We start from the raw sequence: 70,412 nt of genomic DNA, 5'->3' as shown, positions 1-70,412 counted from the left end.
CATGATGGCACCACCACACTCCAGCCTGGGTGACAGAACGAGACTGTGTCTTTTTTTTTTTTTTTAAAAAGAAAGGGCCGGGAGTTGTGGCTCATGCCTGTAATCCCAGCACTTTGGGAGGCCAAGGCAGGTGGATCACTTGAGGTGAGAAGTTCAAGACCAGCCTGAGCAACATGGTGAAACCCCGTCTCTACTAACAATACAAAAATTAGCCGGGTATGGTGGCGGGTGACTGTAATCCCAGCTACTCAGGAGGCTGAGGCAAGAGAATTGCTTGAACCTAGGAGGTGGATGTTGCAGTAAGCCGAGATCATGCCATTGCACTCTAGCCTGTGTAACAAGAATGAAATTCCATCTTAAAACAAAATGAAATGAAAAGAAAAGAAAAATGTCCCTTGGGTCTAGTCCTAGTGCCGCCACACAGAGAGGCCACCTCTCTTTCTGCTCTCCCATCCTGCTTTGTCACAATTCTAACCCATTTAGAACCTAACCTAAGTCAAGGCCTGGACAGAGTTATTCTAAGGCAAAGTGTGTGTGCGTCTGTCTGTGTGTCTCCAAGTGTACGTATTTCCTTTTTACTTCTGAGATTGTACCTTCTGGGCCAGGTGGAAACTTTTCTTCTTTCAAGTCCTTCGTCTTCAGTGGCTACTTTCCATCCCCATAGCTGGAGTTTAAGAAAATCTATCCCTAAAGAAGGGGTCCAACCTCAGTCTTAATTCTTTTTTTTTTTTTTTTTTGAGATGGAGTTTCACTCTTGTTGGCCAGGAGGGAGTGCAATGGCATGATCTTGACTCACCACAACCTCTGTCTCCTGTGTTCAAGCAGTTCTCCTGCTTCAGTCCCCCAAGTAGCTGGGTTACAGGTATGTGCCACCATGCCTGGCTAATTTTGTATTTTCAGTAGAGATGGGGTTTATCCATGTTGGTCAGGTTGGTCACAAACTCCCAGCCTCAGGTGATCTGCCCGCCTCAGCCTCCCAAAGTGCTGAGATTACAGGTGTGAGCCACCACACCCAGCCAATTCTCTTTTTTTGAGATGGAGTCTCACTGTGTCTCCCAGGCTGGAGTGCAGTGGCACAATCTTGGCTCACTGCAACCTTTGCCTCCCGGGTTCAAGTGATTCTTATGCCTCAGTCCCCTGAGTAGCTGGGATTACAGGCATGCTCCACCACACTCAGCTCCTTTTTTTTTTTTTTGATACAGGGTCTCTGTTGCTCAGGCTGGAGGGCAGTGGGACGATATAGTTCACTGTAACCTTGAACTCCTGGGCGCAAGCGATCCTCCTGCCTTGGCCTCCCAAAGTGCTGGGATTACAGGCATGAGACAGCACACCTGGCTAATTTTTGTATTTTTAGTAGAGACGGCGTTTCCCCATGTTTGCCAGGCTGGTCTTGAACTCGTGATCTTAACTGATTTGCCCACCTCGGCCTCCCAACGTGTTGGGATTACAGGTGTGAGCCACTGCACCCGGTCTTATTAACTCTCTAGGAGCCATTAGCAGCCCCAATTTGCTTGCTGAACAGATCTTCCTTGCATGACTTGGAGAAAACTTCTTTCCAAAATTTCATGTATGGACTTTTTACCTGATCATCAGGTAAGCCTTACATTTTTATCACATGAGTGCCACCTTCCTATCTATCTCTGCTATTTTTCTCTCTTTATCTGCACTACCTGCTTCACATTTACTCCTTTCTGCATTTGGAAAATGAAGAGGGAAAATGCATTTTAAAAAAAGAGGCGAGAAATGGAAACTAGAGAGGCCTCCCACTGGCCTCCGCCATGGTGGTGTTCACTTGGCCACTTGGCTTCCCCTGTCCTGCTGCAGAAGAGTCAGTCTGTGTCTACGCTCATCCTGAAAACAGGCAGAGGTAGGAGCAGGGAGGCCTCCCACTGCCTTCTCTGGGGAGGGATCCTAAGTCGCGTGGAACATTTATAGAGTCCCTTCTCTCCAACAAGGCAAGAATCTTGTTGCAAAGGAGCACGAAGGTTCCCAGAGAAGCCTGTGCAGGAAAGATACAGTGGAAAAAACCCACAGTTTTCCTTTTTCAGGAAAGAAAAACAGGTGTGGCCTCCCGAAAAGACAAGCGTCCACTGTTCCCTCATGTGGCTGGTGTTTCCTAACTCTTCACAAATTCCGATTCCCTCTTCATTGGATGTCCCCAAGGCCAGAGCACAGTCTGATTTGTCCAGAGCCACTTTGTGAGAGGAAAAAAAAACCAACTGATTTTCCTCTGCTCTCACACTACACAATAAAGACAGAAGACTTCTGTGACCAAATGTGTGGTTTTCTTCCCCACATGCCAAGCAAACAATCAATTTTGCCATGAACACCAGCGGGGTATCCTCCAGTTCAATTCTGACACTACCTACCCCGAAATAGCATCAGATCTCCCAGGTTTAGGGCTCACTGCCTCAGGACTGCCCCCCTTGCTTTAGATGCCAGTTGCATCTCAAGACATGTGATGCAGTTAGGCACGTAGCCAGACATACGTTACCCCAGGCTGGGGCTCAGGGCCTGGGTTCTAGTCCCAGCAATGCCTCCAACAGGGTGTGAGAATGAGCTATTTCTTCCACTTCTGTATGTACAAATGAAATACACAAAAACACCACTAGCCCTGGGCCCAGGCTTTGACTGTCAAAGGGATTTGAAGAATTTTGTCATCATAATTGAACCTCAAAACAGTCCCAGAGGAAGCAGCGCATGTTTTAAGATGATGTCATCCAGTGCTTTCTTGGTACAAACTAAGCACCTTCCCCTCCCTCCCTCTTCCTAGAGGAAGGCTGAGACATGTCTGGCTCCAGTCAATTAACAACCTCATCTCCACTGACTTATTGAAAGAATGAAGTAGCTGGGATTACAGGCATGCACCACCATGCCCAGCTAATTTGGTATTTTTTAGAGGAGACTGGGTTTCACCATGTTAGTCACACTGGTCTTGAAATCCTGATCTCAGGTGATCCACCCGCTTGGCCTCCCAAAGTGCTGGGATTACAGGCGTGAATCACCACGCCCGGCAATTCTCAGACTTTCAAAGCCTCACAGGGCACGATGTTTGCAGGGGTCCTGTAATCATCTCTCAGTCCTTGCTAATCCATGTATAAGGTGCAGTTCCTCTGGTGTCAATGCCTAGCAAATGGACTTTGTATCTTAATATGAAGGAAAGGGAAGGTGCTATGGTCTAAATGTTTGTGTCTCCCCAGAATTTGTATGTTGAGACCTAATCCCAAGATGATGGTATTAGGAGGCAGGACCATTGGGAAGTGATTAAGTCATGACAGCAGAGCTCTCATGCATGGGCTGAGTGTCCTTCGAGGCCTTAAAGAGACCCCGCACTCTAGAAGACGCCATCTGTGAACCAGGAAGCAGGCCCTCCCCAGACACCAAATCTTGGACTTCCCAGCCTCCACAACTGTGAAAAAGAGAACTGTTGACTGACCAGCTTCAAGGGTTCCCATGGCCCCCTCTTTAGGCTCAGTTAATTTGCTAGAGCAGCTTACAGGATTCAGGGAAATACTGATGTTTACTAGTTTATTATAGAGGATATGACGAAGGACACAGATGAAGAGGTGGATAAAAAGAGGTATGGGGGGCCGAGGGTGGTGGCTCACACCTGTAATCCCAGCACCTTGGGAGGTGAAGGCGGGCAGAGCACGAGGTCAGGAGTTTGAGACCAGCCTGGCCAACATGGTAAAACCCCATTTCTACTAAAAAAAAAAGGAAAAAATTAGCTGGGCAAGGTAGCACACGCCTGTAGTCCCAGCTACTTGGGAGGCTGAGGCAGGAGAATCGCTTGAACCTGGGAGGCGGAGGTTGCAGTGAGCCGAGATGGTGCCACTGCACTTCAGCCTGGGCAACAAGGCAAGACTCCATCTCAAACAAACGAACAAATAAACAAACAAACGGTATGGGGGAGGAGAATGGAGCTTCCATGCCCTCCCCAGGCAAATCACGCTCCAAGAACCTTCCTGTGTTCAGCTGTCTGGAAGTTCTTCATACTCCATCCTCCTGGGCTGTTTTTTTCTTCTTTTGTTTTTGAGATGGAGTTTGTTTCTTGTTGCCCAGGCTGGAGTGCAATGGCCCAGTCTCAGCTCACTGCAACCTCCACCTCCTGGGTTCAAACTATTCACCTGCCTCAGCCTCCCAAGTAGCTGGGATTACAGGTGCCTCCCACCACGCCCAGCTAATTTTTGTATTTTTAGTAGAGATGGGATTTCACTATGTTGGTCAGGCTGGTCTTGAACTCCTGACCTCAGGCAATCTGCTCGCCTTGGCCTCCCAAAGTGTTGGAATTACAGGTGTGAGCCACCGTGCCTGGCCCCTCCTTGGCTTTTTATGGAGACTTCATTGGTTAGACATGATTGAAGCATGGAGAGCCATGCAGAAATGTGATTGAACCAAAAGGGAATGATCAAAGGCTCATGGACTGACTCAGGAATGCCAGCAAGGCCTGTCTGTCCAGATTCTTCTTGACCTCTCTGCGCAGCTGTCCTTCCTCCAGGGTATGGGGCAGGATCTTGTCTGGAACGGTTGTCTTGTAAACTACAATTAGGCGAGGTAGGTTGGGGAATTTCTTTATGGCTAGCTCCTAGACAAAAAGGCAGGAAAAGATTCCTGCCTTGGGGAGAAAAAGGAGCAGGTAAAAGGAGGGAACGGAAAGGTCAGGGAGTGAGATTCTGTTTTCTGAGACTGGGTCAGAGGCCTAAAACACCCTGATATGATCATAAAAGACTATGACAAGGGCTATGGGAGTTATGAGCCAGAAACTGTGGGTGAAAACCAATACATAAGTATCATAATGTCACGCCAACTAACCAGCTCTGACGTTTTCCCTTTTCCCTGGAACTTTATATTTCTTCTGCCTTTTTTTTTTTGAGACAGAGTTTCGCTCTTGTTGCCCAGGCTGGAGTGCAATGGCCTGGTCTCAGCTCACCACAAACTCCGCCTCCTGGGTTCAAGTGATTCTCCTGCCTCGGCCTCCCGAGTACCTGGGATTACAGGGACCTGCCACCACACCCAGCTAATTTTGTATTTTTAGTAGAGATGGGGTTTCTCCATGTTGGTCAAGCCGGTCTCGAACTCCCAGCCTCAGAAGATCTGCCCACCTTGGCCTCCTAAAGTGCTGGGATTATAGGCACGAGCCACCGCACCCGGCCTATTTCTTCTGCTTTCTTGTGAGCTATTTCTCCCCCTTGATGATCTCTTCCAAGTCTCTTCCTTCTTTGCCTGGGAAGGCCCGGATGCACACCACCAGACTTGGATACCCACCTACTGATGGAGCAAATGAAGAAAGGACCAAGGACAAAGCCCTTTAACCTCCCGTCATCTTGGTGCCTCCCTTGCCAGCACTCAGACCAGAAGTATCAGGCAGAGAAGAAGCCTTAACAACTCTTTCCACAGTTTCCAGCCTTGGAGGAATTGGGGAACAGCAGCTAGAGGCTGAATTTGAGGGATAAAGATGAAGTACGGAGAAGGCCGAAATTAAACCCAAATCTGTATCAACTCAGGGCTTTCACAGGCAGCAAAGGCCCCTAGATCTATCCTGACGTCTGAGTCATTGCCTTGTAGCCCCTATCTAGCAGCTGATCTGTTGATATTTCCACTCTTCATTCAATATCGACGTACAAGAGGCCTTCTCTCACACCAGCACTCCACAAACTTTGCGGGTGATGCAAAGACGCCAAACGACAACATCTAGCCTTTAGTGAACTGGTGATGGGAGTGTGAGAAGCACGTGGAAGATACATGCTGATCTCTATGGTTAGTTCAGCATCCAACTGCACACACAGTTGATGCATGCCCGGGGAGTTCGAAGGAAGGTACATTTAAGGACTGTATTAGTGTCTTTTGGGTGCCATCACAAAGTACCACAAGCTGGGTGGCTTAAAACAGCAGAGATTTAGGCCGGGCATGGTGGCTCACACCTGTAATCCCAGCACTTTGGGAGGCTAAGGTGGGTGGATCACCTGAGGTTGGGAGATTGAGACCAGCCTGACCAACATGGAGAAACCCTGTCTCTACTAAAAATACAAAAATTAGCTGGGCATGGTGGCGGGTGCCTGTAATCTGAACTACTCGGGAGGCTGAGGCAGGAGAATCGCTTGAACCTGGGAGGCAGAGGCTGTGGTGAGCCGAGATCATGCCGCTGCACTCCAGCCTGGGCAACAAGAGCAAAACTTCATCTCAAAAAACAAAAACAAAAACAAAACAGCAGAGATTTATTCTCTCATAGCTTTGAAGGCCAAAGTCCAAAATTTCTGGGCAAGACTCCTTCCTCAATTAGGAGTCTTCAGCTGTTGGTGGTTGCCAGCTATCCGTACCATTTCTTGGCTTTGTAACTGCGTCACCCTAATTCTGTCTTCATCTTACATGGTTGTGTTCCCTCTGTGTGTGTCTCTGCCTCTGTGACCAAATTTCTCTCTTCTTACAAAGAAGAGGTTATAGCCCACTTGAATCCAGTATTACCTCATTTTTACTCAGCTACATCTGTAAAGATCCTATTTCTTTTTTTATTTTGGTATTTGATAACTCAGCTATAAAAGATCACATTTCCAGGCTGGGTGTGGTGGCTCATGCCTGTAATCTCAACACTACGGGAAGCCGTAGCCAAGGTGGGAGGACTATTTGAGCCCAGGAGTTCGAGACCAGCCTGGGCAACATGGCGAAATCTGTCTCTAAAAAATAATACAAAAATTAGCCAGGCGTGCTGATGAGCGCCTACAGTCGCAGCTACTTGGGAGGCTGAGGCAGGAGGATCTCTTGAATCTGGGAGATGGAGAGTGCAGTGAGCCGAGATTTCGCCACTGCACTCCAGCCTGGGCGACAGAGTGTGAGCCTGTCTCAAAAAAACAAAAACAAAAAAGGAAAGAAAAGATCTTATTTTTAAATAAAATCATGTTCACAGGGACTAGGGGTTGGGACTTGAATATATCTTTTGAGGGGACACAATGCGACCTGTACCAGGGAGATAAAACAAAGGCTGGACAAAGTCATTGATTTTCCACTGTAGAGGTCAGATGACTGTACCCCGTGGAACAGAGAATCAGGGAAGAATATAATATAAGATCAAAGATGCTGGGAGCAAGATCTTGCGTCCTTGACACTTGAGTCGTGTGTTAGTTTCCTAGGGCTGGGGTAGTAAATTAACACAAAGGTGGTGGCTTAAAGCAATAGAGATTGTTGAAGCCCAAAACCTGAAATCAAGGTGTGGGGCAAGGCCATGCTCCTTCCTGCAGCTCCAGGGGAAGATCTCTCCTTGCCTTCTTAGATTCTGGTGGCCCCCGGCATTCCTTGGCTTGTGGGAGCATTGCTCCAATCACCACCCCTGTCTTTACCTTGGCCTTCTCCTTGGTGTTTCTGTGTCTTCTCCTCTTCAGGAGGGTCCTCCAGGGTAATCCAGGGCAACTTAATTGTTTCTGTAGAGACTGTTTTCCCAAATAAGGGCAGATTTACAGATTCCGGGGCATGGACATATCTTGCTGGGGACCACCATTCAACTTACTACATGTGATATTCCTGATGTTTAGGGAACATACTTTTTAAAATTTTTCTTTATATTTTTATTTTTTTTAGAGATGGGGTCTTACTCTATTGTCCAGGCTGGTCTCAAACTCCTGGGCTCAAGGGATTCTTCTACCTCAGCCTTCCAAAGGGCTGGGAGTTCACAGGCGTGAGCCACTGCGCCTGACCAGGAAATGTGCTTTGATTCGTCACCCATTCACTCAGTAATACTTGTTGTGTACCCGTTACGTGCCAGGGACTATTCTAGATGCTAGAGACACAGCAGTGCAGGTTCCTGCTCCTCATGCAATTTTTTTGTTTTATGTTTTTTTTGAGACAGAGTCTTGCTCCATCACTCAGGCTGAAGTGCAGTGGTGTGATCTCCGCCTCTTGGATTCAAGTGACTCTCCTTTCTCAGCCTCCCGAGTAACTGGAATTACAGGCACATGCCACCATGCTCAGCTAATTTTTTAATATTTTTAGTAGAGATGAGGTTTTACCATGTTGGCCAGGCTGGTCTCGAACTCCTGACCTCAGGTGATCCGGCTGCTTCAGCCTCCCAAAGTAGTGGGATTACAGGTGTGAGCCACTGTGCCTGGCTGTTTTATTTGTTTTGTTTTGTTTTTTTAAGCCGAAGCCTCACTGTATTGCCCAGGCTAGAGTGCAGTGGCGCAATCTTGGCTCATTGCAACCTCTGCCTCCCAGCTTCAAGTGATTCTCATGCTTCAGTCTCCCAAGCAGCTGGGATTGCAGGCGTCCGCTACCATGCCAAGCTAATCTTTTTTTTGTATTTTTAATAAAGATAAGGTTTCACCATGTTGGCCAGGCTGGTCTTGAACCTCTGACCTCAAGTGATCCTCCCGCGTTGGCCTCCCAAAGTGTTGGGATTACAGGCGTGAGCCATTGCGCCTGGCCTTTTGTGCAGTTTTTATTCTAGGGGGAGGAGATGAACCGTACATTATTAGACAAATAGACAAGGAAATGTTTAGGATAAGGGCTGCAAGGAAATGCAGCAGGGATGAGTGATAGTGTGACTGGGGCGGCCACTGTGACCTAGAGGGAAAGACCTCTGTGTAGAGGTGACTTTTTTTTTTTTTTTTTTGAGACGGAGTCTCGCTCTGTCGCCCAGGCTGGAGTGCCGTGGCCGGATCTCAGCTCACTGCAAGCTCCGCCTCCCGGGTTTACGCCATTCTCTCGCCTCAGCCTCCCGAGTAGCTGGGACTACAGGCGCCCGCCATCTCGCCCGGCTAATTTTTTGTATATTTTAGTAGAGACGGGGTTTCACCGTGTTAGCCAGGATGGTCTCGATCTCCTGACCTCGTGATCCGCCCGTCTCGGCCTCCCAAAGTGCTGGGATTACAGGCTTGAGCCACCGCGCCCGGCCAAGGTGACATTTAAGCTGAGGGCTAAGTGCCAAGAAGGAGAGAGCCATGCAGAGACCTGGGACAAGCATTTCTGGCAGAAGAAACAGTAGGAGCAAAGGCCCCGAGGTAGGAGTGAGCTGAGCACATTCAAAGAACAGAAAGATGGTGCGAGTGTCTAAAACATGGTGAGTCCGAAAGAGAGGGGCTGGATTTGGGGTTGAAGAGGCTGACAGAGCCAGATCACATGGGGCCTGGAGGCCAGCGAGGAAGCAGGGCTTTTATTCTAGGGGCCAGGGGAATCTGTTAGGTTTTTTTTTGTTGTTGTTGTTTTCTGAGATGGAGTCTCCCTCTGTTGCCCAGGCTGGAGTGCAGTGGCACAATCTTGGCTCACGGCAACCTCCGCCTCCTGGGTTCAAGCGATTCTCCTGCCTCAGCCTCCTGAGTAGGTGGGACTACAGGTACGCACCACCACGCCCAGCTAGTTTTTGTATTTTTAGTAAAGACAGGGTTTCACCATGTTGGTCGGGCTGGTCTCGAACTCCTGACTTTGTGATACGCCTACCTCGGCCTCTCCAAGTGCTGGGATTATAGGCATGAGCCACAGCCCCCAGCCGATCTATTAGGTTTTAAGCAGGGGAACACTATGATCTCAGTCATGTGCTTAAAAGCTCACTCTGGCTGCTGAGGGAAACATGGACTGCAGAGGGCCAGAGTCGAAGCAGGGAGTTGAGTTAGGAGGAGGTCACTGCTGCAGTACTCAGAAGTGGCGATGGCAGCTTGGACCAGGGCATGGCCGCAGAGGTGGAGGGATGGATTCCCAACAAGTTCTGGAGGCGCAGGTGACAAGAGGCCCTGACAAGACTGGTCATGTGGGGTGAGTAAAGAAGAGACTCCAGAACGAGTCTCAGGTTTCAGAAGCCAGCAAATAAATCTCTGTTGTCACTGTTTTAATTTTGGTAAAATACATGTCACACAAAATTTACCATTTTAACCATTTTAAAGTGTACCATTCCGTGGCATTAAGTGCATTCACAATGCTGTGTAACCATCACCATGATCTATGTCCAGAGATTTTCTGGGTTTATGCATGTGCATTGAACAATCTGAGTATTCGTCAGATTCTGTTGAGAGCAGAGTGTGCAAAGTTTCTTGGCAGCCAGTGTTGCTGACCATAAAAGACCACCTCTGATGGGGGCTGCAATGTCCTCCGATTGTTTCCAGTTGGCTTCTGGGGCTGGGGAACATGACATCCTATTTTATTTTCCCTTTGCTTCTGCCTCAACAGAACCTAGGAGAAATCCTGGCATGGTGCCAATGATCAATTTCTTCTTGACCTTAATGAGGACCGAGGACCTGACAGTCTATGCTTCCTGCCACCTCCATGCACATGCACAAGAGAGTTCTGAGTGGAGTAAGGGTTAAAAATCCTTTTGACATTAACCTAAAGTTTTGCTCCCTCTGGTCCACAGGGGGAAATCAGTTACCGAAAGGAAAGGTCGACTGAAGGATAGACAAAGAGTGCCTGATGTTTCCAGCTGAAATCCTAGGAGGCCTGACTGCAGAGCTCTGCAGAGAGGATGGGAGGAGTGCGGAGGGGGTGGGTGTGTGTGTGTGTGTGCGGGTGGCTATGGTGTGCGGAGACCTTGGCTTTTAGACAGCTGCCTTTAGAGAGGTCTGCAACGACTACATTAACCCTAGGGTTGCCTAGGGAGAACCCACAGCTTTGCAATACAGACTAAGAATGCTACTCCCTCCCTCTCCCACTGCCTATCCCCAAGATTGGGCTCCACTGAGTGATGTGCGTAGCTGCTAACAATTTCTTCTATAATTTAATTTAGGATTGAGGCCATGCAGGTGTCTATTTGGTATTAGGGTGGTGCAAAAGTTATTGCGGGTTTTGCCATTAAAAGTAATTTTGCCTGCTGGGCACGGTGGCTCACACCTGTAATTCCAGTACTTCGGGAGGCTGAGGTAGGTGGATCACCTGAGGTCAGGAGTTCAAGACCAGCCTGGTAAATGTGGTGAAACACGTCTCTACCAAAAAATACAAAAATTAGCCAGGCATGGTGGTGTGTGCCTGTAGTCCCAGCTACTCGGGAGGCTGAGACAGGAGAATCGCTTGAACCTAGGAGGAGGAGGTTGCAGTGAGCTGAGATCACACCACTATACTCCCGTCTGGGCGATAGAGCGAGATCTGTTTCAAAAAAAAAAAAAAAAAAGTAATTTGCCATTACTTTTAATGGCAAAAACCTCAATTACTTTTGCACTAATGTGATAAGCAGTTTCATTTCATAATCCTCTGGGACGAAGCTGGATGGGGCATCCTACAGGCAAGAGGAGGAATAATATTAGTAGTCCCCCAACTTATCAACAGTGGGTACGTTCCAAGACCCTCAGTGGATATGTGACATCGTGGATAGTCCTGAACCCCATATATGCTATACATACACACGAATAAAAAGTTTAATTTATACTCTAAGCATAGTAAGAGATTAACAACATTAATAATAAAATAGAACAACTGGGCTGGGCGTGGTGGCTCACACCTGTAATCCAAGCACTTTGGGAGGCTGAGGCGGGAGGATTTCTTGAACCCAGAAGTTCAAAACCAGCCTGGGCAATAAAGCGAGACAGCATCTCTAAAAAATAAAAATAAAGAACAATGATAACAGACTACAATAAACTACTGTAATAAAAGTGATGTGAATGTAGTCTCTCTCAAAATATCTGTACTATACTTACCCTCTGATGAGATGATGCAATGTGGTGAGCTGCATGAGGTGAGTGGCAGAGTATTGTGATGAGTATTGGGCTTCTCTTGAGCTTCTGACAAACATCAGGAGGATCATCTGCTTCAGGTGATCCTGGATCACTGGGCCATGATGTCAATGATTGGATGTCAGGAGCAGATGATATCAATGATATCAACTATCAATTGATAGTTGAAGGTTTTTTTTTTTTTTTTTTTACTGAAATCTTTGGGAAGAACATTCTAATCTGAAGATATTGTCTCTTTCTTTTTTTCTTTTTCTGTTTTTTTGAGATGGAGTTTCACTCTTGTTGCCCAGGCTGGAGTGCAATGGCGCAATCTTGGCTCACCACAACCTCCGCCTCCCAGGTTCAAGCCATTCTCCTGCCTCAGCCTCCTGAGTAGCTGGGATTGCAGGCATGCACCACCATGCCCGGCTAATGTTGTATTTTTGGTACAGACGGGGTTTCTCCATGTTGGTCAGGCTCGTCTCGAACCCCTGACGTCAGGTGATCTGCCTGCCTCGGCCTCCCAAAGTTCTAGGATTACCAGTGTGAGCCACCATGCCTGGCCGCCTTCTTCTTCTTTTTTTTCTTTTAGATGGAGTTTTGCTCCTGTTGCCCAGGCTGGAGTACAATGGCGTGATCTCAGCATACTGCAACCTTCGCCTCCCAGGTTCAAGCGATTCTCCTGCCTCAGCCTCCTAAGTAGCTGAGATTACAGGCACCTGCCACCACACCTGGCTAATTTTTGTATTTTTAATAGAGATGGGGGTTTCACCATGTTGGCCAGGCTGGTCCTGAACTCCTGACCTTGGGCGATCCGCCCACCTCGGCCTCCCAAAGTGTTGGGATTACAGGCATGAGCCACCGCGTCCAGCCCGTCTCTTTCTTTCAACTGGTCCAAGTGTTGCTGCAGACGTTGTAATCCTTCAGTGATCATTCGAGTGACCTTAATGCTGCCTCCATTTGAGGATTGCATTCCGTAATTTTGCCCTTTAATGTCTGTGCAATTTGAAACACTGGCAAATTTTTATTATCGATTCATTTATTTTTTGGAGGCACGGTCTCACTGTGTTGCCCAGGCTGGAGTGCAGTGGCGCAATCATGGCTCACTCCAGCCTCAGTGGCCTGGGCTCAAGCAATCCTCTGGCCTTGGCCCCCCTTTAGCTGAAACCGCAGGCACATACTAGCAGGTCCTGCTGATTTTTAAATTTTTGGTTGAAATGGAGTCTTACTTTGTTGCCCAAGCTGGTCTCAAACACTTGGGCTCAAGCAGTCCTCCTGCCTTGGCCTCCCAAAGTGCTGGGGTTACTCACGAGCCACTGTGCAGGCCTTGATCTGTCTTTTTTTATCCGTATTTTCTCAGTATGGCACTGTTTGTGGTAGAGTTTGGCTTTCTTTGAATGTTCATGAGCCTCCCAACTTTCCTTCTTTCTCTCTTTCTCATGGTAATCCAAACAATATCCATAGTGTTGACAGGGTAACTCAATACATTCATTTCGTGGCCTGGTGACAACCCCAGAGCCACCCGGTGCAGCCCCCAGGGCCTAGAGAAGCTATGAATTTTGGGGTCTCAAAGACCCACAAGCTGACTGTGTGCAGCTTTCTTTTTTTTTTTTTTTTTTGAGACGGAGTCTCGCTCCGTTGCCCAGGCTGGAGTGTAGTGGCTGGATCTCAGCTCACTGCAAGCTCCGCCTCCCGGGTTTATGCCATTCTCCTGCCTCAGCCTCCCGAGTAGCTGGGACTACAGGCGCCCGCCACCTCGCCCGGCTGATTTTTTTTATTTTTTAGTAGAGACGAGGTTTCACCATGTTAGCCAGGATGGTCTCGATCTCCTGACCTCGTGATCCGCCTGTCTCGGCCTCCCAAAGTGCTGGGATTACAGGCTTGAGCCACCGTGCCCGGCCCTGTGTGCAGCTTTCAACAGAAGACGGTCATCTTCTCAAGGAGAAAGCGTTTAATTGAACTAATCTGGGAACTTCTCAGGGTTTTAGCACAAACCTAGCCCTGAGCATGTCTACAAAATTACCGACATGAAGGCTTTGTTGAACTGCTCATCTCATAAGCAGAAGAAAAAAATAGTAAAAAGAACTCCTGCCATATATTATTCTGGAATAAACTGTCGGAAGTGCCACTCTAAAACATTTTCACGGTGAAGACTTTGCTGATATGTTTTCTGTTCTTCCTATCCCATTCATTGTTTCTGTGCCAAAATAGGGTAGGTCTTATCTCCAGTTTACAGTCAAAGAAACTCATTCAGCTCTAAAAGTAGAAGCAGAATTTATACCATGTTCACAATGGTCAATAATTACAGAAACAGATTTAGTCTGTTTCAAATCCCCTTTTAAAGTGAGTACTGGCCAGGCACCATGGCTCATGCCTGTAATCCCAGGATTTTGGGAGGCCAAGGTGGGAGGATTGCCTGAGGCCAGGACTTTGACATCAGTTTGGGCAACATAGTGAATCTCCATTGCTACTAAAAATACAAAATAAAACATCAAGTAGTCAAAAATGGTGGCACTCGCCTGTAGCCCTAACTACTTGGGGGGATGAGGGAGGAGACTCCCTTGAGTCTAGGATTTTGAGGTTGCAGTGAGCTCCGATTGTGCCACTGCATGCCAGAGTGACACTGTGTCTCTAAAATAATAATAAAAATGATGATAGTAAGATGAGTACTGCCAGGCCAAAGCTTCATAATTTCTCTCAGTGCACATGAGAAGAGATCTGAGATTCATCATTCACTGATTCAACAAGTATTTTTTTTTTTTTTTAAAAAGACAGGGTCTCACTATGCTGCCCAGGCTGGTCTCGAACTTCCAGGCTTAAGTGATCTTCCCACCTCAGCCTCCCAAAGTGCTGGGATTATAGGTGTATGCCACTGCGCCTGGCCCAATAAATATTTCTTTCTGTGTCTCTCTCTTTTTTAAAAAAATTTACCATGAAGTCTTTTATCCCTAACAAATATTTTTTGAACACCTTCCACACGCATGTTCCCAGGAAAGACTCACACAGTCCAGGTGTGGTGGCTCACACCTTGTACTCCCAGCACTGTAGGTGACCAAGGTGGGGACGCTGTTTGAGCCTGCAAGTTCAAGACCAACCTGGGCAACATAGTGAGACCTTGTCTTTATAAAAATAAAAATAGGGCCGGGCGCAGTGGCTCATGTCTGTAATCCCAACACTTTGGGAGGCCAGGGTGGGTGGATCACTTGAGGTCAGGAGTTTCAGACCAGCCTGGCCAACATGGTGAAACCCCGTCTCTACCAAAAATACAAAAATTAGCTGGGCTCAGTGGCATACGCCTGTAATCCCAGCTACTTGGGAGGCTGAGGCAGGAGAATCGCTCAAACCCGGGAGGCAGAGGTTGCAGTAAGCCGAGATCATGTCACTGCACTCCAGCCTGGGTGACAGAGCAAGACTCCGTCTCAAAATAAATAAATAAAAACAAAATACAAAAAAATAAAAATAGGCCAAGTGCGGTGGCTCACGCCTGTAATCCCAGCATTTTGGGAGGCCAAGGCAGGCGGATCACCTGAAGTTGGGAGTTAGAGACCAGCCTGACCAACATGGAGAAACCCCCATCTCTACTAAAAATACAAAATTAGCCGGGCGTGGTGGCGCATACCTGTAATCCCAGTTACTGGGAGGCTGAGGCAGGAGAATCACTTGAACTCAGAAGGCTGAGGTTGTGGTGAGCGGAAATAGCGCCACTGCACTCTAGCCTGGGCAGCAAGAGCGAAACTCTGTCTCAAAAAAAAAAAAAAGAGTGTATTTTATTGTGTGTAAATTGCACTTCAATAAAGTTAATATTTTTATTTTTATTTACTTTATTATTATTATTTTGTTTTCAGACCAAGTTTTGCTCTTGTTACTCGGGCTGGAGTGCAATGGTGCAGTCTTGGCTCACTGCAACCTTCGCCTCCTGGGTTCAAGTGATTCTTCTGCCTCAGCCTCCCAAGTAGCTGGGACTACAGGCGCCCGCCACCATGCCTGGCTAATTTTTGTATTTATAGTAGAGATGGGGTTTCACCATATTGGCCAGGCTGGTCTCAAACTCCTGACCTCAGGTGATCCGCTCTCCTTGGCCTCCCAAAGTGCTGGGATTACAGGCATGAGCCACCGCGTCCAACCAAGTTAATATTTTTTCAATGAAGCACTAGTATGAGGACTGAACTTCCACCCAAGGTCAGGGCTTGCTGCGGCAGACTTCGCTTTACAGAGACAGTGTGGGAAACCAGCAGTTTTGATCACCCCTTGTTAGGCCTTTCCATTTCCTTAAAGAAGAGGGCTCCACTTTTTGATGTGATGTGAAACAGGGAAAACCTGACTCTCTAGATTCCGGGCTTCAAGATAGGATAGAATGAGAGGAATCAGGAGTTACCATTCAGGCCTTTCATTAGTCCCTCTCTCTCTTCACTGCATGACTGAATCCTGCCCTTTGGCTTTCCTGAGCCCCAGGTCACTCCAGAATTGATTCTTAGGTTATGTGCATGTACATCTTTGATGAAAAAGAAAGCAAAAACAGACAGAATTATATGCATTGATTCAAGAAAGCAGTCACAATATAATGTTAAGTTAAATAACAGGATATAAAAGGTATATTCAGTATAGTCTCATTTTGTACATTAAATTGGAGAGCCGACAGAAAAAAAATTAGAAGAAAATATTTCTAAGTGAAAATATTAAGCACATATATGTATATATATAGAGAGAGAGACACAGAATCGTGCTGTTGTCCAGGTTGGAGTGCAGTGGCATAATCATAGCTTATTACAACCTCAAACTGCTGGACTCAAGCAATTCTCCTACCTCAGCCTCCCCAGTAGCTAGGACTATAGGCACACACCACCACACCTGGCTAATTTTTTATTGTTTTGTAGAGGAGGGAGTCTTACTATGTTGCCCAGGCTGGTCTTGAACTCCTGGCCTCAATTGGTCCTCCTGCTTTGGCCTCCCTAAGTGCTGGGATTGCAGGCGTGAGCCACTGTGCCTCTTCAGAACTAAGTGTAATTTAATTTTCTTCTTTATATTTTCTTAGAATTTCTAAATTTTATTTTAAAATTTACATTTATTAATTTGTAGCTAGAAAGGAAAACTTCTACAAAGATTGTAGAGACCAGGTTTCGCCACGTAGCCCAGGCTAGTCTTGAACTCCTGAGCTTAAGCCATCCGCTCACCTGTGCCCCTGGCTGCTAGCCCTGCAAAACCCTTCCTGATATCAAGAAGGGGAAGCAACTTACCCAGGTTCACTCAGGCAGGTTTTGTGAATCCAAAACCATTGCCCTTTTATAGTTTCCTGTTTCTCCACTTGGGATTTCTTCCAGCTGAAAGCTTAACCATTATATGAAGGCTCAGAGCTCCCAGGTCAATGTCATCTTCATGGAGCTGTGCCTGGAGATGACGCCCACTTTCTCTGCTCCATTAAACCCGGTGTCTCTCCTGCTGTGTGTGCCAGCGGCTGTGTTGTGGTTGTGGGCGTGCTTGCTCTCGAGTCTTCATGCTGCTGTAAGCCCCTTGGAGTAAGGACCACACCTTAGGTATTTCCGTCTCTCTTTATGTAGCATCCAGGTGCATCACTCACGTACAGGAGGGATTGGCTGAACACAGGCAGGTTAACTCAAGAATAAACTTTATTATTTGCTTTTAGGTGCTGCAGTGTGACGTGAAGTGGGTAGCTCATAATTGTGAAGATAGACTTGTGGAGTAGGTGGGTTTTGAGGTCCAATAGGAAGATAGGCCCCACACAATAGCAGTTTGATTATTAATCAGCGTGGAGCAGTTGAACCAGTTGTTGCATTCCCCGGGCGTGGGCTCGGCCAGTCTGTGCTGTACTCTGGCGCCCCCAAATGGTCACGTAGGGTTTATTACACATCGGAAGTAAACACAGCTTTTACTAATGAGGTAGTGACTGTCTTGGTAGCTCTCTAGAAGCTCATCCGCCTTCTCTTTAAAGTTACACTTCACAGAGGCAGGATAATCCTGTCAAGGAGAAAGGAAAATTGAATTAGGGCTTCCAATAAACCTGTAAGATTTTAGGTGTTCCACTAAGTCATAAATATCAGCTAAGTCTGTTGTATCATCATCTGTACTTTTTTTGTACATCTTAAAATACCATTTAAAATAATGAAAAAATCTAAAACTTAGCTCTAGAGGATCATGCCTCCAAAAGACATTGGAGTTTAATTTTTAGATATTTCCCCTTTTTCCTTGGAGGTAAAAATAAAATTCAGGATAATGTTTTTCAGACCTATGTGTTTTCATACTTGTAAAACCTACGTATGTATCCATAAACACATAGGGTATTGATTTGTGTTTCAATTTTAAAAAATTGTTGTCACATTTCATCATTCTGAATATCTTGCTTTTTTTTTTTGAGATGGAGTCTCGCTCTGTCACCTAGGCTGGAGTGCAGTGGCATGATCTCAGCTCACTGCAACCTCTGCCTCCCAGGTTCAAGCGATTCTCCTCCCTCAGCTTCCTGAGTAGCTGGGACTACAGGCGCGTGCCACCACCCGGCTAATTTTTGTATTTGTAGTAGAGACGGGGTTTCACTATGTTGGCCAGGCTAGTCTTGAACTCCGAACCTCAAGTAATCTGCCCATCTTGGCCTCCCAAAGTTCTGAGATTACAGGAGTGAGCCACCGCACCTCGTCATATCTTGCTTTTATTGATCAACATTGTGTTTAAGAATTATTCACATTGGTACACATATTTCTAGTTGATTCACCTTTACCACTGAAAAATTCCTTGTATAACTATGCATGTGTATGTGTATATATATGTGTGTGTATATATATGTGTTTATATATGCGTATATATGTATATATGTTTATATATGTGTGTGTATATATGTGTATATATATGTGTGTGTGTATATATAGTCTTGCACTGTTGCCCAGGCTGGAACGCAATGGCGCAATCTCCGCTCACTGCAACCTCCACCTCCCAGGTTCAAGCGATTCTCCTGCCTTAGCCTCCCAAGTAGCTGGGATTACAGGTGCCTGCCACCACTCCTGGCTAATCTTTTGTATTTTAAGTAGAGATGGGGTTTCACCATGTTTACCAGGCTGGTCTTGAACTTCTGCCAGTCAAAGTGCTGGGATTACAGGGGGTGAGCCACTGTGCCTGGCTTTTTTTTTTTTTTTAATTTATTAAAATAAAAAATAGAGACAGGGTCTTGCTATGTTGCCCAGGTTGGTCTCGAACACCTGGGCTCAAGCAATCCTCCAGCCTTGGCCTCCCAAAGTACTGGGATTACAGGTGTGAGCCACTGTGGGTCCTTATGATATCTTTTTGTATTCCAAGGTCATAAGATAGTCATTTAATTTTGAAAAGTATTTTAAAGATTTGCTTTTTACATTTAGATGCTTAAATCCCCTTGATTTTATTTATGTAGTTGGTGCAAGGTGAATGCCTCTTTATCTGTATGGGTGATTTTCTCTTGGGCAGGGTACACATTAGAACGGCCTAGGGAGCTTTTAAAAGACCATTTCTGGGCCTCATCTCAGAACAGATGAAATCAAAATTTGTGAGTGTGGACCTGAGACATCAGATTTAAAAAATAAAAACAAAACTCCCCCAGGTGTTTTTTAACATGGAGCCAAGGTTGAGAATCTTTGCTTTAAGGTCAGACCAAGAGTAGAGTCGCTGGGGTGTGTATTATTTGCATTGTCAGTTATACTGGATATTGCTGGCACTCTCTAAAGTGATTAAACTAGGCCGGGCGCAGTAGCTCACGCCTATAATGCCTGCACTTTGGGAGGCCAAGATGGGCAGATCACCTGGGGTCTGGAGTTTGAGACCAGTCTGGCCAACATGGTGAAACCCGGTCTCCACTAAAAATACAAAAATTAGCAGGGTGTGGTGGCGGGCGCCTGTAATCCCAGCTACCTGGGAGGCTAAGGCACAACAATTGCTTGAATTTGGGAGGCAGAGTTTGCAGTGAGTAGAGATTGCATCATTGCACTCCAGCCTGGGCAACAAAGCAAGACTGTCTAAAATAAATAAAATAAGTGATTAAACTATTTATGGTCCTCAAGTAGGAGAATTTCAGTTGCTTCTGAAAACCTTTGAAAACACATGTTGTGATATTTTATATAAAACTAAGAACCATGGATGAAAAAATATATATGTGTGTCTCATATATGTATGCATTTCATGTATATGTGTTATAAACATATGTATATGTCTTTCATATATATATATGTTTTCACCCATGATTCTTGGCTTATAACTCCAATGGCTCTTGTTATTACAGTTGTTTGTTATAACGTTAGGGTACTTTAGTTCTCACAAGCAGGCTTCAGGAAACAGAATCTCTCTGTCTCTGACCTTCTGCCCACCTTTTTACCTGCTCCTTTTCCTCGCCACCTTTTACCTGCTTCTTTTCCTACCTTTCTGTCTGGGAGCTGGCCATGAGGAAATCCCCTGACCTACTTTGTGTGACTGTAGGTCACAATACCCTCATTTCGGACAGGTCCTGCCCTGTTCCCTGGAGGAAGAAGGAAGGCCGCACAGAGAGACCAAGAAGAATCTGATCAGATGGGCCTTGTTGAGTTTCCCCATTCAGCCTGTTAGTGTTAGATCGTACCCAATCATATTTATTTTATTTATTTTTTTATTTTTTGAGATGGAGTCTCACTCTGTCACCTAGGCTGGAGTACAGTGACGCGATCTCGGCTCACTGCAACCTCCACCTCCTGGGTTCAAGCGATTCTCCTGCCTCAGCCTCCCAAGTAACTGGGATTACAGGCTCCCACTACCATGCCTGGCTAATTTTTGTATTTTTAGTAGAGATGGGGTTTCACCATATTGGCCAGGCTGGTCTCGAACTCCTGACCTCGTGATCCACCTGCCTCAGCCTCCCAAAGTGCTGAGATTACAGGCATGAGCCACCGCGCCTAGCCTGCCAACCATATTTCTAGAAGGTTGTCCATGCTACAACCACATCTATCCAATGAAGTCTCCATAAAAGGCCCAAGAGGACAGGAAGCTTCCAGATAGCTGAGCACATGGAGGTTCCTAGAGGATGGCGTGCCAAAAGAGTGCAGGGAAACTTGGAGCTCCTTCTCCCATACCTTGTCCTACACATCTCTTCATCTACGTTTTTTTTTTTTTTTCTGAGACAAAGACTCACTCTGTCGCCCAGGCTGGAGTGCAGTGGTGCTCACTGCCAGCTCCGTCTCCCAGGTTCACACTATTCTCCTGCCTCAGCCTCCCAAGTAGCTGGGACCACAGGCGCCCGCCACCATGCCAGGCTAATTTTTTGTATTTTTTTTTTTTAGTAGAGATGGGGTTTCACCATGTTGGCCAGGATGGTCTCGATCTCCTGACCTCGTGATCCGCCTGCCTTGGCCTCCCAAAGTACTGGGATTACAGGCGTGAGCCACTGCACCCGACCCATCTTTTTTTTTTTTTTTTTTAAAGAAGAAGTATTTTATTATTTTGTGGCAAAGCTGTTGCTTTCACAGTATAAAAATAGCACCAGCAAATGCAGCATATTGCAAAATTAAGATAGTGCTGTTCTTCATCTGACACTGTACAAGCAGAAAAAACCTCTTCACTCCGTTTTTTCCAATGGAAAGATCATTAAGTATTTCAACCCAAATCCAGGTATGGATATATGCAAGTTATAATATTATATAAGGCTTAAGAATAACGTTATCTTTGAATTATGTAATTTTTTTTTTTTTTTGAGACGGAGTCTCGCTCTGCCGCCCAGGCTGGAGTGCTGTGGCCGGATCTCAGCTCACTGCAAGCTCCGCCTCCCGGGTTTACGCCATTCTCTCCTGCCTCAGCCTCCCGAGTTGCTGGGACTACAGGCGCCCGCCACCTCGCCCACCTAGTTTTTTGTACTTTTTAGTAGAGACAGGGTTTCACCATGTTAGCCAGGATGGTCTCGATCTCCTGACCTTGTGATCCGCCCGTCTCGGCCTCCCAAAGTGCTGGGATTACAGGCTTGAGCCACCGCGCCCGGCCATTAAATAAAATACTTTATCAGAAAAAGGAAAAACTAGTCAAATTATTTTTCAAGTTTACATGACTTAAGTAAAATCTTTAATAAGTAAGCTAGCTTTAAAAGTATTGGTAAAGTATTAAGAACTTCCAGCATACATTTTATTTGTATTTATTAATCAAGCAATTTCATACCTATCCTTGCCAAATACTATAAGATGTCAAAATTTGGCACAGGGGTTATGAAACCACAAACCGAGCCCAAAACAGAATGATTCTTGCTAGTGTATCTTTAATAAATAAGACACTGATATTGTTTAACGAAAATAGCTACTTCTTGAATTACTTAGTAAAATTCCCATAACTTCTAATCTTGTGGCTTTAGGCAGTCTAGTCTATAGGCAGTAAGGAGGTTTGTTTTGGGAAAGGACTGCTATTGTCTTTGTTTTAATGCTAAATTATAAATTCAGTTCCTCCCAAAGTTCAGGAATGAACAAGGACAGCTTGGAGGTTAGAAGCAAGATGGAGTCAGTTAGGTCATATCATTTTCATTGTCTCAGAGTTTCATAGCTTTAAATGATGACTATCACAGTTTTCATAAATAATCTAGGTAAACAAAATAAAATAATCAGGTAAATGCAATGAGATAAATACTTGTAGACAAACTTGTCATAATTTAGAATCTAAAGTTAAATTAAATAATAGATATTTCATTATTTGAGTATTTTCAAATAAAAGTACATATTGTAGGAAAACATTCTTTCTTAAGTGTCCTTTTTAAAAAGGTGAACAAATTTTGTCAAATTCAAAGCTTATTTAAAGGTTGTATATAAAACAAGGTAAAAGGAACCAGGAAATAAGAGAGATATAAAGAAAGTTATAGAAATAAAGAGGCTTTTTGGGGTAAGAAAGCTTAAAGAGAAATAATTTTATATGAGAAAGAATCTTGTATAGTAAATTTAGACCTAGAATAAAATGACTAGTCGTTTAAGAAAGAGGAATGTTCAGGACAAACCAGAAAGTCCAAGCATGTCATGAATGATCTGTGTAACTCACAATAAAAGGATTTATTTTTTAAAAAACTTTTACATGATCAAGTTGTCTATAATTAAAGGGAAATTATAATGGTTTTTCTAGAGATTGGGTTTGATGTAAAAAAAACACATATACATTAAAGAATTTATTAGAACAATAAAATTTCCTTATGGGATTTATTTACTCTTAATAAATAATAAGATATTTTAATTTTTTAAACCCCAATTTCAACTTTTATTGCATCTCGTCATTTTCAGTTTTCTCTCCCCTTTTAAAAGGCATGAAATAATAATGTTCTCCTTCAACTCATTTTCAGCTCATCGAAGTTTTTTTCCCCCTCAAATTCTGTTTGTTGTGGCCTGATGCTAATAATATTTTCTTAAAGATTGAAAGGAAATGTTTTCTTCCAATATAATATTCTGTACACTGCAGAAGGTCTTTTCTTTTGTCTTTTGGTAACTGGTCTAACAGATTTTACATTTTATCAAAATAATTCCTCTGCCATTATTATTAAGTTTTGGCTCGCTTAGGAAAAAATTGTGATTAACATTTTTTAAAAATTAAGGTTCTTACATCTGTGTATCTTTCTGTATGTGCTTTTAACATACTTATGACATTGAGTTACAGGGCTTTGACTCCTGGGTCTAAAAAGGACACCAAATCCTGCTATATCTCAAAGACTGACAACAATTAAAGCCTTGTCTTCAGGCCCCATAGAAGATACCAGTCAAAATAAACTCCATTCCTGAGACACAGGGCCAGAAATTACAGCCATTTAGCTTCTCAAGGTCCAGAACTGTCATGGAAGAGGTGGGCACATGAGAGATTGTAATGGCCAAGTTTAAGAGATAAAATAAGTCCAGTTTCTCTATAAATTAACCATTAATGTCAAAGGTACACTGATGCAAGACCAGTATATGGGCCCCTGTGTCAGATTAACAAGGCTTTCTTGAAGCATTAACCAACTCCTTAATAAAGGTTATAAAAAACTTATGGAAGTTATATCTGATGATCAAGATTAAAATTTTATAGATTGTTTATGGAATTTTGAAAAACAAATTGGCTTCATGCTGTTTTTATTAGGGCTTATTGTTTGGAAAATTAAATCTTCTCTCTCAAAGAATGAAGGTTTTTACTTTTTTTTTTTTTTGGAATTCCTTGATTTAGTTAAATGAATGACTTATTTTACAATGACCTGTAATCTTTTTTTTTTTTTTGGAATTCCTTGATTTGGTTAAATGAATGACTTATTTTACAATGACCTGTAATCTTATTTTGTGATGTGTTTTAAACCTATGATATTTGACAAACTTTCCAAATCAAATTATAAATTATGTTTTTTCTGATCTAACTAATCCTTTAAGATACTATTAATAGTTTCCCTAAAGTCCAAAAATGACATATTTGGCTTATTTGGTATTAAAATTATGCAAGAAGCATTGTCAAATATGAAATGGGTTTTGGTTTTCTTTGGGCTATATTTGCATAAAATGTTGTTGGTATGTGTTCCAAAATTATGGGAGCCACCTATAATTCTGATATGACTTAGTGTATATTATCAGTAATAATTATAGTCCCTATTTTAAATTACTGTGTGCCACAGAGGTAACACATTCCCTTGTCAATTGTGTCTTTGACTATGGTTGCCCTAGAACTTTTTGTCATCCATGAACAATTGTCTTGTTTTGGTCCTCTTTAGAATGTGGTTTTATAATCAGCTATAAAACTCTAACACATCCTCTTGAATGCAGATTTCTGATAACTTTGGAGATTGTGATTGTGACATCAGAAAAGAGGAAAAACTTTCAGGACTCATGGACAGCTGAAATGTTCATGAATATCAAGCAGAATAGGAATTAACTGCATGGAATAAACTAATAGAAGTCTGAAGTGATCTTTTTAACTTTTTGCTTAAAACGTTGCTGATCCTTTGTTTTGTTTTTCAGAGTCAAGAAAACTTCTAAGCTATTTACAGATTTTAATGAGTAAAGTATATTCCTATGAACAAAATCTGGAGCATATTTGTTTCTATCTACCTGATTTTTCAATAATTTGGAAACTGTGAATATTCTTTTTTTTTTTTTTGAGTTGGAGTTTCACTCTTGTTGCCCAGGCTGGAGTGCAATGACACCATCTTGGCTCACTGCCACCTCCACCTCCTGGGTTCAAATGATTCTCCTGCTTCAGCCTCCTGAGTAGCTGGGATTATAGGCATGTGCCGCCATGCCCGGCTAATTTTTTTTGTATTTTTAGTAGAGACAGGTTTTCTCCATGTTGGCCAGGCTGGTCTTGCACTCCTGACCTCAGGTGATCCACTCGCCTTGGCCTCCCAAAGTGCTGGGATTATAGGTGTGAGACACTGCACCCGGCTGAGTATTCTTAACTTATGACAATAAAGTTATTTGCATAAGTGCAATAATAATCTGTTTTCATTTGTAACAGGACACAATTGGAGAAACTGGTTATTTTACCAAGGCTTTGACTGGAATGGTGTGCTTTCCTTTAAGGAATCAAACTTGACTTATGGAGCCAAATAAAGCCCCTTGGAAAAACTGGCCTCATACCCCTTGTCTACTTAGCTTCCGTACAGGGTTCCTGACCTTTGGTAGATAAAGAATGCCACTTTCTGACAGGCTTAGGAGCCCCAAGTTTATATTGGAACCCCAAGAGAGAGGAACACTCAACTCATAAGGTATTTGATGGCACAAATCCATAGCTGGGCTCAGCTTTAAAAAAAGTCTTATCTGAGATTCCTCCTATGGAACACAGTTCCATCAAAGCCAATTTAAAAGCCTATGTAAAAAATAATTATTCTTTTTTTTTTTTTTTTTTTTGAGTTGGAATCTCACTCTGTTGCCCATACTGGAGAGCAGTGGCACAATCTTGGCTCATTGCAACCTCCACCCCACAGGTTCAAGCTATTCTCCTGCCTCAGCCTCTCGAGTAGCTGTGATTATAGGTGCCCAGCATACCTGGCTAATTTTTTTATTTTTAGTAGAGATGGGCTTCATCATGTTGGCAAGGCTGGTCTTGAACTCATGACCTCAGGTGATCCACTCACCCTGGCCTCCCAAAGTGTGGGGATTACAGGCGTGAGCCACCACGCCAGGTCAAATTTCCAGTTTTAAGACCTGTACTTAGGGCTTATCGATAACACTTTCCAATCCACATATATTTTGGGTTAAGGTTTCTTTTATGATTTGAATATTTTCTTTGTATTTTTTTCTCCTGTCCCTCTTTCCCTCCCTCCTTCTCCTCCACCTCCTCCTCTTCTTTTAACATGTTGGAGCTACAGTGCAAACTAGAAAACATTTATTTATTTATGTCCTCAGCCCAATAGGGATCTCCAGCTGTATCTTTATTTCCCAAGGAAGAATCTCATGACCAAACCATTCACTGCGGCCATCTGAAGAATCTGTAAAATATAGCTAAGATGGTCAATGCTATAATGAAGAGATGGATTATTTATTATGCAAGGCCTCAATTCATCCTCAAACCAAAGTTATGAGCACAATAATACTGATATCCAACCAGGGCTATTTCTGGGCTTGTCATTTTTGATGAATAAGGAAGAAAGATCTGCTAGTATGATCAAATCCAAGCTTTTATTCAATCCATAAATATTTAATTTGACTAGCTCAATTTATGCATCCTTCTGACAGTACAATTAGGAATGTCTGAAAAATTCGTGTAAAAACCTACAATGGTGGCTAAGAAGCTGAGCTATGAAGGGTTTCACAGGCTTACTAGTGTGCTCCCTGGCAAAATGTAAAAGGGACCCTGTTTTATATTTAGTATCAAAACTTTACTAAATTATTTGAGCTTGGCAGTCCTCACATAGTGTTTCTTTCTTTTTTTTTTTTTTTGAGACGGAGTTTCGCTCTTGTTGCCCAGGCTGGAGTGCAATGGCGCAATCTCAGCTCACCGCAACCTCTGCCTCCCAGGTTCAGGCGATTCTCCTGCCTCAGCATCCTGAGTAGCTGGGATTGCAGGCATGCGCCACCATGCCCAGCTAATGTTGTATTTTTAGTAGAGACAGGATTTCTCCATTTTGAGGCCAGTCTCAAACTCCTGACCTCAGGTGATCCGCCCACCCCAGCCTCCCAAAGTGCGGGATTACAGGCGTGAGCCACCACACCTGGCCCAGCATTTTTAATACTAGTGGGATCTCTTCAAATTGGAATAATTACAAATTAGAAAACATCGCTCTGGTAGGAAATCCATATAAAGAAAAATACCTTCCTTCTACTCTTACAACACTTCTGACATCAACTGTATGAGTTTCCTATACCAAGTCATTCTCCAACTCTCTTGTAAACCAAAAATAAAATTCTAAGCCACCTATTCAACTGAATAGATCCCCTCTTGGCCAAGAGGACCCCAGAGAAACCTGAAAAATGGAATTCCCAGCCATGACAGGAAGGGAGGTCAGACACACTTCATGATACCTTCTCTCTTTTGGAGTTTAGGCCCAGCTGACCAGCACGAACATTAAAATAGAGATTATAAGACTGAGAAAACAACTATGGCAGTGAGATGCCGAATTCCAAGCTAACTGGCATAGCATGACATGACAGATGGCAAACCCTGAAGGAAATAAAAATATTTTACTCCAAAGTAGATGTATTTGAATATTCTGAAATGGCCCTAGGCAGGAGAATTGCTTGAACATGGGAGGCAGCGGTTGCAGTGAGCCGAGATCTTACCACTGCCCTCCAGCCTGGGTAAGAGACGGAGATTTCATCTCAAAAACAAACAAACAAAAACCACCACCACCACCAACAACAAAAAAACTCTTTCCTTTATATAAATTACCTAGTCTCAGGTATTTCTTCATAGCAGCATGGGAGTGGACCAATACAGGTGACTACTCACATGTGGCAAATGCAGACAAGGGCACTCTGTGCTATAGAGATGCTGAGGTGGGGGTGTGACAGGAGTTTGGCAGGACTTGTTTCCCAAGACATAGGTCACAAGGAACCCCCTGATAAAACAGGATGTGGTAAAGGAGCCAGCAAAAACCCACCAAAACCAAGATGGTGATGAAAGCAACCCCTGGTCCTCTCACTGCTCATTATACACGAATCCTAATCCACGATTTGTCCATGCTAAAGGAAACTCCCACCAGCACCATGACAGGTTACAAATGCCATGGCAACATCCGGAAGTTACCCTACATAAAAAGGGGAGGGACTCTCGTTTCTGGGAATTCCCTGACCTTTTCCTGGAAAATTCATGAATAAGCCACCCTTGTTCAGCATATGAGCAAGAAACAAACATAAAAATAGCAACCTGCAGCTCTCACGGCTGGTCTTCTGATGGCAATAGCCACTCTTAATCCTTTACTTTTAAAATAAACTTGTTTCACTTTACTCTGTTAACTTTTGAATCCTTCCTGTGCAAAGCCAAGAAATCACATGGCCTCCTGGGCTGAACTCCAATTTGGGGGTTCACCCTGTGATAGGAGGATGGGCTTGAGTCCAGGAGTTCAGGTCCAGCCTAAGCAACATAGTGAGACCCCCCATCTCTATTTTTTTCTCAGACAGTATAAGAGACAGATGAAGCAAAGTGCATAAATGGCTGTGAGGAGCATGTGGTTTGTCGAAGCTGGAACTTTATTTACAAACAAGTTCCAGCATTATCTGAGTGGGTGCTGCTAACAATCATAGTATGTTCTTTAAAACTGCAGACTGGGATTAGACGGTTTGCCAAGAAGTCGCTGAGTACATGAAAGCGAGAATTCTGATTTCTCAATTTATCTTCAGATTTATCACTCCCTCCCTCTGTGCCCTTCTCTGCATCTGCTGTATGTGAGTATGGAGAGTCCACACAACGTCGGTCCACACCAGTGGTCTAGGTTTTCAACTACATCTCACTGGTCAAGCATGTTTGCATTCACAGAAGGAACCCTCCCCCCATTTTTGTTTTCCTGTTTTACTTTTAGTACATTTTAGGCCTTAAGAATGTGGGTTTTTTTGTTTTTTTGTTCTTTGTTTTTTTTTTTCCTGCGAGACAGGAGTCTTGCTCCATCACCCAGCCTGGAGTGCAGTGGCATGATCTCGGTTCACTGCAACCTCCCCCTCCCGGGTTCAAGCGATTCTCCTGCCTCAGCCTCCCACATAGCTGGGAATACGGTCACGCACCACCACACCTGGCTAAATTTTTTTTTTTTTTTTTTTTGTATTTTTAGTAGAGATGGGGTTTCACCATGGTGGCCAGGCTGGTTTTGAACTCCTGACCTCAGGTGATCCGCCCACCTTGGCCTCTCAAAGTGCTGGGATTACAGGCATGAGCAACCATGCCTCGCCAAGAGTGTTTTATCCTACAGAAATAGAAGTTACAAATCTCTCAGAAAGTTCTTTGGAAGTGCAGCTTTAAAGACATACTTTTTTACCCCCACTGTTTTCTTTTGCCCAACTTGGATATGTGTTCTGCCTTCATCATCTCTTGAAGCAGGGCATTCACAGGCAGCAGGGTTCTTTCGTGGAGCAACGTTTATAACATTGTCAGTTGCTTTAAGCAAATGTTCTCAAGGCTGATCTGTAGGCTGGATCCAGTGGGTGACAAGGATTTTATTGATTTGTACAAAATGAGAAAATTAAGAACAATGCAATGAGTTTTTCATAAAGGAATTTTCTTTCTTTTTTTTTTTTCTTTTTTTGAGATGGAGTTTCACTCTTGTCGCCCAGGCTGGAGTATAGCGGCACAATCTCGGCTCACTGCAAACTCTACCTCCTGGGTTCAAGTGATTCTCCTGCCTCAGCCTCCCGAGTAGCTGGGATTATGGGTGCCCACCATCATGCCTAGCTAATTTTTGTATTTTTAGTAGAAATGGGGTTTCACCATGTTGGCCAGGCTGGTCTCAAATTTCTGACGTCAGGCGATCCACCCACCTCAGCCTCCCAAAGCGCTGGGAGTACAGATGTGACCCACTGTGCCTGGCCTCATAAAGGAATTTATTTGTGTCACTTTGATGTATTCCGAGATTGCATGCCCTCTTCTTTTTGAGTTTAAATGTTTTTTATAATAGTAGGATAATAAAGGATAGGTGTTAAAAAAAAATATTTACTTAATAAAATTAACTCGAAGTTAATGCCTAAACATATTTGCAAATTTTGCTACTTTGTGAAATCCAAAAGTCCAGAGAACTACTATTTTAATGAATGCAACTTGAGATTTAATGTGATATAATGGATTTAATAAGATTCCATTAAATTCCATTCTGATGAGAAAGGTTTTAGATAATCCAGCTCTCCATATTCAGAAAAGTCAACCTACCAGCCCAATTTAATGCTTAGATCCACCATGGGGAAGCAGAAATCAGTCTGGATAATGAAGACCAGAGAGCCAGACTCTTAGACCTAAAGGAACTTCAGAGATCACCTCTCATTGTACAGCTGAGAAAATAGACTTGATGGTTTGTATTCCTGGTCCTGCCATTTACTTGTCATTGCCTTGAGCTAGCTACTTACCACAATCGCAAAGGGTCCCTTCAGTTCTGAAATTCTGAAACTTAACAAGTAACATATTAAGAAAAAGAGATGAGGCCGGGCACAGTAGCTCACGCCTGTGATCCCAGCACTTTGGGAGGCTGAGGCAGGCGGATCGCTTGAGGTCAGGAGTTCCAGACCAGCCTGGCCAACATGGTGAAACCTCGTCTCTACTAAAAACACAACAAGTACTTGGGCTACTAAAAATACAAAAAGTAGTCAGGCGCGGTGGCGCTTGCCTGTAATTCCAGCTACTTGGGAGGCTGAGGCAGGAGAATCGCTTGAACCCCGGAGGCGACAGTTGCAGTGAGGTGAGATTGCACCACTGCACTCCAGCCTGGGCGACAGAGTGAAACTGTCTGAAGGAAAAAAGAAAAAGAGAAAGAGATCGTTCCTCATGGGTAAAGGGTAAAATCCAGAGAAATTCAAGCTGACGTAGAAAACAACAAAATACTCATTTTTCTCTTATTGCCCCAAATGGCCACGATTTATAAGGCTTTATTGTAGCTTGGTATTGAGGGGAAACCAGACAGAGTCCTTATCCCACCCACCTGCCTCTTATTTTCCTAATAAAGGTGTCATGGTGTTTCAAGGCCTGTGGGTCAGTGGATCCAAATGTGGACAGTTACTGCCCCCTAGTGGACTCACAGTATGGTGCTCATTTATAAATTGAGATTAAAGCTTGATTTCCCTGTTGCAGAAAGAATTCATCTTTGGCGGTGGAGGGACCTTAAGAAGCCACTTTAATTTTTATGTTTTAACGTGTTTTAACGCCCTCATTCTGCAGATGGGGACACTGGTCCTGTAAGTCACATAGGTGCCCCAGGGGTTTTTGTTCCAAGTCCGGGGCCCACGCCACTGCACCACAGTTTCATTAGGCTGCACGAGCTCCAACTATTTCTGGAGTAGTGGGGGAACTACCGTGACCTGTCCTTCTGTGGCAGGGAAAGCAAGATACCACCTCATGGTTGGTTTGCCTCCCACTGCGACTTTCGCTGTGGAGGACACCTCTGACACAGCTACATGACCTCGTAAGGCACACAGGGAGAGTGCTGTGTGATCATGAAGGCAGATTTTCAGCAAAACATCAGAGGCAGGCCGGTGTGGTGGCTCTCGTCTATAATCCCAGCACTTTGGGAGGTGGAGGCTGGTGGATCGCCTTAAGTCAGGAGTTCGAGACTAGCCTGACCAACATGGTGAAATCCCATGTATTAAAAATACAACCATTAGCTGGGTATGGTGGCGGCGCCTGTAATCCCAGCTACTTGGGAGGCTGAGGCAGGAGAATCATTTGAACCCAGGAGGTGGAGGTTGCAGTGAGCCAAAGATCGCGCCATTGCACTCTAGCTTGGGTGACAAGTGAAACTCCATCCCCCCCAAAAAAAACCACACACACACACAACAACAACAACAACAAAACATCGGCTGCACCGAACAGATTCTCCCTCATGCCTCTCAGAAGGGATTGACCTGACCAACACCCTGATCTCAGACTTCTGACCTCCACAATCGTGGAATTACACATTTCTGTGGTCTGAGCTGCTCTGTTTGTGACACTGTTACAGCAGCCCTAGCAAGTGAATACAGATTTTGCAGAGATTTATCCCTCAAACACCTTTCAGTGGTTACTTTGATTTTGCTGAACCAAATTAAGTTGACTTCCCCAAAGCAGCCAACGACTGGAAAACTTCAAATTGTAAGGATATGGGAACTTCGAATCTCCAGTCCAGTGACTCATCCTGAGCAGGAATTCCTGATACAATGTCTTTGTCGGCCAGGGTAGAAAAGGGTGCTATGCCCTTACAAAGAAAGTATGACAAAGAAACAGAGAAAGTTGGACCACCCACAGCCAGTCAAACTATTCAATAACAGAAGTTAGGCTTAGAATGCAACGAAGCATTAACGTGCTCGACTACCTTCAATACTTGGAGCTACAGAGAGGTGCTCCTGATGAAGCTGGAAATGAGGAAAACAGAAAATAAAATTGTCACCTTGGAGCTCAACTCTGAGATCACTCATAAGGGGTCAGAGCAGAGACACGCAAGGTCACCTGAGCAAAGCAAAAGGAAAGTCAGAGAGGCAAATGTTGGCATTTCCGCTCCAAGCACTGTATAAGGGAGAATGAGTTTCAGTCACCAAACCTGAAGTATCTCCTGTTCCTAAGGACAGGTTCTCCTTTTAGGTGGAGACAGATGCAGGGAGTTATGGCTGGAGGACTTCATGTATTTCTGATTCCATTGGCAAGACTCTCTCTGATATAAATGGAATGCACCAAGCTGTCAGAGTTTGATGCCGTTAACCATTCCTCGAATTGGCCTTCTTCCTTCATGATCACATGGTTTTCTCCCTGTGTGCCTTACTAGGTCCCTGGCTGTGTCTGAGGCGTCCTCCATAGTTTGATGCCATTAGTCATTCCTCTAATTGGTAAATATTCCTCTAAACTATTAGCAACCCCATGGTAACTCCGTGAGTACTGACAACCTTCAGATTATCCATGGCTTCCATTGTGCCTTAGAGACAGAACACACTGGATTGCCCCCAGGTTAACTGGCTACTCATGACAGTAATTCTTCATACTAAACCCTCAATAAAAGCCTCTGGCCAGGTGCAGCGGTTCATGCCTAAAATCCCAGCACTTTGGTAGGTCGAGGCAGGAGGATTACTTGAGGCCAGTAGTTTCAGACCAGCCTGGGCAACATAATGAGACCACATCTCTACAAAAAAGTAAAAAATTTCCTGGGTGTGATAGCACATGCCTGTAGTTCCAGCTACTTGGGAGGCTGAGGCAGAGGACTGCTTGAGCTCCAGGTTGAGGCTGCAGTGAGCTATGATGATGCCACTGCACTCCAGCCTGGGTGCCAGATTGAGTCCCTGTCTCTGGGAAAAAAAAAAAAAAAGGCTGGTTATGATTTCCCTCATGTGTTCTGCTTATGAAAGAGACTGAACAATAATATGCACACAAATATTCTAGTCTGATGAAATTTTATTCTTCACTGCCAGTTGATAAAAGGCACTCTTTTATTAACCTTCCATCTGCACATTTTTTGGTTAGCGTAAATAAGCCTCTCAGCCATCATCATCATCATAGGGCAACAAGTAACAAGAGGGAGACCTTGAAACTTCAACACACAGGCCCTCAAATAAAACACAGCACGGGTGACTTCTGCTATCATCTATGATGGAGGAACCAGTACAGAATCAGCCTTCCCACCACAAACAACAGAAAAGCTAGACCAAAATTATGAGGCAACTCTTCTAGGCACTGGACCACAGGAAGAGAAAGAGTGTAATTCTGGAAAGAAGGAAAACATCTGGGGTTTGAGACCAGCTTGGCCAACGTGGTGAAACCCTGCCTCTATCAAATATACAAAAATTAGTCCGGTGTGGTGGCGGGCGCTTGTAATCCCAACTGGGAGGCTGAGGCAGGAGAATCCCTTGAACCCGGGAGGCGGAGGTTGCAGTGAGCTGAGATTGTGCCACTGCACTCCAGCCTGGGTGACAGAGGGAGAGTCCTTCTCAAAAAAAAAAAAAAAAAAAAGTCCTGTGGAGCTGAGGAAGCAAAAGATGCCAGACCCAGAGCAGACCATAGGCTACATTATTATAAGTATTATTATTATTATTTTTGAGATGGAGTTTTGCTCTGTCGCCAAGGCTGGAGTGCAGTGGCGCGATCTCCACTCACTGCAACCTCTGCCTCCCAGGTTCAAGTGATTCTCCTGCCTCAGCCTCCTAAGTAGCAGGGATTACAAGCACCCGCCACCATGCCCAGCTAATCTTTGTATTTTTAGTAGAGACAGCGTTTCACTATGTTGGCCAAGCTGGTCTTGAACTCCTGACCTCAGGTGATCTGCCCGCCTCAGCCTCCCAAAGTGTTGGGATTACAGGCGTGAGCCGCTGCACCTGGCCTATTACTATTTTATTATTATTATTATTATTTTGAGGCGGAGTCTCACACTGTCGCCCAGGCTGGAGTGCAGTGGTGTGATCTCTGCTCACTGCAACCTCTGCCTCCCAGCTTCAAGTGATTCTCCTGCCTCAGCCTCCCAAGTAACTGGGACTACAGGTGCGCGACACCACGCCTGGCTAATTTTTGTATTTTTAGTAGAGACGGGTTTTCGCTAAGTAGGCCAGGCTGGTCTCGAGCTCCTGATCTGAGGTGATCCGCCCACCTAGGCCTGCCAAAGTGCTGGGATTACAGGCGTGAGCCACTGTGCCCGGTGATAAGTATTATTTTAAAAGCAAACTAAACTATAATGCTTAGGGATGCTGCTTGGATGGTAAAGCAATAATATGATCACCATATTTTTAATTTAAGGAGGGCGGGTACGGGGAGGGCTCAGGAGGCCTCTGGGAGGCTATGGAAGCTTTATTACTTGACCTGGGGAGGTGGTTTTTCAGGAATGTTTTTGATAAAGTAATAAGCTGCTTAACTGTTTTGTGCACTTTTTAAAAGATGTGTTCTATATTTCGCAATACAAATGGATTTTTTTTTTTTTTTTAATAAAAAGAAAACTTCATTCGGGACAAGCTGGGGATGTCCAAGAGAAGCCAGGACCCACCCCCAGGCACATCACCATCTGCATGCAGCCTGACCCCCTCCTCAGGCCGGGTGAGCGGCCTCGCGGGTCACCAGACTCCCAGAGCGACGGCTGCAGGCCCCAGGGTCCACGAGGGTGGGTACAAATCCCTTGAGCACAAAGAGCCCGGGAAGGACACCGCCCAGCTCAGCACCCGCTCTTCCCTCACTCCAGGGGCAAACTCAGTGGCTTTGGATCGTCTGCGCCTGAGCGGACGACTCGGCTGCGCATGCGCCCTCCGCCCCACAGGCGCTGTAACAGTAGGTGGAGTTTAAAGGGAAGCTGGCTCCGGGACTGGGACTGCAGTCATGTGTCGCTTGGACTGCGTTGCAGGTTCCTAAAGGGGCAACTATGTTCAGTTCTACAATTTTTTTTTTTTTTTTCTGAGACGGAGTCCTTGCTTTGTCGCCAGGCCGAAATGCAGTGGTACGATCTCAGCTCACTGCAATCTCCGCCTCCCGGGTTCAAGCGATTCTCCTGCCTCAGCCTCCCAAGTAGCTGGGATCACAGGCATGTGCCACCACGCCTGGCTAATTTTGTATTTTTAGTAGAGACGGGGTTTCTCCACGTTGGTCAGGCTGGTCTTGAACTCCTGACCTCAGGTGATCTGCCCACCTTGGCCTCCCAAAGTGCTGGGATTACATGCGAGAGCCACCACGCCCGGCCCCCTCAGCACCCCCCCTTTTTTTTTTTGAGACGGAGTCTCGCTCTGTCACCCAGGCTGGAGTACAGTGGTGCGATCTCGGCTCACTGCAAGCTCCGCTTCCCAGGTTCCCGCCAGTCTCCTGCCTCAGCTTCCTGAGTAGCTGGGACTACAGGCGCCCGCCACCACACCCGGCTGATTTTTTGTATTTTTAGTAGAGATGGGGTTTCACCGTGTTAGCCAGGATGGTCTCGATCTCCTGACCTCGTGATCCGCCTGCCTCGGCCTCTCAAAGTGCTGGGATTACAGGCGTGAGCCACCGCGCGTGGCCCCCTCAGCCCCTTTTATAGTTGCTCCTCCTCTTGAGAAAGACAGACCTTAATCCACTTGGAAACTTGCTTAAATGTATTGCACAGGGTAGAAAACTCTCTGAGGTGACAATCAAATAAACAATTTGAGATATTCATGTCAGAATTAATAAAGAGAATGATTAACGATTGGGTAACATCCTTTTATGATTTAGCTGATTTCCAATTATTTACATTCTTCAAAGAATAACTCAGAAATGTTTAGTGAATTTGCTCACAAATTATTTACTCACATATGATGGAATGAGTTGGTAAATTGAGTAAAATAACAAAGGCAAAAACAGAATTGATAAAGAGAGGGACAAAGGGTAGAGGAAAAATGCTGCAGACGACCTGGGAACGGGGTAAACTATCTGCTGGTAGCTGATTGTGGATGTACAAATCTCTTCAAGATTTAACTGCCTTATCTTACAGGTAACAGAAACCTTGATTTACACAGTACAGCGACTTTGTTTAAAGCAGTTTCTCAACAGCAGCAATTCTGGTATCTGGGGCCGGGTAACTCCTTGCTGTGGGGACTATCCTATGCACTAGATGGTGTTTAGCAGCATCCCTGGCCTTTACCCACTAAATACCACTAGCCCTTTCTCCCAAACCCAGATGAATTCACACACTGCCAAATGTGGGGGGCGGGGGTGGGGCAAAACCTCCTCTGGATGAGAACCACCGCTCTCAAGAAACGTCCAGTACCAGAGTAGGTGACCAAGGATTCTGTCGCCCAAGAGATGACAGAAGGTTCTAGATAAACGCGCACTCTGTTGCCATTCACAAGGCGTTTTGTTTTCACTTCTCAAAAGCGGCAGATATATATATATATAATATATATATATTTTTTTGAGACGGAGTTTTTTGCTCTTTGTGGCCCAGGCTGCAGTGCAATGGCGCGATCTCGGCTCGCTGCAACCTCGCCTCGGCCTCCCAGGTTCAAGCGATTCTCCTGTCTCAGCCTTCCGAGTAGCTGGGATTACAGGCGCAAGCCGCCATGCCTGGCTAATTTTTTTGGATTGTAGTAGAGACAGGGTTTCGCTGTGTTGCCCAGGCTGGTCTCGATCTCCTGAGCTCAGGCAATCCACCCGCCTCGGCCTCCCAAAGTGCTAGGATTACAGGCGGGTGAGCCACCGTGCCTGGTCAGAGATTCTTTACAGGACATATTAGTCCTTGTCTTTTGCCCCCCCGCCCCCCGATATTGGAAAGATGAACTAAGTGAAACATGCCTTAGTAAAAACATTGTGCCAACTTGTAACCTTGATTTAGTAAAAAATCTCAATGTTTAGATCCTTTGTCCAATGGTAGTATTTATAAGATGTATTCAGCTTGCTCAGAAAATCAAAAGGGCATTACAACCACAAAAGCAAAGAAAAATAAGAAAACTTCCCATGTTTGGATCTTGTTCTAGTTGTAAAGATTAAATTGAAATGATTAGGCTTTTCGATTCGTGAGCCAAATACCGTAACCCCCTGGCCTTTGATGGGTTTGGATTTTTAACATTACTCGTGGTATTTCAGGAAGTGAGGTTACAGTTACATTCCTTATAGCTGCTAAGTGTATTAAGTTGAATATAAGGATGCATAATATTGTTTGAATTGAGCCCCACTACCAATTCTTTAATAAATGGCATGAATTCTTACACGTAAATGATTTGGTGGAACTATTCTATCATAATTTCTAAATTGTTTCAGTACAATGAAATTCCCTCTGGCATGCTGTTTGGTTTGTATTTTGAGGAACGTTTTTCTCACCGGAAGAGGAACCTATGACTTCTGTACCTAGATAATTTGTTACATTAAAAAGATGCTCTTTCAGCAATGTAAGTATATACATACATGTTTTTATGAGAAAAAAAAAAGCAGCAGAGATCAGTAGCCTGCCACCGTGCTTGGAGAAGAAAGGAAGCCGCTCGTGGCCTTCGCAGTGCTTGCCGGGACTCGTAGTTCCGGGTCTGCGGACTCCTCCCAGGCGGAGGTCTACTTCCTCTCTCCGCCGCGGCCAGAGCTCCCGGAAGCTGAGGGGGCTTAAAGTCTTTCGCTTCCTTTCCCCGCCTCTTAGTCCCGCAGATTGCTAGTCGACATAACCAATAGAAGGGCGGACTCGTACTTCCTGTTATTTGATTGGCTTAAAGTTTTGCAACGGCCCAGACAAACTTGCCGAGGATTGGCTGAGCCTTCAGTTTTGAAAATCATAGATTTCGCCCGCGCTGCGCCGCCTGGTTGCTCCTCCCGTGCGGTGAGCCCCGAAGGCCCGGAACCGAGTGGGTCTGGGCAAGCGGGGCGTCAGCTAGGGATACCACCGGACTTGGATCGGAGCAGCCTTCAGGGGACGTGGCGCAGTCGAGTGAGTGCGCGTGGGCGTGGGGATTGGGGGGTGGTTCGCGATTATTTCCCCGGTCCTCTGCTCGGTCCCTGCCAACCCCGGACCAGGGTCGTGACTCCCCAACCCAGCTCCTGGCTGCCTGGGTATATGAGGGTCACCTCTTCCAAGTGGCGAGGTCGCCTGCCTTGGTTCTCGGGCCCGAGATGCCCCCCACCCCTTCCACCTAGGCCCTCAGCTTCCTAGAGCATAGCCCCGTCCCCTCCGCTCCCGGCTGCCTAGCACCTTGTTTTGTACCTGCGAGGATTATTGTTGACTTGGACGCGCAGGAAACCCGAAACCAACCAACCCTGTGGTTTGACGGAATGATGCCAGATGGCATTTCTGTGCAGTTAAAACCCCTCTCTCAACGCCCCCGCTCCCAGCTGAGCAGCATTTTAAACTGACCATTTCCGGAGGCTGGGCCGCCCGTTGTCACTCCTCAATCTTGTTCGCTGTCCCCGGTTCAGTCTCGTTCAGCTAACATGGGTTGCTCGCGGGGTTGCCCAGAGCCAAGACTGGGCGCCTTCCTTTCAGAGGTTGATATTTAGAAGGCGGTATAGCCGGTGGTTAAGCGCACGGTTTAAAGGAGGTATAGCCAGTGGCTAAGGGCACGGTTCTATTTATGCCCCTGATTTACCGGCTGATTTGGACTTCTCTTTGCCTCAATTTCCTCCTCTTCTCATGCATATCCTCAAGGTTGTGGTGAGAATTAAATGAGATGATGTCTGACTCGGGCATGGAGTAGAACTCAGTAAATGGGAGCAGCTGCTATGAGCTTTCTGCACAGAGGTGTGGTAGGCACCCAACTTACAGCACCCTGAAAAGAACAGGAGTCATAGAGGAGGGCAATGGGGCCTTCAGTCTGGTGTATGGTGTGAAAGAAGTGTTGGAGAGGAAGAGTGGAGAGTGCCTCCCTCAGTAGAGTGTTGGGTGCTCTTTATCTGCGTGCAGTTGCTTACATGGGCTGAAGAAGAGATTTTTGCTGCTCTTCCAGGAGCCTGATTCTTGGTACACTGCCTCCTTCTTTTTCAGGGTCACCTCTGTTTTAACTTATGGTAACGCTTTTTAAATGGCTGCGCTAAGATCTAAGCAAACTTCCCCATGAAAGAAGTCCAATTGCTTTCATGGACTTTGTGAAAGAAGCTCTCATCCACGTTGCCCATTTGAACAAATACTTTTTGAAAAGTTAGCCAGTTGTTGCTTTTCTCCGCAAATCTTTTTCTTCCTTAAACAGTTTTCTCTTTTCTGGCCTGAGGTCCTGCACTTTGCCAGGGTTGTGGTCTGGGTGCAGAAGGGTTAGGGGAAGGTGAGGGATGGCAGTGAAAAGGCCTTGCCTGTGATTGGCTGGCTGCAGAGCCGAGGTTTCAGCCCAGAGCCTGTAGGATCCTGCCCGTTTGGCCCTGCCCTGATTATTGCTGCCCTTGGCATCTAGGAGCAGGGGCTTTGAACATGTGTGTTGGTCAGTTCTAACCTGTGCAGATTAAGTTTATTTGGTGCCCTTTGTGTGGTGGGATGAGCACCTGTAGGATGTTTATTTCTAGGTGTAGAGTTGATGGGTGGATTAATTCATTCAACAAGTATTCCTTGTTGCCAGGCACTGCTGTGCTCTGGGCACTCAACAATGAGCAAGTCAGACAGGGGCTTGCCCTCAGAGAGCAATTGTTTAGTGGGCAGGGACAGGCAGTAAGCAACAGGTAAACAAGCACGCAAGTGCTCTGCAGAGAATTACAGTCAATGGATGGGATCATGGCTGGGGCTACTTTAGATTGGTGGTCAGGTTTCCTGAGGATCTGAGATCCAAGCCATGAGGAGTGAGCCATACAAAATGGGAGACTGTGTTCCAGACACAGGCCAGAGCTTGTTGAGGAACAAAGGCTAGTGTGTCCCTGAATCAAGCCAAAGGAGGTCCCATGAGACTGAAACCTGACCTGGTGCTATGCCCTGTGAGGGATCAAGGGGTCAGCAATTTGTCCCTTCCTTCCAAGACCTTCCATTGTAGATGGGAGGCTAAGCTGTGCATGGTTCTTGTTTGTTTGTTTGTTTGTTTGAGACGGAGTCTCGCCCTGTCGCCCAGGCTGGAGTGCAATGGCACGATCTCAGCTCACTGCAGCCTCTGCCTCCCAGGTTCAAGTGATTCCCCTGCCTCAGCCTCCTGAGTAGCTGGGATTACAGGCATGTGCCACCACACCCAGCTAATTTTTGTATTTTTAGTAGAGATGGGGTTTCACCATATTGGCCAGGCTGGTCTCGAACTCCTGACCTTGTGATCCGCCCACCTCGGCCTCCCAAAGTGCTGGCATGAGCCACCGTGCCCGGCCGGTTCTTGGTTTGGAAGTGGTAAATCAGGATGGTGGGTCACTGCCCTGACTTGAGGCACGCAGCCTGTGGTTATGGCTTATGACCACCACCCATTCGTTTGTTCTTTCACTCATTCTCCTGTTGGGATAGTCATTGAGCGCCTGTTGTGATGTAGTAGAATACGTTTGTCTCTTGGAATCCTCAGGGAATTGGTTCCAGGACCTCCTTTGGATACCAAAATCTACAGTTGCTCAAGTCCCTGATATAAAATGGCATTGTATTTGCATATAACCTACACACATCCTCCTGTATACTTTATATCTCTACATTACTTATAACACCTAATACGATGTAAAAGCTATGCAAATAGTTGTTATACTGTATTATTAGGGGATAATGACAAGGGAAAAGTCTATACATGTTCAGTAGAGATGCAGCTTTTTTTTCAAATCCTTTCCACTGGTGGTTGGTTGCATCCATGGGTATGGAACTCACAGGTATGGAGGGCTGACTGTACTTCTTCCTCGCTTGAGGTTTTTGTAATGGTTATCAAGTTTATTTTTGAGGCAGAGTCTCACTGCGATGCCCAGGCTGGAGTGGCCGTGGCGCAATCTTGGCTCACTGCAACCTCTGCTTCCCGGGTTCAAGTGATTCTCCTGCCTTAGCCTCCTGAGTAGCTGGGATTACAGGCGCGCACCACCATGCCTGGCTAATTTTTTTGTATTTTGAGTAGAGACAGGGTTTCACTGTGTTGGCCAGGCTGGTCTTGAACTCCTGACCTCAAGTGATCCACCTGCCTCAGCCTCCCAAAGTGCTGGGATTACAGGTGTGATCCACCGTGCGAGGCTGGTTATCAAGTTTTAAGGAGGATACCTGAGCTGCTAGTTTTATAAGAAAGTGAGAAGAAACTGTTTTTGTGTTTTCCCTTGCTGAATGCCTATAGGCAAGTTTTCTTAAAAACAAGATATTGCTTACCGTTCCCTTCATGTTCTGTTTATGCTCCATTTGGAGGGCATTTCAGCTCAAGGGAGAGAGGTATGGGAGGCCCTTTGAGGGCATATCTCAGGATCACTACTTTCTCACTCATTCCTTTGGAACACAGAATCCCTTCTGCTCACTGGCCTCTTAAAGAGGCAGTTGGGTTGGATGTTCTTTGGCCTGATGTCTGGAGTCAGCTTGCATGTAGCACAGGGTGGCTGTGTCTTAGCCCTTACTTAACCATGAGTAGTAAGATGAGGGCCTACTGGAGAGCGAGAGCAGGACTGTGTTTGGGCAGGGAGTGAGGGGCCCTGGGGTGGCCAGGAAGGCAGATGGCAGTGCCCTGTCATCTTCAGCCCAGAAAAGGCCATTTGTAAGGAGGACCATCAATGTCAGAATTGGCTAGGAACTGGGGATAGTCATGCTGTGGAGGGTGGGGACAAGGAGGTATTTGAAGAATGTGAGTAGAAGGGCCCCTCTTTGCAGAAACGAGGCTAGGGCATTAGTGTTTGGAATTCTGCAGCTCTGGGGAATGGCTGTGAGCAGAGAGGGGCCCTGGTTCGGGCACTGGGTGTTTGTGGTGGTTGTGGGTGGGATGGGTATGGCAGCTTGGAGAAAGCCCCAGACCCCTACCCTGAACCTCTAACTTGTGCCTCTTGTCCCTGTCTTCACCAGACAGAGCCACCATGGGGACGACAGCCCCAGGGCCCATTCACCTGCTGGAGCTATGTGACCAGAAGCTCATGGAGTTTCTCTGCAACATGGATAATAAGGACTTGGTGTGGCTTGAGGAGATCCAGGAGGAGGCCAAGCGCATGTTCACCAGGTGAAGGCAGGGCACAGTGAGGGGATGGGAACACCAGCGCCTGTCTGGGCTGCTTTGGTTTTGGGGACACAACAGCTCCTCGTCCCCACCTGCCTGGCAAAACCGACAACCTGTCAGGGCTCCCTGCTGTATACTCCGTGTGCAGTGTGCTAGGGCCCGACCTAGTATCATGGGAAGGGGCAGCAGGAAAGATCGAGTCCCTTGCCTGTTCGCCATCATTGCTGACTGGGCCTCTCAGGGTGTGGGGCAATGGACGTGCGCCTGGGGGCTTGCTTCCCTGCCGTGTCTCCAGGAGGAAGCCCTGTGTGCCCACATGACCTTGGAGAGCTTGCTTGGTGCTGGTCACCCCAGCTTGACCTGTCGCGGCCAGGAAATGGGCAGGGGCCAGGCTGGGTGGGAGAGGGGACCAGCAGTTCCCAGGCAGCCTCGAGTGACACCCTCCTGTGCTAAACAGAGAATTCAGCAAAGAGCCAGAACTGATGCCCAAAACACCTTCTCAGAAGAACCGACGGAAGAAGAGACGGATTTCTTATGTTCAGGATGAAAACAGAGACCCCATCAGGAAAAGGTAGGAAGGGTTGGGGGAGGGTGAGCTGAGCAGTGGGCTCTGCGGAGGCTTGGTGCCATCTGGGAGAGTTCGATTCTGAAGATGTTGATTTGGAAGTAGCAGCCTGTAGGAGGGGTAGTGGGTACCACCGCGGGTACTGCATGGGCCATGCTGAGAGGGGTTGGGATGCCATGGGGAACTATAGCTTGACCCAAGACCTTGGAGTCCAGATCTGTGGCTGTGTGTTGGGGGTGGGGGGATTTGATCTGGGCCCTGGAGGATGGCAACTATTTCCATAGGTGGGATGAAAAAGAGAAGCCGTCCTTCTGTTAGGTGAGTGTGACCAGAGGTGTGCACCACGTGGCTTGTCCCAGCCCTCATATTGTCATGCTTATTTTAGTCCCCCTCAAGAATGACTGGGGCTGCAGAGTGCTAGGGAAAGAGGCTGGGTCTTGGGGTTAGACCTGAGTGTGAACCGCAGCTCTGCCCCTTAGCAGAGCAGTATGGCTTTGAATTGAATTTCTGCCTCTCTGAGCCTCTGTTCCTCATCCCTAAAATGGGGATAGTGGTCCCTACCTCTCAGGGGCATGCTCTGGATTAAGGGAGAGCATGTGTAAGGCTTTCAGCGGGGACTCGGTGCGGTATGACTTCAGCCAGCCAGCGGTTTGGATGAATATAATCTTCCTAGCCAGTTCTGTGAGGACTGTGGCAAGATCCCCAATTTACAGTTAGGAAGACTGAGGCTCAGACAAGAATGGCCTGGGGCCTCCTGGCTAGAGGTGGCAGAATCTGGGCTGGAACCCAGATCTTTTGCCTTCACATTCTCTCATCATACTCCATCCAAGCTGGTGGCTCTTAGGGAGACTGGGTGCTACCCTGTCCTGCCGCCTATCTCAGCCTCTGCCCTGCTGCCCCTGCCAGGTTATCCCGCAGAAAGTCTCGGAGCAGCCAGCTGAGCTCCCGACGCCTCCGCAGCAAGGACAGTGTAGAGAAGCTGGCCACAATGGTGGGGGAGAACGGCTCCGTCCTGCGGCGTGTGACCCGTGCGGCGGCTGCGGCTGCTGCAGCCACCATGGCATTGGCTGCACCTTCTTCGCCCACCCCTGAGTCTCCCACGATGTTGACCGAGAAGCCCAAGGATAACCGCACCCAGTGCCAGCTGGTGCCTGTGGTGGAGATTGGCATCAGTGAGCGCCACAATGCTGAGCAGCATGTCACCCAGCTCGTGTCCGTCCAGCCTCTGCCCCGTACTCTGTCCCCGACTCCAGCTTCAGCCACAACTCCAGCCTCCCGGGGCATCCTGACATCAGATGAGGAATCAACACCTAAGAAGTCAAAGGCCAGGGTGCAGGAGTCCGTCACAGTGAGCTCCCTGATGGCTACACCCCAGGACCCCAAGGGTCGAGGGGTCGGGACAGGGCGGTCTGTGTCTAAGCTCAGGATTGCGCGGGTCTCCCCTGGCCCACGGGACTCGCCAGGCTCTCCAGATTCTCCGTGGCGGGAGCGGGTGCTGGCTCCCATCCTGCCGGATAACTTCTCCATGCCCACGGGCTCTCCTGCGGACTCTCAGTCGGTGCGGCACAACCTGATCGCCCCGTCCTCCCTGAGTCCCCAAGTCTTAGCCCAGAAGTACTCTCTGGTGGCCAAACAGGAAAGTGTTGTCCGCAGGGCGAGCAGAAGGCTTGCCAAGAAGACTGCCGAAGGACCCGCTGCCTCTGGCCGCATCATCTGTGAGTCTGGGGGCTTGGCAGTGGCGGGTGGTCCTTGGTGCCAGGCTCAGATGGAGGGTTTCTGAGGGATCATCTAGCAAGGAGCTGTCCAGAGAGCTTTCTGCTGTGAGGTAGATGTTCCACATCTGTGCTGTCCTGCGTGGTGGCCGCTAGCTGGCCCCATCTGGCGATTGTGTCCTCAAAGTGTGGCTAGTCTGATTGAGGAACTGAGTTTTAAATTGTATTGCATTCTACTTCTTTTAGATTTAAATAGTTACATGTAGCTAGTGGCTTCCACATTGGATAGTGCAGATCTGACCCAACCTACTTGCTTTACAAGCGGGGAAATTGAGCTTCAGGGAGGTTGGCCACCACGTGGCCGTGGTTACTGGCCATGTTGAGGCTGGAGCCTGGGCCTCTTACCCAGGGCCAGCTCGTTCCTCCCAACCCCATGCTGCAGAGGCTGCTTAAATTCACAGGGTTTGTGCGCCGCCCATTAGCGACACTGCGTTTGATCTGGAGGAGGGAATTACGGCCGCAGGTTCCTTCTGGCAGGTCAGATGACTGGGCATCTGATGGGAGCCAGGAGGGAGAACCAAGCTGACTCTGGAACTGGCCAGCGTGGGTCTGTGTGCCAATTCAGCCATTCACCCACCTCGCAGCCGGGGGCCTCCACTCCTCGCCTGTCAACTGGGGTTCATCACGTCACTTCAAAGGGTCGTTGTGAGGTTTTCTTTGGTCACCCCACACGGGGAGTTAGAAGGGTGCCTGGCATATGGGAAGGACTGGGTCACGGTAGCTGCTCTCTCAGATCTCAGCTTAGGGGGCCGTTGCCCACTGGAGCAGGTGTCTGGAGGGGCGGCTGGCTGCATGAGGAGGAGCTGAAGTCTGAGCTAGGAGGGTTCGGAAGGATGGCTGCGCTTTTGCTAAGTGGAAAAAAAATGCGGGGATATGTATTCTTGGCAGAGGGAACAGCTTGTACAAAGACCCTGATGCCTAAAGCAACAAGTGATGGGGGTCTGGGGCTCATGTCTCACACAAGAGCTTGAACTTGACCCCACTGAAGCAAAAGAAGTGGCCTGATGATGGTGAATGGAGGGAAACAGGGAGACCAGATAGGAGGCTGTTGTAAAGATGCAGCCAGAGGATTGGTAGTGAGGATAGGCCAGGATTTATGTTTTGTCTTTTTTTTTTTTGATGCAGAGTCTCACTCTGTTGCCCAGACTGGAGTGCAATGGCACAATCTCGGCTCACTGCAACCTCTGCATCTCGGGTTCAAGCAATTCTCCTGCCTCGGCCTCCCGAGTAGCAGGGATTACAAGCGCCTGCCACCACACCAGGCTCATTTTTGTTTTTTTGTTTTTTAGTAGAGATGGGGTTTCACCATGTTGGCCAGGCTGGTTTCGAACTCCTGACCTAAGCCTCACCCAGCCTACAAAGTGCTGGGATTACAGGTGTGAGCCACTGCGCCCAGCCCAGGTTTTTCTTAATGCATATTAAATAGTAGCTGGCATCTGCCAGGCACTTTAAGATTTATAAAAGGAAAGGTTATTTCATTTGGTCCTTATAGCAACACTGTTAGCTTGTGAGGAATTTTTCAGTTTATAGAGGAGGAAACTGAGGCTTAAGGAGGCCATGGAATCTGTAAATCGGGAAGCTGGGGCTTGAGCACTGCATGTTTCATTCTGTCCAGAAAGTCAGGTGCTTGCAAAAGAGGCTTTGTGCAAGGCCCCAGGGCAGGGCCTGTCAGGCAGGGGAGGGCATCTCACCTTGGCAGCTTTCTTTCTGCCTGAGTCACGCTGCCTGGGGATGGGCCTGCTCCAGGGTTTGGGGTGACACAGTCTGGGGCACGTACAGATGTGCAGTGTGGCACACTGTCTATTTCTGGATTCTCAGAAGGATCTAAATGGTTCTGATCTGTTTTGGAGATTTTCTCAGGCCTGGATCTGATCTTGGGAAGGAGCCCAAGGGGGCAGGTGAGCCTGGACCTGTAGAGGGCGGGCCAGGCAGGGTTGCAGAGCATCTCTGAGACCTTTGGAGCAGACATCCGGATCTGCAGCTCTCATGCCCTCCCATCACTTTTCCCTATCTACCCGGTCCCTGCCCATGAATGGGCTTCTGATTTGACTGCTGCATGTGACCTAGGTCTGTCTGACTCCCAGCCCAGCATCATCTCTCTTCTTGAGGTGGGCAGAGGAGAGAGAGGAGGATACAGGATCTAGGATCTGGAGTCACACAGACCCTGGGTGACCTTGGGCACACCCCTTCTCTCAGCCTCAGTTTTTCTGTGTGAAATGGTGATAACACTTGCTTTGAATGTGAGTAGATAACTCATCTTAGCGCTTGGGTGTAGTGGATACTCAGTACGTCTTATTTGAGAAAACTCACCAACGGCTGACGCTCAGTTTGGGTGTGACAAGGCCGACCCCTAGCGAGGAGCTGCAAGGGTGTCAGGGAGTGGGGCGGTGACGGGGGGGAGGCTTCCCGGGGGTCTCCCAGATCCCAGGTTCTGGGAGAGGCTCTCGGGCAGCTCCGAGGTGGGGTCTTGGTTTGAGTTTTCCCAATGAGCAGCACTTGACACAAGGATTTGAGTTCAATTCATTAATTTTTGGGAAATCAATGAGTTTAATTTCTTAAAAATTAAATTCAGGATGGGAAGGAAACACCTGCACCAGAGGAATGGGGGAATGAGGGAAAAAAGCCAGCAGGCAGGATGGGCCGAGGGGGCCCCTGGAAGCCAGAGTGTGGCCCCGGGGCATGGAACTGCTGTGTGCCAGCAGGAATCCCCTGCCTTCTGGCCTGGTGCGCACCTGCCTGCAGGGCCTGTGGGGCCTGTGGGGCAGCAGTTCTGAAGTGGATAGGAAGGGACAGGCCCACTGCCACAGGGCTCTACCTTGGGGCGTTCGAGCCACCTCTGCATTGAAGAACAGCCCTTCCGTCCCTCTGCCAGTGCTTGGGCCCCTTCCCTACCACCAGACCAGCTCTGAGGCCTGAATGGCTTGCAGATGGCACTTAGCATTCCAGAGAACCCTTGTGCTGGTGGGAGAGCCATAGAGTCACGTGGGCAACTTCATCAGGGAGCACGTGAGCTGGGATGACACTGCATGGGGAGATGAGGGGGACGTATCTTCTGGGTATAGACCCCTTAAATGGGGGTCATCACCACCCGTGACTGTCAGCCCAGCCCTGCAGCTGCTCCCACCACCTCCCCAAACCTGGCTACTATACCCAGAAAGGGTCCCGGCTTCCCTTCTCTGTGGCCTATTGTCTTCCCTGTTTTCCTGAGACCCTGTGCGCCCCAACCTCCCACTGGCTGCCTCCCAGCCTGAACTCTGGCCAAACCCCCATGGCTCAGGATGCGCCAGCTCAGCTACCTTCTCTCTGTTCCCCCAAAAAGCCTCTTTTTTTCCTGCCTCGCGGCCTTGGCCCTCCTTCTCCCCAGACCAGTGGCACTGGGAACAGGCATGCTCCCAGCTAGGAAGAAGCCGGGGACATAAAGCTAGCAGCTGTGGTGAGGGTGCCAGGGTGAGTGCTGAGGGTGAGGGCCCCGGGCCTCCTGTTTTTAATGATTAAGCCTCAGCCTCAAAAAGCTTTTGACAGCCTGGACAACATGGCCAGACCCTGTCTCTATCAAAATGGGAAAAATTAGCCAGGTATGGTGGCATGTGCCTGTAGTCCCAGCTACTCAGGAGACTGAGGTGAGAGGATTGCTTGAACCCAGGAGGTCGAGGCTGCAATGAGCTGAGATTGCGCCACTGCACTCCAGCCCGGGTGACAGAGTGAGACTCTGTTAAAAAGAAAAAAAAAAGCTTCGATTATGAGGTTTTATCTATTGATAGTTACTGTATTAGAAATTAAAACAGGATTTTAAAAGTATTTAAATTTTAGTTAATATTTTTATATGAATATTTAGTACTTTAAAGATTTAAAAATATTGTTTAATATTTTGACATTACAAAATGTAAGTACCAAGCCTATCACCTGTTTACATTAAGACTTTTTATGAAAAAATAACTTTTCCAAAACAAAAATGTACTGAGGAGACTGGCATTATTCTACATTTTGCAAATCTCTTTATTGTGTGACTTTAAAGAAGCCTCATTCTGTGTTTGATCTGTTGTTGCATTGCACTGTTTGGGTTAAAGTAACTGAAGAACTGGCCGGGCGCGGTGGCTCACACCTGTAATCCCAGCACATTGGGAGGCTGAGGCGGGCGGATCATGAGGTCAAGAGATCGAGACTATCTTGGCCAACATGGTGAAACCGCATCTCTACTAAAAATACAAAAAATTATCTGGGCGTGGTGGTGTGTGCCTGTAGTCCCAGCTACTTGGGAGGCTGAGGCAGGAGGATTGCTGGAAACCGGGAGGTGGAGGTTGCAGTGAGCTGAATTCACACCACTTCACTCCCGCCTGGGTGACGGAGTGAGACTCTGTCTCAAAAAAACAAAAAACAAAAAAGTAGCTGAAGAACATCTGGCCTCACACAGACGTGTAGTTGGGAAAGGGAGGAATATCTTCATAGCTTTTTCAGATAATTGTGCATATTCTTTGTTATCAGGACTAGCGCAAGAAGTGGTAGTTCTTCAAGGTCTGTTGTGGTGTAGAGTCTGAAACCATGTTGCTGGTTCCATAGGGGTCTACCTTGCACCTTGTTTTTTTTTTTTTAAGATGAAATCTCACTGTGTCACCCAGGCTGGAGTGTAGTTGCATGATCTTGGTTCACTGCAACGTCCGCCTCCTGGTTCAAGAAATTCTCTTGCCTCAGCCTCCCTAGTAGCTGGAATTACAGGCGCCCACCGACGCCTGGCGAATTTTTGTTTTTTTAGTAGAGACGGGGTTTCACCATGTTGCCAGGCTGGTCTCAAACTCCTGATCTCAAATCATCCGTCTGCCTCGGCTTCCCAGAGTGCTGGGGTTACAGGAGTGAGCCACCACACCCAGCCACACTTTGAATGGATCTTTTAGATGTGTGTGATTTCATAACCGCATACATCAATCATTTGGAAAATATTGCTTCACCAGGTTATGCACGTCTTCCAAGTGTTGACACCCTTCATTATATAATATCCTAAAAAAGCACATTTGTTTTCTAACCTCATCAGAAAAGTCCTTAGGTATTAGGATGCTGTGGCCCTGCTGGTGGTGGATACGTGCTTTTCAAAATTCTACTCTTGGATTCTTTTTGTTTCAATTTTTAAATTATTGTTAGCACATGGTGTTTTATTTTTGTGATGGATTCACTTCATTGACTTGTGAGAAAATGTCTTCCAGATAGCCAAGATTGAATAACCATTGTGTGTCAGTCATTCTTTTTTTTTTTTTTTTTTTTTTTTTTGAGACGGAGTCTTGCTCTGCCGCCCAGGCTGGAGTGCAGTGGCCGGATCTCAGCTCACTGCAAGCTCCGCCTCCCGGGTTTACGCCATTCTCCGGCCTCAGCCTCCCGAGTAGCTGGGACTACAGGCGCCCGCCACCTCGCCCGGCTAGTTTTTTGTATTTTTAAGTAGAGACAGGGTTTCACCGTATTAGCCAGGATGGTCTCGATCTCCTGACCTCGTGATCCGCCCGTCTCGGCCTCCCAAAGTGCTGGGATTACAGGCTTGAGCCACCGCGCCCGGCCAGTCATTCTTTTAAATAATAATAGTGTTCCAGGTGAAAAAGTGGCTAGTGCAGGTGGTAGCTTAGAGACGAGCGCTTTTCGCGGAGAGCTGGGTTTGCAGCAACAGGCATTCGGCACACTTCCCACCTCAGCACACAGAAGAGTAGAAATGGCATGTACTTGAGTTTAGATTTAGTAAAATTAGGACTTTTGCAGGCGCGGTGACTCACGCCTGTAATCCCAGCACTTTGGGAGGCTGAGGCAGGTGGTTCACTTGAGGATGAGTTCGAGACCAGCCTGGCCAACATAGCGAAACCCTGTCTCTACTAAAAATATAAAAAATTAGCTGGGTGTGGTGGTACGTGCCTGTGATTCCAGCTAATTGGAGGCTGAGGCACAAGAATCACTTGAACCTGGGAGGTGGAGGTTGCAGTGAGCTGAGATTGCATCACTGCATTCAGCCTGAGTGACAGAGTGAGAGTCTGTCTCAAAAAAAAAAATTAGTACTTTTTACACCTTCATCAAGGACATTCGTCAGTGAAACTGGACATCTCTCCTTCCTGTGAGTGTGTGGTCTGAGGATAGTGTTTGATGCTGGCTTCAGCAGTTTGTTCCCCATTGCTCTTATGCCCTCAGGGCAAGTGTCAGCACAGTGAAAGGGGGAAAGTAACATTTTAGTATCATGATTTTAGTATCATGATTAGTTATGACCTCGTGGATCCCCCAAGGGTCTCAAGGACATCCAGGGATCAGAGAATGCAAGCTGAGAACCACTGGCCTGGACCTCCTCTTCCTTTGTCTGTCAACTCCTCCAGACCAGCTCAGGTCCCCTCGTCATAGGCTTTTAAAATTCTCTGCTCTGGACCAGGCTCAGTGGCTCGCGCTTGTAATCCCAGCACTTTGGGAGGCCTAGGCGGGTGGATTACTTGAGGTCAGGAGTTCGAAACCAGCCTGGCCAACATGGCGAAAGCCCGTCTCTACTAAAAATACAAAAATTAGCCAGAAATCGCTTGAACCTAGGAGGTGGTGGTTACAGTGAGCTGAGGTTGTTCCACTACACACCAGTCTGGGCAGCAGAGCAAGACTCCATCTCAAAAAAAAGAAAAAAAATTTGTCTGCTGTGTTCCATCATTGCCCATGCTGGTGTTGTTGACGGGACTATTTGATGATTGTTATCTAGACCAGACAGTGGTTCTGTTTTGCTTGCCGTTGGGGCCCTGGGGCCTGGCCCAGGTCCCAGTACACTGTAGGCACTTGATGAATATTTGTTGACAGAATAAGCTGCTTTGTCTTGGGCCCCATGCTGGGAGTTTGGGGCCTGGAGCTGCAACAGACATTGTCCCTCTTCTCAAGATATTCCCAGCCCAGTGAGGGTGCCCAGCCGTACCCAGATGGGCATGGGAAGACCATCTGGGAAGCAGCAGGGGACATGAAGCCAGGAACTTCGATAAAGACGCTAGGATGAGTGCTGAGGGGAGGGTCCTGGGGATGGCAAGGCTAATGATGGGAGCAGTGGCCAGGACCTTGCTGGAACCTGGTCCCCTGGACCCCTTTGAGTGGGACCTATGTGGTTTCTGATGACATCTTTTGTGCCTTTCTTTTCCCCCTCAGGTCACAGTTACCTGGAGAGGCTTCTGAATGTTGAGGTGCCTGAAAAAGTTGGGTGAGTTCAGTTCCAGGGCTTTGCAGGTGGGCAGGGCACACCAGGACAGGGAGCCAAGGTGAGCACCAGGGCTGGAAGCAATTCCTGGGCTGAGCCTTCCCCACTGATCCCTGACTGCCCAGGGGCTGCCCGTTTCCCCTGTCTGACCAGGCAGTGAGTGACGTGGGTGTTGGCCGCCTGGTCTCCTTGCAGCGCCCGTCCGTGTTGCTGGTTGCCTGGCCAGACCTGACCCTGGGCGTGAGCTCCAGAGGTTGGGGGTGAGGCGGAGCTGCCAGCTGCCATTCAGACTGGGTGGGGTAGGATAGTGGCACTCCAGGATTACACCCAGTGCTGCTTCTGGCCAGGACACAGACTCCTTTTCCTGGAGGCCGTGTCCTGCCATCACTAAAACCAGCCCCCTCCCTCCTTCCTGCAGAGCAGAGGGTTTGTTCTTGGGATGGGGAAACAGGGTGACTGGGCAGACCTGCTGGCCTTGCCGGCCCCATGGTAAATGGAGGACAGACCACAAAAGAGATGCAGCTCACCTGGGTCCAAGAGGTGGCGGTGGAACTGAGGACAGGGCTCTGTGTCAGCTCTGTGGTGGGGTGCTTGGGAGATGAAGCCACATTCTGAAGCTGACATCCCTCGTCTGCCCACGGAGCCATGGCTTGGAGCTGCCATCCTCCAATCCCGCAGGGGCTATGGGTGGTGGCCCTGGCCAGGGCACCTTGTGTTGACGTTTTGAGTCCCCCATCCCTGGAGTGGGAGTGGGACTTCCTATGGGGGAGGGCTTGGACTAGCTGGGCAGTCCTCACAGAGTCCCCCTTCTGTGTTCAGTCCTGAGCAGGAGTCCCCTGAGGAGGCTGAGCCTGTAGCGGCAGCTGAGCCAGAGGTAAGGCGGCTGCCTGGGGAAGGGAGGACTCACCTCTGGAGCTCCTGCTCTGCCCTGCGGCCATCCTGGGCCTTGGGTTCCAGGTTGAGATCCCTAAAGCCTTGGTTCTTTCCACAGGTCCCTGAGAACAACGGAAATAACTCGCGGCCCCGCAGTGACACAGAGATTGCCAATAGCACACCCAACGCGAAGCCTGCAGCCAGCAGCCCGGAAACACCCCCTGCAGAGCAGCAAGGTGAGGCTTCCTGACCTGCCGCTTGTAGTGCCCGGAGCCACAGCGGGCCGTGGTGGCCTTGGCCTGACCTTCTATCTGGGGATAAGGAAGCCCTATTTTCTGGGCCAGTAGGCTAAAGAGAAATGAAACCTGGGGGTGCAGAGATCCCTTTTGAGTCTGTAGGCTTCACCTCCCACTGTTGGGCTGGAGCTGTCACTGAGTGCTGCATGGGGGGCTGTGGCTGGTTGGGACAGGAAGCAGGGGAAGGGGCTGCATTGGGGTACGGATATGAAGAGGCCAGGTAAGGCCTTGACCTCGACTCCAGGGGCCAGTGGGAAGAGCCGTGGGCTGGGAATTGAACACCCACCTGGCCTCCTGCTTTGCCTCTGCTGCCAGCTCCTTTCTGACCTTTGTAGGTCCATCCCTGTCCAAAGAGGGCTGGAGAACAGTGGGTTTGGGAGTGTCCTGGGGTCCTGCTCACATCTCCCTGAGAAGGGTGCTTCTCTCTGGTGGGAAGTGCACTGTAGCTATGAGATCTTGAACATGGCCTCCTCCTCTTTATGACGTGGTCAGGGACGATGGTCATGCCAGCCTCATAGCCCTCAGGGCTGCTGCGAGGAACTTTTGGAGTCACGTGCACTTTCTCCTAGCAGTGAAACCAAACATACTGACTCTACACCCCGCATGTTGACCCTGCAGCCGGAGCCACCCCCTCCTCCTGTCATGGCCACACCAGCCGCATGGCCCAGGAGGGGTGGAATTTAGAAGCTGCGCAAGGGGCTTAGAGCTCCTGCTTCTACAAGGTGTCCACACACTGTTCTTAGTGTCAGAGGTGGGTGGGGCACGTCGGGGGCTGCCGCCTCGATGGGACCATCCCGCCCTGCCTTGCCTACCATAGAGCCAGGCACTGGCGGGGAGGGGTTCATGAGCTCCGCGTAGCCAGGCCCTGGCATCTGTAGATTCCTCAAGGCTAGTCAGGGTTAAGGCTGATACGTCTGCGTGTGGCCATCCCGGAGCTGCCAGGAAGGGAGCCTTGCCCACTGCCAAGGCTGCTGCCCAGGGGCTCCCATTCCTACCTTGCCGCCGCCATCATTTCTGCAGCCTTGCTGAAATTGCTGTTTTCACAGAGGCCAAGACAGACCAAGCAGATGGACCCAGAGAGCCACCGCAGAGTGCCAGGTTTGCATTAGGGAAGGGATGTGTAGGTCACTCTGAGGGCCCTGGAGGACATGGCCTTGCGCCCTTGCTCAGGGAGGGTGGATGTGTGCTCAGGGGCTTCAGAGCCTCTCTGCTGGCGTGTGGCCTGGTGTTGAGACTTAACCAAGGAGGCAGCTCCATGCTGTGGATGAGCGCCAGCCTGGGAATAGGGCAAACCGATTGTTGGCCCCGTCTTAGGGTGGTCTCCTGGCCATGTGACCTTGGACTGTTCACCTCCCTTCCTCTGAGTGGGCAGCAGAGGGTTGGTTAGGCTCTGCAGCCTCTTTCAGCCTAGAGGCCGGTGGCCTGGGCCGGGTATTGTTCACTGAGGTGACTTTTGATGGGCTGTGGCGGGCTGCCCTGTGATGCTGCCGCCCGTGCCTTGGCAGGAGGAAGCGCAGCTACAAGCAGGCGGTGAGTGAGCTGGACGAGGAGCAGCACCTGGAGGAGGATGAGGAGCTGCAGCCCCCCAGGAGCAAGACCCCTTCCTCACCCTGCCCGACCAGCAAGGTGAGCCAGGCGCCTGCCCTGCCCTAGAGCCCTGACCCCCTTCGGTACCCTGCCCCGCCTGCCCACTCCTGACCCTGGTCCTCGTCTGCAGGTGGTGCGGCCCCTCCGGACCTTTCTGCACACGGTGCAGAGGAACCAGATGCTCATGACCCCGACCTCAGCCCCCCGCAGCGTCATGAAGTCCTTTATTAAGCGCAACACTCCCCTGCGCGTGGACCCCAAGGTAAGGGGCCTGTACCCAGGTCGGGCTTTGTGGGAGCCGGGCAGTGTGGCTGAAGGTCCAGTCTGTCCCCTAAGATACTGGGAGTAGTGTGAGCCTGGGCGGAGGCAGGTGTGGCCTGGCACTGTTAGGGGCCAGCTGAAGCCTCTGTGGCCACCAGCTGCCTTGACCTCTGGGGGCACTGACCTGCACTTGACCTTGTGGGCTCCGGACTGCAGCCTGAAGGCTCGGCCGGCTCAGTGTGAGCCCTGGAGATCTGTGTGGTTAAGGTGAGGGGTACTTGTGGACACCTCCACTGTTGGGGTGAGGGTTGGGTGACAGGAGAGGCGGTGGGGGTGCTGCTGGCAGGAGGGCAGGCCTCACGCACACTTGCTGGCACAGCTGGGCATGTGGCCTGCCTGGCAGGACGTCCCCCGGCCTGGCATTAACTCTTGCCTTTTCCCTTGTCTCCTCTCCACAGTGCAGCTTCGTCGTAAGTAAAGCCTTTTCCTGTCGGTAACCTCGCCCCACCTAGCACTTACCCGCTGTAGCCCCTTCCCTGCATAGCTGACAGCACCTGTAGATGCACTAACATCGTAAGCTGGAGGGGAGCCTTAGGAAGAGTGTGGGACAGTGAGAGGTGCGCTGGCTGGAGGCGCCCAGCAGTTCTGGGCCCCAGCGTCCTTCTCTGCCCTCCCTGCCCTTGACTCTACTCCTAGGAGGAAGCGAAGGGGTGCGGCTTTTCACCAGGGCTACAGCTTGACGTGTTCCCCACAGCCATCACCCTCCCTCCTCCCCAGCACCAGGCCTCCTCAGGGTCTGTAGGTCTTTGAAGAGAACAGACCGGTTGTCTGTGGTCCCCAGAGCCACTGAGATTTATTGGTTCACAGACCTGAGCAGTAGCCTTGAGGCAGTGGGATGACAGGGGAGGGCAAGTGTGGGTCTGAGCTGAGGTGGAAGGCCGGGTCTTGCTGTGCTGGGTGACAGCAGAACAGTGAGTGGTAGCATCTAGAAACAAGTCACAGAAGCTGTTCTCTTCTCAGACACCTCAGAACTGAGCTGAGCCAGGCTGGCTTCTGAGCAAGGACCTTCGGATGGGGACATGCTTAACCCTCAGCCCCAGCTCCCCATGCCATTTGCCAAGGCCACAGCCGCCTCATTCCTTTAGTTCCTGTAAGCTTTCTGAAGAAGCCTCTGCAGTTACAGAGGGACACCTGTGACAGCCAGGAGGGCTTCTGCCTCCAGCTGAGGGCCTCGGCAGGTGGGAGGGGCTTCCCAGCAGCTGGCCAGATGGGCCCTGAACTGGCTTCTCCCCATGGAGGCCTGTTCCCCTCTTGTTGGAGAGGGTGACTGACAGTATACCTTCCAGTGGCCTTACCACCTGTGCCCCACCCAGACTGATGAGAGCCCTGCAGGTTTCACGGGGTGATAGAGAAGACCAGAAAGTGGCTCTTTCCTGCTTTGGGGATCCCAGGTCCCTGCACAGGGCATCTAGTGGGTGGGGATAGTGCATAGTTAGGAGACCAGGGGCCTATGGAGTCCTTTTGGACTGCATCCTGAACATTATGCTTACGAGCCTCTCGGTCTTGTTTAAATCTATGGACAATGTTGATATTTTCTCAGCATTGCAATTTAGCAGCAATTGACCTGGTTAGGTTTAGGCTGCAGGTTCCCATCTGCCTTCTGGGGACTGTGGTTCCAATGTTAGTCCCGATTTTGAAGATGGCAGTGCTGTTTGGACTTTTCCCAGGTGTGTGCCAGTCAGCATTCAGCCTGGGACCTGGAAAGTGATCTGTTAGTTTAGTTCTCAGCCTTTGGTGTGATAATTAGGGTCGGATCCTAGCATCTGCAGCTTGGAGCTGAGCCTGTTTGTTTGTCAATTACCTGCAGTATCATTTTCCCGATCTCCTCTGGGGCTCTCTTTTCTGTCCTCCAGCTGGGAAGCTGGTGCTTTAGTTACCTTGTTCTGCTTTGTGTGCTTCTACGACTGTGTCCAGGGCCACCTGCCAGGGGGACAGAGAAAGAAAAACACACAGGATTTGGCCCACACTTTTGGGATCACAGCTCCTCCTTTGAGTTTTGACTCGGCAGCTTTCTCTGTCCAGGGTCACCTGGCAGGGGCACAGACAGAAGAGCAACACGCAGGGTTTGGCTCACACTTTTGGATTCACAGCTCCTCCCTCGAAGTTTGACTTGGCAGCTTTCTTTAACTGCTGCTGCCCCTGGTTGCCGTAGGACTGCTTGTGGGCTGGGGCACAAGGCAAAGAAGAAAAGAGAAAAAACAAAAATGGGGTTTCTGCCTTCTCTGAGCATTAGATACTCCCTTTCTGCTGCTTGAGTCGACTAGAATTCTTTCTGTCCATGCCCCAATGACTCCTTTGGAGTTCCAGGCTGTATTGAGTTAGGCTGGAGGAAAACAATGGGGAACTCACTGCTGGTTGGCTGGTGCTTCCAAGTCTGGTCTTCTTCCCCATCTGCCTGCTCCTCTTTAGTTTTAGAGGCCTCAAGTAGCCGCTCCTTGCATTCTCTCCAGGTTTTGTAGCTGTGTTCAGTGGGGGAGAGAGGTGGAGTGTGTCTACTCCATCTTACCTGTTACTGGGACCCCTTCTCTCCGCCTTTGGGAGGATGGTATTACCTTGGAGCCAGATTTCTAGGTGAGAGTACTCCTCCAGTTAGGCTCAGAAGCCAAGGAGAAATCAATAGTAACCAGTACAGGAAGAGCGGGTCACTATTGGACACTGTGTCCAAAGGTGGGAGTCTACTGGGAGCCAGGGTGGGGTGATGGGCGTGGGCATCACTCTGGGTCCCTGCCTCCACCCAGCCCCAGACTGTTCAAGGGGAAAGCACCAGCCTTGTCCTTGGCCAGGGAGGGCTTAGAGCCCCTGCCCATCCCTGCTGGCTGCCCATTGCTGTGGCTATGTCCCTGGGGCTTTCTGTGTCTGCCCAGGAGGGGGTGCCAGCATCAATCAGCTTTTCAGCCAGCGAGTACTTTTTAAAAGTTGCCTTAAAAATGAACGTAGCCAGCTGGGCATGGTGGCTTACGCCTGTAATCCCAGCACTTTGGGAGGCCAAGGCGGGCGGATCCCTTGAGGTCAGGAGTTCAGGACCAGCCTGGCCAACATAGTGAAACCCCGCCTCTACTAAAAATATAAAAATTAGCTGGGTGTGGTGGCACATGCCTGTAGCTCCAGCTGCTTGGGAGGCTGAGGCGTGAGAATCGCTTGAACCTGGGAGGTGGAGGTTGCAGTGAGCCGAGATCGCGCCATTGCACTCCAGCCTGGGTGACAGAGCAGACTCTGTCTCCAAAAAAAAGCATAGCCGTGCCACAGGAAGTTTGGAAAATAAAAGAAAATTAATACCATCCCTAATCCGTCTCACTAGACTATAGTAACCTCTGTTAGCATTTGACAATATTTCCTTTTATTTTTTTCAACTATTATGAAATAGTTGATATAGACAAAAAAGTATGTATCCATAGTGTGGATGTTATAAAGCCTGATAGTCGTAAGTTAACCCTTGCGTCTGCACCACCCCCTTACTGCAACATTCACCGTGACTGAGAGAGCTGCCTTTCTGCTCCTCACCCTTCCAAGCTCATCCTTCATTTTCGTTTTCAATGCGCAGTTTATATAGTTGTCATCAGCACATAAATCCTATTTGGAGCCTGACTTTCGTGCTGCCCAAAACTTGGCAGGGCTCAGTTGAGGGCACTGTGGCTCAGGCCCGTGTGAGGCAGCTGAGTGCTCCTGCGAGGAAAGACGGGAGCTGCGGGTCTTGGCCTGAGTGCTGTTGGGGCCACGCTGGGGATACCTCTGCCTAAGAAGCACTCTGACGCTGCCACCCACGTGGCCGCAGGCCGCTGGGGACTGTGGGCAGCTTTTGGGGCTGGGTGGGAGGTTGTCCTTGCTCATGTCCCATCTCCCTCGCTCCCCGCCACCCCAGGAGAAAGAGCGGCAGCGCTTGGAGAACCTGCGGCGGAAGGAGGAGGCCGAACAGCTGCGCAGGCAGAAGGTGGAGGAGGACAAGCGGCGGCGGCTGGAGGAGGTGAAGCTGTAAGTGGCCTGGCTCCCTGGACCGTGGCCTGCCCCAGCCTTGGCGGGGCTCCCCCTGACTGTCCTGTGCCCCGCAGGAAGCGTGAGGAACGCCTCCGCAAGGTGCTGCAGGCCCGCGAGCGGGTGGAGCAGATGAAGGAGGAGAAGAAGAAGCAGATTGAGCAGAAGTTTGCTCAGATCGACGAGAAGACTGAGAAGGTGGGAGCCTGGGCTCTGGGGGACCCAGGCAATTCAGACTTAGCCCACGGGTTAGGACTGGACCCCTCAGGAAATTGCTGATTTGTCACTGTACCCTGTTCCCAACTCCTGCCTGCCTCACAGGCCCTGGAGTCCGCTCTGAGCTCAGCCGAGGGCTTCCCTGGCAGCCCTTTGTGAGTCGGGTCTGACACTCAGGCAGGACCGGCTTCTGGTGTCCTTGCTGGGCGGTGGGAACAAGCCGGGTGTGCAGGGGCAGGTGGGGCCTGTCACGCAGAGTCCTGGGCCCCACTCTGCAGGATTGGATGTGGGTGCTCCAATGGGCACGTGTGGGTGGGCTCTGCAGGCCAAGGAGGAGCGGCTGGCGGAGGAGAAGGCCAAGAAAAAGGCGGCGGCCAAGAAGATGGAGGAGGTGGAGGCGCGCAGGAAGCAGGAGGAGGAGGCGCGTAGGCTCAGGTGGCTGCAGCAGGTGCGAGCGCAGGTGGGCCTCAGGGAGGAGGTGGGCGGGGTGGGCACGGTCTCAGCACACGGGGCCCTATTGGGCGCACCCCGCCTTGTGGGGTTGACCCAGACCATCTTGTTGCTTCATGCCAAGAAGGAGGTTTCCCAGAAGCCTCCAGGGCAGGGATGGTGACCAGAACCTGCCTCTCATCTTCTGTAGCAGCAGTAGTTTGAGGGTGAAGTGCTCATACTTGGAGCCAGACTGCCTATCTCAACTCTGCCATTTATTAGCTGTGCGACCTCGTGCAGGCTGCTTGACCCCTCTGCTTCCATACCTTCGAGTAACAGGGTTAAATGTGTTAATGTCTAAAATGCTCAGTAGGGTCTGACGCCTGCTGAGCGTTCTATACAATTGCTGTTATGGTCCATTCCCTGACTGTTCTGCCTATAAGAGTAAGGGCCCAGCTCGTCCCAGTCAGTCTTAGGGCTCTAGAGAAGGCAAATCCATCATTAGGGCTTATTGACTAGTCACCAAGGTCAGGTATTTACTGTGTGCTAAGCACTATTCTAAGTGTGTTGTGCATATAAATCCAGCAACCCCATGAAGTGTAGGAATAACTGCGGTCTCCATTTTATAGACGAGGAAACAGGCCAGAGGGTTTGAATGCTTGCCCGTTGTTTCAGAGCTAGCGCGTTTGGCTCCGAGGTTCCTTTCTGCTAAATCTACAGCAGCAGCGGCTGTCACGAGATGCCTTTTCAGGCTGCTGCTGGTGGTTCTGGCAGAGCCTTGCTCGGGATGTCCCCGGCACCATTCCTGTGTTGTCCGTGCTGGTGGCTGATATGAGGGGCACCTGGGCTTCGGGGGAGTAGGGCTGCTGTCCTGCCTCTGGCCCTGGCCCAGCCACAGCACCCGACCTTGCTCTCCGTTTTAGGAGGAGGAAGAGCGGCGGCACCAAGAGCTGCTGCAGAAGAAGAAGGAGGAGGAGCAGGAGCGGCTGCGGAAGGCGGCCGAGGCTAAGCGGCTGGCGGAGCAGCGGGAGCAGGAGCGGCGCGAGCAGGAGCGGCAGCTGGCAGAGCAGGAGCGTCGACGGGAGCAGGAGCGGCTCCAGGCCGAGAGGTGAGGGACCTGCTGGCCCGCTGCCTGCCCTGCGTGTGTGTAGAAGAGAGACGGTGTGGCCCTTGCCTGGACACAGCCCCACCTGCATGCGAGGGTTTGCAGGTGCTTTCCTTGGCACCACACCCACTGGCCTACAGCTAGTGGTCCACCTGAATACACTCCCCATTGGCTATGGGAGATCCAAGGAGTGATGGGTGGGCTTGCTTAGGGCTTGGCTTGGTTCTGTGTCCAGCTGCGTGTGCTGACCTCTTTGGTGTCTTTTTGTAACTGGCAGGTGTGGTGCTCAGAGGATGAGCTGGTATTTCTCAGCAGGGCCACCATGGGCATTTTGGGCAGGAGAGATCTTTGTGTTACATTGCAGGATGTTTGGCATCCTTGGCCCCTGTCCCCACTAAATGTATCTCCCCTGGTGAGGACGATAACTCAGGTATTTTCAGACTATTCCCCTGCCTTGGGAACCGTGGACCCAGGAGCCCTGAGATCTTCCAGCTGTGCAGATGCAGTGGTCCCTGTACAACAGACATGTTTAGTTTTACAGGCGTTTGTCCAGGGCCTGTCCTGAGTCTGGTTGTTCTGAGAGTCGTGGGGATGCCAAGGAGGAAAAGCCACACTCACAGTTGGTCGGGAGATACATGGGATCCTGCGTCTGTGCACGCAATAGAGCTCACAGTTGGTCAGGAGATACGTGGGATCCCGCGTCTGTGCACGCAATAGAGCTCACAGTTGGTCAGGAGATACGTGGGATCCCGCGTCTGTGCACGCAATAGAGCTCACAGTTGGTCAGGAGATACGTGGGATCCCGCGTCTGTGCACGCAATAGAGCTCACAGTTGGTCAGGAGATACGTGGGATCCCGCGTCTGTGCACGCAATAGAGCTCACAGTTGGTCAGGAGATACGTGGGATCCCGCGTCTGTGCACTCAATAGAGCTCACAGTTGGTCAGGAGATACGTGGGATCCCGCGTCTGTGCACGCAATAGAGCACAAGGCTCGCGTGTGTGAGACACGCAGGCCCCGTAGCTGTTCCCTCTCCCTCTCTACCTCCTGGGAAACACCGGGCAGCACTTTTTTTCCGTGTCCGTCTTTGTGGGTGGCTTCAGGCTTATCAGAGAAGTGAGAAGTCACAGCCAGAGCGCTGCACTGCGTCAGGGCTGCTTGATGGGGACAAAGCTGACCGTGGTCCTCTGGTCAGAGTCTGGGAAGGCGTAGGGTACAGCCAACGTGGTTTGAGAATTGCAGGGTGCTGGGCAGGGCAGGGGGCTTTGAGGATGGCGGTGTGATAGTCACAGTGTCGGCAGCTTTGGTGGGTTACCCCAGCTGCATGCTTTACACCTGTTTCCTTGTTTAGTCTTCAACTGAAGCCCATGGTGGCGTGGGAGCCATCAGCTCCACTTCACACAGGGAGAAACAGGTCCAGAGAGGTTAAATGACGTGTTCAAAGTCATGAGCCAGTGTGTTGTGGAGGTGACTCCAGAACTCATCCACAGCCCCTTGTTCATGCTTGGAGCCGGTGTCTGCCCTGAGGGTTAGGATAATTAGGGGTATGGTGGATCATCCCATTTGATTCTTGTGTTGACCCAGGAGGAGATGTGTTCTGGTCTCCATTGTATAAAAGTGTTATGAGGCTCAGAGACCTAAAGTTACAGGGAAAAGTGGGGGCCAAATGTTGGGCTTCAGCTTGTGTTCCCTGCACCCTCAGGTGTGCACACTTCTAGCCTCTGGGGCAAAAGCGCAGCTCTTGGCTCTAAGCTGGTTGCCTGTTTGGCAGTGCCACCGTCTAAGGTGTGTCCTGCTGGCTGGGCCGGCTTCCCCAGCAGGGATGGGAGCAGGGCTTGGGCTGGGGCGCCACTTCCTGTCCTAACAGGCTCTTGCTGGGTCCTCAGGGAGCTGCAGGAGCGGGAGAAGGCCCTGCGGCTGCAGAAGGAGCGGCTGCAGAGGGAACTGGAGGAGAAGAAGAAGAAGGTGAGGGGAGCTGGGTTGCGGGCTCCCCTGGGGTCTGCCCTGAGCTGTGGGCTGGTCTAGACTCCCGTGGCAGGGGCTGCCTAGGGAGGGGAAGGAAAGGGAGGGGAGGGAAGGGCACCTGCACAGCTCCCTAACACCCCATTGCCACCTGGGTTCCAGGAAGAGCAGCAGCGTCTGGCTGAGCGGCAGCTTCAGGAGGAGCAAGAGAAGAAAGCCAAGGAGGCAGCAGGGGCCAGCAAGGCCCTGAACGTGACTGTGGACGTGCAGGTACAGCCTGGGCCCCAGTGGAGAAGCCCTTGGGCGGAGGGGCGGAGTCTGATTATTCTCTTCCCAGTAGCTGGAGGCACAGGCTATGTTAGTTAGGCCCCTAAGGAAAAGGACAGATACACTTGGCCCGATTGTTTTTACTATTTTTTGTATTCTTTGTTATTCTAAAAGTAGAATTTGTTGAGGTGGGGGATAAAAAGGAACTAAACCTTATAAAAGAGTATAAAGTTTTAAGAAAAGGGACCCGCAGGAAAACTCTACTAAGCCTGTTGTATATCCTTCTAGAGTTTTGCATATGTAACCCTTTTAACACACACAGATATTCTCTGTCTTTCTTTGTCACCCTATACACACATATTTAAAATGGACACATACCATTTGGTGGCTTGATTTCCAGCCCCCTCACCCCCACGGGTTTTTTTTTGCTCGGCATATTGTAGACATCTGTCTGTTTCAGCACAGGTACATTTCTTAGTTTTGAGGGCCGTGTACCTTCGTGGTGCTGGGATTCAGCTGGCTCCTCTTGATGAGCATTTGATCTATTTTCACTTCAGTGCTGTTACCAAACAAAACATAAGGTTTTCACTGCAGCACAGTTAAGATGCGGAAAACTTGGAAGTTAGTATGGTATCTGTCAGTGATGGATGGTTAAGTTGCAAATCCTAGAGTCTCCTGAGCGGTTCCCAGGAGGATTCTAGACACACTGGCCTGGAAGAAAGTTTGCAGTACACCTTAGCATGAAAAAAGGGGACACAGAGTAGTGTGTGTTCTGTGACTTTTTAAAATTAAAAAGTAGGCCTGATGCAATCGTTCTCGCCTGTAATCCCAGCATATTGGAAGGCCAAAGTGGGCGGATTACTTGAGGTCACGAGTTCGAGAGCAGCCTGGTCAACATAGTGAAACCCAGTCCCTTACTAAACATACAAAAAATTAGCCGGGTGTGGTGCTACACACCTGTAATCCAGCTACTTGGGAAGGCTGAGGCATGAGAATCTCTTGAACCTGGGAGGTGGAGGTTGCAGTGAGCCGAGATCACACCACTGCACTCCAGTCTGGGCGACAGTGAGATTCTGGCTCAAAAAAAGAAAGAAAAAAAGTGATCCTGCACCTTTTGTTTCTCCTGTGAAATGGGAGGAGGTGAGCAGTGCCCCAGCGCTCCTCGGTGGTGAGAGACTGGAATGCCACGGAGGGAGCTCATGGCCATGTTTGTTTTTCCAGTCTCCAGCTTGTACCTCATATCAGATGACTCCGCAAGGGCACAGGGCCCCTCCCAAGATCAACCCAGATAACTACGGGATGGATCTGAATAGCGACGACTCCACCGATGATGAGGCCCATCCCCGGAAGCCCATCCCCAACTGGGCCCGAGGTAAGCAGAGCCCACAGCTCCCTGGGGGACTCAGGCCCTCCCTGGTCCTCACCTTGAGGGCCCTGGAAATAGTGAGTTGGCTGCTATGGTGTTGGGAGGCTGCTGTGTGCTTGAGTTGGCGGCTCGAGGCTCTGGCCTGGGGCATGCATGTGCCCGGGGGAGAGTCGGGCACCCTGTGGTCACTGTGCTTTCCTGAGGACCAGACCTATGAGGTTGGGTTCCTTTGTTCTCAAAAAATATATGAAATTGCGCTGGCCTCGGGCACAGCATATGCTGCTGGGTGTCCCGACTTGGACTGGGCCCCTCCTTAGAGTCACATCCAGCAAGGCTGAAGAGACTTGGACCCAAGTAAGCCACCTGGGGCAGGGACAGAGCTAGAATGGGAAAGGGTTTAGGCAGAACACCAAGCTGGAGCCTGGGGCTCCTGGCCAGCTGGGGGAGGCAGGAAAGGCCCTGAGGAGTGCACGAGGCACTTGAGTAGGATCTGACCTGGAGTTTACCGGCCCCAACATTAAACAAGAACCTGGTTGAGCGTGACTGCAGTGCCTCAGGCCTGAGTGCAAGGCCAGCTTGAGTGAGCAGGGTAGGTGCTAGCGGTGGGTGCTACCAGAGTGGATAGGACCAGTGGGTACCATGGGTGCCTTGCAGTGTTTGCTGAACTGGAAGTCAGGGAAGGGTGCAGACGCCCCAGATGCAAGGGCCTGGAATCCCAGAGCTGGTAGGCACTCTGCACAAAAACTCACGAAAACTTGTTTTTGTGAGTTTCACCTCATCTGAACCCTACAGTGACTGGCATGTGCTTTAAGCCTCTTAACTGCTAGTGTCAAGTTGTTTGGGAGATGGCAGTGAGCAGGAGCCAGATCACTTGCAAAGCCACCTAATCGGAGGTGACTTTGAACAGCTTCCTTAAATAGTTTCCTCATCTGTGAAAGGGGGGTGATGACAAGACCCAGCTGAGGAGTTGTATTGAGAGTGACATGAGTGAGCTCACGGCTGGCCCTTAGAGCCGCACCTGGTGCTGAGCAAGTGCTGGTGCATGTCTGGCCTCCTGATCCCTGGGTCTTCCTCAGTCCCGTTGTCAGGACTGTGCGCTCCCACATCCACTGCCCAGAGGCCCCTCAGCACTGCACCAGGGCCTGTGGGGTCGTGAGAAGCAGCTGGCCAGGGTGGTCGAGGATGGCATCCTATGCTTGAGCTCTCGAGCTTGGCTTGTCTTCAAACATAGGCTCTGCCATTGTTAGCTGTATGCCTTTAGGCAAATCTGCTGAATGGGAGAATACAGAACCTGCCTCCCAGGTGGTGGTCGGGACAGGTTCAAGGAGTGCCTGTCTCATGCAAGCTCTCGAGGGCTTTGTACAGGTTAAGCTGCCAGAGGACGGTAGGAAGGATGTGGCGCAAGGGCGTTCTCTGGGTTTGATGGTGGTACAGGCAGGGGCAGGGCTGAAGAGGGTGACAGAGCTCTCTGTAGGGAGGTTGGAGAGGGTGACAGGGCTCTTTGGGGGCCAGGGGATGGGGAGGTTCATGGAGAGCCCCAAGGCAGTGTCTGGTCTGTCGTCTCCGGTAGGCACCCCGCTCAGCCAGGCCATCATTCACCAGTACTACCACCCGCCGAACCTTCCGGAGCTCTTTGGAGCCATTCTCCCGCTGGACTTGGAGGATATCTTCAGGAAGAGCAAGCCTCGCTATCACAAGCGCACCAGCTCTGCCGTCTGGAACTCCCCGCCTCTGCCAGGCGCCAGGGTCCCCAGCAGCCTGGCCTACAGCCTGAAGAAGCACTGAGGCTGGCCTGCATCTTTCTTAGCAGCCTCACCTCCTGTCTGTATCTATCTGTCTGTCGGTCTCTGTCTTGGTCTGTTGACCTCCTTGGCATGCCATCGTGGAGGGCTCGGCCGGGTGTATATAAACGTCCTCCGTGCTGGGTGTTTCCGCTGCAGGTGACAGGTGGCCCCAGGTCTGTTTGGAGGATGGGCGGGGTGGGTGGGTGGGGAAGAACCAGGCCCAGCCCCACATGACCTGCAGACAGTGCTCTGTAAATAGTTGTTTTAATTTAGCTGAATGTTAGCGTTTTAGTCTTTGGCATTTTAGTGTTTGGGAGGTAGATTAATAAAGTATATTCCTTCAAGCCTGCTGTTGATACCGTGAAGACTGGGCGCCTCAGCCCTGGCCCTGTAGCTGTGTGTCTTGGGCCACCGGTGGCCTGTAGGACCAAGGTACTGTTCCATCATGTGCGGTGTGCCTCGGAATCACCGGATGCAGATGCCCGCCCTCAGAGATGCTGCTGCAGTGGGTGGTTCCACTGCCTGGACAACCCCTGAGGAACACTTCAGTTACTGTCACGATGGGGCAGGTGGAGCTCCTTCCTTTTTTTTTGGGTGCTCCCTGTTTGTAACGGGAAACTTGCTCATTGGGAAAGACCTGTGTCTTGACACAGCCCTGCCACTTAGTCCCCTACCCTCTCTATTCCCCAGGCTCCACCCTTGCTGCACAGGTACAAATGGACTTGAGAACATCTGTGTGCTGGTGAAGCATGAGGTCTGAGTAGAAAAGGGATATCCCTTGAGACCACCTTGGGACCAGTGCTTGCAAGCAGCGAGATATTTCCCCAGCAAAACCAGGCAGCCGCTAATTAAATGCTTAGCGCCGATGAAAGCTGGCTGTGGTCCTGCCTGTGAGCTGTCTGCTGCTGCCTTCTGAATGTATACATCTGCTACTCTAGCCTGGGGTTGCCAAACTATGGCCCGTGGGCCAAATCCAGCCGCAGTCAGTTCTTTAAAGTTTTATCGAAACACAAGCAATGGAAATGCCCATTTCTTTACCGGTTGTCTCCAGTGGCTCTGCTCTGAGGGCAGTGTTAAGTTGTGCAGCAGAGGCCCATCCATGCAAAGCTGAAAATGTTTACTATTTGAACTTTCACAGAAGTTCTGCTTAAGGACAAAATAAAGCCTAAATCCAAGAATACTTTTAAAAATGAGGAAATAGTGAACACAATAGATGGAAGTCTGGAAGTTTCTACCCATGCCAAGAAAAGCGTTTTATGGTTTGTTTAAATATGTTGTGCAGTTCAAATTTTTTCCCGATATTCTCTGACTAGACACTTGTACTGAGTAAACTGGCGAGTGTGTCTGTCTAAAACCACAATATCAAAATATCACTTAAAGCATCTTTATATAGTGTGTTTAAGAAAAAGTTATTATTTAGCAGAAAGGTAATTGCAATTGGTCTGCATATTTATCAACACTTGATATTGTCTGTTTCTTATTTTAGCCATGCAAATAGGTGTGTACGGATATCTAATCATGGCTTTAATTTGAATTTCCCTAATGGCTGATGGTGAACATCTTTTCATGTACATTTCTGTCATCTGTATATCTTTAGTGAAGAGTCTTCAAATCTTTTGTTCATCTTAAAATTGGATTGTTATGTTACCATTGGGTTTAAGAATCTTTACATATTATGGATACAAATATGTTGTCACATATATGCTTTGCAGTATTTTCTTCCAATCTGTAGCTTGTCTTTTTAAAAAAATTTTTTTGTAGAGATGGGGTCTTGCTACGTTGGCCAGGCTGGTCTCAAACTCCTGGTCTGAAGCGATCCTTCTGCCTTGGCCTCCCAAAGTGCTGAGATTGTAGGCGTGAGCTGCCATGCCTAGCCCAGCTTTTTGTTTACTTACCAGTGCTTTTCACAGGACAGAAATTTTAATTTGATGAAGTCCAATTAATTAAATTTTAAAAATAGAGTGTTTTTTTTGTCATGTCTAAGAAACCATTGTCTAGTCCTAGGTCCTAATTCTCCTTTGTTTTCTTCTAAATGTTTTTTATTTTACATGTTACATTTAGATTTATGATCTATTTTGAGTTAACTTTTTTTTAAGTATGAAGTTTATGTTTTTTGTTTGTGTTTAGGAGCATATGGATGGATGTCTAATTGTTCCAGCACCATTTGTTGGAAAGACTATCCTTTCTCTGCTGAATTTCTTTTATATCTTTGCCAGGAGTTAGCCACATTGGTATGGGTCTATTTCTAGACTTTTTATTTTCTCCCATTGATCTGTACATCTCTCCTTTTGCCAATACCACATAAATCAAGATGACTATAGCTTTGTAATAAGTATTAAAATCTGGTAATATAATTCTTCCAATTTTATTTTTCTTTTAAAATTATTTTGACTATTGTATCAGTGTTACCCTTCCATTTAAATTTTAGGGTTAGCTTATCTACAAAAGTCCTGCTGGGATTTTGATTGGAATTGCATTAAATCTATAGATAAGTTTGGGGAGAATGAACATATTTATGATCATCTTGTAATCTGTGAACATGACGTGTCCTCCATTTATTTGCATGTTTAGTTTCTTTCTTCAGCATTTTATAGTTTAAGCATACAGATCCTATACATATTTTCTTAGATTTATAACTATTTATTTTCTTGGAGCTGTTGTAAATGGCATTGTTTTTCTGATTTTTGGTTTCCACTTGTTCATTGCTGATGTGTAGAAATACAGTTGACTTTTGTATCAACTTTGTATCCCGTGATGCAAGTAAAGCAGTACTGAGGGGAATTTATAGGGCTCAATGCCTGTGTTAGAAAAAAGCTTCCACTTTAAGAAACTAGAAAAAAAAAAGAGCAAATTAAAAGTGTACACAAAAAAGGGGAAATCATGCAAGTAGAGCAGAAATCAGACATTAGAAAGAGAAAATATAGAAAATTAATTAACCAAAAGCTGTTTCTTTGAGAAGCTCAAGAAAATTCTATTTAGACTGATCAGGAGAAAAGATAGATTACCAATGTCAGAAATTAGGTAGCTTCACTACAGATTCTACAGATATTAAAACAATAAGAGACCATTATGAACAACTTCTAGGAATACATTTGACAATTTAGATGAAAGCAATGCAGATTCCACAAAGAAAACGGTAGACATAGGTAGCTTTAGTGGTAAATATTGCCACATATTTAAGGAAATAATACTAATTCTGCACAACCTCTCACAGGAAATATAAGAGGAAAGAATACTCAGTTCTGTCTCTGAGGCCAGCATTGCTTTGATCCCCAAATCAGACATTGCAGGAAAAGAAGACAATTATCCCTCATGAACATCAACACAAGAATTCTTAGAGTTTCATCAAGTGCAAGTTAAATAAAAAGTATTACACTTTTTTGTTGTTGTTGGAGACAGGGTCTCACTCTGTTGCCCAGGCTGGAGTGCAGTGGTGGGATCTCAGCTCGCTGCAACTTCTGCCTCTTGGGTTTAAGCAACTCTTGTGCCTTGGCCTCCTGAGTAGCTGGGATTACAGGGGTGCACCACCAGCCCAGCTAATTTCTGTGTTTTCAGTAGAGATGGGGTTTTGCCATGTTGGCCAGGCTGGTCTCAAACTCCTGGCCTTGAGTGACCCATCTACCTTGTCCTCCTGAAGTGCTGGGATTACAGGCATGAGCCACCATCCCGGCCAGGATAATGCATCTTGACCAAACAGTTTATCTCAGGAATGCAAGGTAGGTTTAACATTTGGAAGTTAATGTAATTCACTGTATTAATTATAGAGGAGGAAAATAAATTAATAGATGCAGAAATTCAATGATTCGATGATTCCACACTAGTAATTTAAGATAAAAGCTTTCAGTAAGATTGGGCAGTTTGATAGGGCATTTCTACAAAACTCCAGCAAACATTTCCTGGTGAATGTCTAGACGCATTCCTCCTGCTACCAATTCAAGTACAAGGATGCCCACTCTCATTCCTTCTGAACATTTTATGGTAGTTCTGGCCAGCGCAGTATGGCAAAAAGAAAAAGGCACTGGGAAGGAAGAATTAATGGCAGAGACAACTTGTAGAAAATCCGATAGTATCTACCCAAAAGCTATTAGGATTAATACGGGCTTGGCATACAAGGTTAATATACAAAAATCTATTGTATTTCTATGTACTACCCATGTGCAAGCAGGAATTGAAATTTAAGGAATACCATTTATAATGTCTAAAATTATCAAAGTCTAAGGAATAAGTCTGATAAAAGATCAGGAAGACCTATACAATACAGTGAGAACTACAAAAGATTGCTGAGAAATCAATGAAGACTTAAGTGGGATATATACTGTGTTCATGGATCAGAAACTCAGTGTACTGAGCATGTCAATTTCCCCCTAAAAGATTTAGCCCAGTCTTAACCAATTCCAAATGGCCTTTCATTTATTTATTCATTTATTTATTTATTTAGGAGAGTCTCACTGTCACCCAGGCCGGAGTGTAGTGGCATGATCTCTGCCTCCCTAGTTCGAGTGATTCTTGTGCCTCAGCCTCCCAAGTAGCTGGGACTACAGGCGTGTGCCATCATGCCTGGCTAATTTTTGTATTTCTAGTAGAGATGGGTTTG

At 48.3% G+C, this 70,412-nt stretch overlaps 1 protein-coding gene across 4 annotated transcripts; it reads left to right on the top strand.

Annotated features, from left to right (window-relative positions):
• The first annotated feature begins 37,802 nt into the window (after positions 1-37,802).
• Positions 37,803-68,558, top strand: INCENP (inner centromere protein). 4 transcript variants are annotated; one of them, XM_033204838.1, is made up of 19 exons: positions 37,803-38,010; positions 41,980-42,130; positions 42,585-42,698; positions 43,599-44,407; positions 51,596-51,647; positions 52,464-52,518; positions 52,636-52,753; positions 53,860-53,911; positions 54,319-54,439; positions 54,531-54,662; positions 55,120-55,131; positions 58,581-58,690; positions 58,768-58,888; positions 59,232-59,354; positions 60,259-60,443; positions 62,326-62,404; positions 62,564-62,671; positions 63,890-64,040; positions 65,605-68,558. In XM_033204838.1, the coding sequence occupies exons 2-19, from the start codon at positions 41,991-41,993 to the stop codon at positions 65,817-65,819; spliced, it is 2,697 nt and encodes an 898-aa protein (XP_033060729.1). In that variant the 5' UTR covers positions 37,803-38,010; positions 41,980-41,990; the 3' UTR covers positions 65,820-68,558. The 4 variants fall into 4 exon arrangements, with proteins under 4 accessions (XP_033060729.1, XP_033060728.1, XP_033060731.1 ...); XM_033204837.1 differs by having other exon boundaries at positions 59,232-59,366; XM_033204840.1 differs by lacking the exon at positions 55,120-55,131.
• The last annotated feature ends 1,854 nt before the right edge of the window (positions 68,559-70,412 follow it).

This window comes from Trachypithecus francoisi, unplaced genomic scaffold (genome assembly GCF_009764315.1).
Source record: "Trachypithecus francoisi isolate TF-2019V2 unplaced genomic scaffold, Tfra_2.0 Lachesis_group8, whole genome shotgun sequence".
Taxonomy (NCBI): Eukaryota; Metazoa; Chordata; class Mammalia; order Primates; family Cercopithecidae; genus Trachypithecus; species Trachypithecus francoisi.
This window is presented reverse-complemented; position numbering and strand designations above follow the sequence as displayed.

Excerpts from the sequence above, each read along its gene's own strand:
- INCENP (XM_033204837.1), top strand. The coding sequence starts at position 41,991 with ATGGGGACGACAGCCCCAGGGCCCATTCACCTGCTGGAGCTATGTGAC. Across the intron at positions 62,672-63,889 it reads ACGTGACTGTGGACGTGCAG|TCTCCAGCTTGTACCTCATA; the intron begins GTACAGCCTGGG and ends TTGTTTTTCCAG. Across the intron at positions 64,041-65,604 it reads CATCCCCAACTGGGCCCGAG|GCACCCCGCTCAGCCAGGCC; the intron begins GTAAGCAGAGCC and ends CGTCTCCGGTAG.